General features: G+C 35.0%; 2 protein-coding genes and 3 long non-coding RNA genes across 9 annotated transcripts; 1 reads left to right on the forward strand and 4 right to left on the reverse strand.

The window, feature by feature from the left end:
* Positions 1-11008: 11008 nt before the first annotated feature.
* On the reverse strand, positions 11009-11552 carry LOC127150237 (uncharacterized). The gene is made up of 3 exons (XR_007822408.1): positions 11320-11552; positions 11146-11222; positions 11009-11072 (listed from the first exon to the last, which is right to left on the reverse strand). It is a non-coding gene; the product is annotated as an uncharacterized LOC127150237 (long non-coding RNA).
* Positions 11553-18188: 6636 nt separating this feature from the next.
* Positions 18189-18751, reverse strand: LOC127150236 (uncharacterized). Its single transcript, XR_007822407.1, has 3 exons — positions 18500-18751; positions 18326-18402; positions 18189-18252 (listed from the first exon to the last, which is right to left on the reverse strand). It is a non-coding gene; the product is annotated as an uncharacterized LOC127150236 (long non-coding RNA).
* Positions 18752-30762: 12011 nt separating this feature from the next.
* Positions 30763-33939, reverse strand: LOC103502431 (receptor-like protein kinase FERONIA). Its single transcript, XM_008466364.3, has one exon. The coding sequence runs from the start codon at positions 33725-33727 to the stop codon at positions 30983-30985; it is 2745 nt and encodes a 914-aa protein (XP_008464586.2). The 5' UTR covers positions 33728-33939; the 3' UTR covers positions 30763-30982.
* A 10025-nt stretch (positions 33940-43964) lies between these two features.
* LOC103502428 (receptor-like protein kinase FERONIA) lies at positions 43965-46912 on the reverse strand. Its single transcript, XM_008466363.3, has one exon. It carries the CDS (start codon positions 46842-46844, stop codon positions 44148-44150), a length of 2697 nt encoding a protein of 898 aa, XP_008464585.2. The 5' UTR covers positions 46845-46912; the 3' UTR covers positions 43965-44147.
* A 19400-nt stretch (positions 46913-66312) lies between these two features.
* LOC103502429 (uncharacterized) lies at positions 66313-69899 on the forward strand. 5 transcript variants are annotated; one of them, XR_007822406.1, is made up of 5 exons: positions 66313-66685; positions 67091-67255; positions 67366-67489; positions 68087-69136; positions 69649-69899. It is a non-coding gene; the product is annotated as an uncharacterized LOC103502429 (long non-coding RNA). The 5 variants fall into 5 exon arrangements; XR_540544.3 differs by lacking the exon at positions 67091-67255 and having other exon boundaries at positions 66320-66685; positions 68087-68183; positions 68840-69136; XR_001764497.2 differs by lacking the exon at positions 67091-67255 and having other exon boundaries at positions 66320-66685; positions 68087-68156; positions 68840-69136.
* Positions 69900-72089: the final 2190 nt, after the last annotated feature.

A 72089-nucleotide genomic window follows, 5' to 3' on the forward strand; every position in this document is an offset into this window, starting at 1 on the left:
TAATTAAGGACAATCAGTTTAAAGTAAATCCAAGTGTCCTAATTAAATTACATGCTCTTTTGTGGCCAATATGGAGATGGATTAAGGAGAATAAAAGGTGGATTAAGCAAGTAGGAGGTGTCATTTCTTTTTCCTGCAAGACTTTGCTATAAATAAGTAACTTCACACAAAGAATTCTCACAATCCACTCGTGCCATTTACCTCAAATCACTCTCAAAAGTTCATAAATTGTATCGAGATTAGAGATTTGGGCTGCTGTACAATTTGGAGGCAAGAAGATTGGCGTTTAGATTAAAAGAAGGCGAGAAAGTCGGTTATAGAAGTAATATGAGCAAGGTACACTTTTAGAAGGCTACAAAGCACATCTTTTGAAATTTGGCTATAATGGTTAAGACATTTTAAAGTAACTTTGTAGAAGGAAGTTTTTCCAAAGGAGTTATGGATTTAAAGTTATAATTATATTATTCAAAGTTGAGTCATGTTTCTAGATGAAAAAGTAATTTTGGGCCGTGGATAAGTGTCAAGCATGACTAGGCATTATGAGCATGGTTTTATATTGACTAAAGGTTATTTTGCCTTGTTGTAGTGCACATGACAAGGTCATGGCACAGTCGAGCGCATGGGATGCCCTCATGCTACACGGATGACCTTACAAGGAGGTTAACATGCAGGGTTGCGCGTAGCACAACACGCGCAAGGCACGCGGTAAGGGGTGCACTTGGTTATGACCACGACACATGCGGCGTTACGAGCATGCTTGTCCAAGGCAATGTTTTCCCATGGCCGCATGCCGAACATCCTCAAACCACCTCATCTTTACGTTTTGTACTTAGTTTAGCTTATTGCTTTCATTTAGTTGCCAAGCTAGAGTATGACGTTTTGACATTTTCATATGCAAGCCTGTCAACGCTAAAATTGTTAAAAATGTACTATAGAGGAGACATAGTAGTTGAATCCCCGACCAAACCTTGTTTTTACTCTTTGCAATCTAAGCTTTCCTTGCAATTGATAGTCTTTAATGTTTTCTTTAACAATGTTTTCAATGAATTTCTTTCTCTCTCACATTTTATAAAACCATTTTCTCTCAAAACGTGGAGGGAGGCTACATCGTACCACGAGTTTATTTGTGACTTTCGTATTTTAGACGGCCGACTTGTTCACAAGTTAGAACAAGTGCCGCACAATCGCCCTTCCCGTACTTGAAGAGTTGTGATTGTGACCAGTGGTATCAGAACTTTGTTAGCTTCTTGGCTAAGCGAGATGAAAGTATGTTGGCTATTAAGCAACTATCAAAGTCGCAATCTGAGCGATTGACTGAGATTGAGGAGCAATTCTTGTACTTGAGATAATTGTCGAATGAAGTAAGATTTCTCCAGACCCGACTAGAGGGGTTAGAAGAAAAAGTCAGAGAAGTAGACGCATTGAATGCCCAGGTAGATGAGCTACCCATAAATGAACTAACACTGAAGGTTGATTCGTTCGAACACAAAACCACCCAAGTGGGCAGTTTTGAATGTGGGAGTAGCTCTTCAAGTTCTGTTGCGACATGGAAGAGTGCGTCGAAGAGCTCAATTGTTCCCAAAAGACAATGCTAAAGTTGTTCAGTGACTTGTCAGATGACTTTAGAGCAACAATCGAGACAATCAAGGTCAAGATGGTCGAGATAAAAATACAAGTAAAATTGACGATGCGAGCAATGGGGAACCAGACTCCAAATCAAGTGTGTAATGTTTCAAGTAGGCTTAAGATCCCAGAACCCAAGGCCTTCAGTAGAAATCGTGATGCTAAAGAGCTTGAAAATTTCATCTTCGATATAAAGCAATACTTAGCCTTATATCAATTCTGAAGAAACCAAGGTGACATTAGCCTTCATGCATCTATCTGATGATGCAAAACTCTAGCAGAAGTCAAAAGTAAACGACATCCAAAATGGTCTATATACCATTTACACGTGGGAAGATCTAAAGAAAGAACTAATCGCTCAGTTCTTTCCCAAAAATGTTGAATTTATCACTAGAAGAAAACTGCGGGAACTCAAACACACTGGAACCATCAGAGAGTATGTGAAATAGTTTTCTGGTGTTATGTTGGATATTTGAGACATGTCAAAAAAAGAATACGGTATTCTTCTTTGTAGAGGGTCTCATGCCATGGCCCAGGACTAAGTTATATGAACAGAAAATTCAAGATCTTGTCTCTGCTCTTGCTGCTGCAGAGAGACTGTTTGAATACGGTGGCGACGAAGGGTCCCAAAAGAAGAATGTGACTACAGTGAACACAGGGAATAGAATATCAAAGCCTAATCCCCCAAGAAACATCACAGATGATAAGAAACCATAGACCTCAAGCTCTAGTGCTCCTCGAGGAGCACACCCATCAAATTCGAATCAGATAAGCTCCGTTTCTTGCTTCTTAAGTAAAGGCCCCCATCAGGTAGCTAAATGCCCACACCGAGGCTCGCTAATAGCTTTGCAAGCATCCTTATAGTGTTCTAACGATTCAGAGACAGAAACAAAAGTGAAAAGGGAAAATGAAGGGGACACACCTCGAATGGGTGCGCTAAAATCCTTATCAGCAATCCAAAAAAAGGCATCTTACTAGAAGGATGCTTTTAAAAAGGAACTCATGTTTGTCGATACAATCATAAACTCTAAAACAGTAAAGAGAAAAATGGTAGACTCAAGTGAAACTCACAACTTCATTTCTAAACGACAAGTGCGTCGATTAGAATTGAAAGTTGAGAAGGATACAGACAAGATAAAAGCTATGAACTTCAAAGCCTTGCCAATTGTTGGGTTATCAAAAAAGGTATCCCTAAAATTAAGCGAATGGAAAGGAGATGTTGACTTAGTCGTGGTCGTATGGATGACCTTGACATAGTACTTGGTATGGAATTTCTCTTACAACATAAAGTCATCCCCACGCCATTAGCTCAATGTATGGTAGTAACTAGTAGTAACCCGATAGTGATTCAAAAGAAAATCAAACAACCAAGTAGCGTGAGAATGATTTCAACCCTACAACTGAAAAAAAGGCCTCAGTAGAGAAGAGCCAACCTTCATGGTCGTTCTGTTGGTGGATGAGCAGATAAAAACAGGAACTGTCCCAACTGAGATCCAAAAAGTTCTAAAAAATACGTTGATATCATGCCACCTGAACTGCAGAAGACACTGCCTCCTCGACGGGGATTGATCATGAGATTGAACTTGTCCCAAGTACCAAGCCTCTAGCGAAGAATGCTTACTGAATGGCTCTACATATGTTAGCTGAGCTCAAGAAATGGTTGGACAAGTTATTAGCCACCGAATTTTTCTAGCCTGTGAAAGCGTCTTATAGAGCTCTGATATTGTGTCAAAAGAAGAAAGATGGGACACTACGATTGTGCAGAGACTACCGAGCTCTAAACAAAGTCACAGTTTGAAATAGATATCCCCTCGATCATAAATGATTTATTCGACCAATTGAATGGAGCTCAGTACTTCACGAAGCATGACCTCCGGTCAGGCTACTATCAAGTTTGAATAACACAAGGGGATGAATCGGAGACTACATGTGTTACAAGGTATGAGGCCTTCAAATTTCTTGTACTGCCCTTGAACTTAACCAATGACCCCAAAACCTTTTGTAACTTAATGAATCAAGTGTTCCACAATATCTAGATCAATTTGTGGTGGTCTATCTCAATGACATTATGGTTTTCAGCTATAGCCTTGAAGAAAATCAGGTCCATCTGCGGTTACTCTTTGATAAGCTCCGACAGAATAAGTTGTATGTCAAGAAAGAGAAATGTATTTTTTCTCAACAACATATTAATTTTCTAGATCACATCATCGAATGCATAAAGATTCGGATGGACGAAGACAAGCTACGAGCCATTAAGAAGTGGAGAGCCCCTATTCTGTGACAAAATTACATTCCTTCCTTGGATTGGCTAATTACTATCGTCAATTCATTGAAGGATACTTAAGAAGGGTCACACCATTGACCGAGTTGTTGAACAAAGGTACGGCTTGGAGATGGCCAGTCGAATGTCAAACTACATTTGACGACTTAAAGGTGACAATGATGAAGGGTCTTATCCTCGGATTAGTGGCTTGTCTAAGCTGTTTATAGTTGAGACCGACGCATTAGACTTTTCCCTTGGGGGCGTCCTTACCCAAGACGCTCTTCTAATAGTTTACAAGAGTCATAAGCTTAATAGCATTTAAAGAGAGGTACACTATCTTCGAGAAGGAAATGCTTGTCGTGGTCCATTGTCTGAGGGTCTAGAGGCAATATTTACTAGGATCACCATTCCTGGTGAAATCTGATAACAATGCCATTTGTCACTTCTTCGGCCAGCCTAAGTTGACTACTAAGCAAGCGAGGTGACAAGAGTTTTTGACAGAATTCAACTTTAAATTCGAGCACAAGACAGGAACCAACAATCAAGCTGCCGATGCATTTAGTTGTAAAGGCCAGCATCTAGTCCTGTGTATGCTAGCCCCCATGCATTTGAGTAAAATTGACATAATTAGGGAGTTCATTCAAAGGATCCCTCCGCCCAAGTTGTGGTTGCTTTAGCCAAAGCTGGAAAAACCTGACAGTTTTGGGTTGAAGAAGACTTGTTGTTAATCAAAAGAAACATACTATATGTTTCAAGAGCAGGGAACCTGAGAAAAAAGTTACTGCACGAGTGTCATGACACACTGTGAGTAGTCCATCCTAGGTGGTAAAGGACGTATGCGTTATTAAATAAAGGCTACTTTTGGCGTAACATGCGAGACGATGTCATGCAGTATACAAAGATGTGCCTCATTTGTCAACAGGATAAAGTCGAGAAAGCAAAAGTTGTTGAACTTCTCGAACGTTTGCCTGTTTTGATGAGACTGTGGGAGAGTGTCTCTATGGACTTCATTACGCATCTTTCGAAAGTGGGTGACCTTGAGGCCATCCTAGTTATCATTGATCGGTTTTCGAAGTACACCACTTTCATTCCCATTACAAATCTTTGTTTTGTCGAGTTGACTACATAGCTATTCTTTAAGAATATCGTGAAGTTGTGAGGTGTCCCGACAAGCATTGTGAGCGACCGTTATCGTAGATTCATCGGTACCTTCTGGACCAAGTTATTTACTTGCTTGGGGACTAGCCTAAACATATCCTCAAGCTACCACCCTTAGACTGATGGCCCGATAGAACACTTCAATTGTATGCTCGAGGAGTATTTGAACCATTTTTTCGATACAAGACAAAAGAATTGGGTCCAGTTACTAGATGTGGCTGAATTTTATTTTAATGCTTAAACCAACTCATCAACAGGGAAGAGTCCTTTTGAAATTGTGAGAGGAAAACAACCATTGCTACCTCATATTGTTGACCATCCTTATGCAAGGAAGAATCTTCAAGCTCACAACTTTACGAAAGAATGGAAGTAGACTACAGATATTGCTCGAGCTTTCTTAGAGAAAACCTCAAAGCATATGAAGAAGTGGGTTGATAATAAGGGGTGGTCTCTCGAGTATCGTGCAAGAGATCAAGTCCTAATCAAACTAAAAGCATTACAAATTGATTTTGAAGACATAAATACCAATGCCTCATCAAAAATATGAGGGGCATGTAGAAGTCCTTAAGAAGATAGGGAACACATCATATAGGGTGGTGTTGCCTACATGGATAAAAACCCATCCAATAGTTCATGTAAGCAACTTAAAACCATACCATCATGACCCCGATGACAAGCAGCACAATGACTGTGTTCGACCATCTGTTGACCTGAAATAAAAGAAAAGGAAAGAAGTCGAAAAGATCCTTGTTAATAGAGTAAGGAAAGGTAGAAGACCCACGAGGAGAATTCATGAATTCCTGGTTAATTGGAAAAACCTCCCCGTGGAAGAAATAAGTTGGGAGCGTGTCGAAGAACTTGAAGCATAGAAGCAGAATCGAAGAATTCCAACTTTGCCAGTCGATAGGGACGTCAACTGTTTAAGTGGGGGAGAATGTCACGAGCATGCTTATCCAAGGCGTTATTTACCCGCGACCGCATGCTCGAACATCCTCAAACCATCTTATCTTGATGTTTTGTACTTAGTTTAGCTTATTGCTTTCATTTAGTTGTCGTCGAGCTAAAGTATGACGTTTTGACATTTTCATATGCAAGCCTATCAAAGCTAAAATATTTTAAAATGTACTATAGGGGAGACATAATAATTGAATCCATGACCTAGCCTTATTGTACTCTCTGCAATCTAAGCTTTCCTTCCAATTAACAGTCTTCAATGCTTTCTTTAACGATGTTTTCAATGAATTTCTTTCTTTCTTAGGTTTTATAAAACCATTTTCTCTCAAAACGTGAAGGGAGGCTACGTTGTACCACGAGTTCTACTCGAAAAAGAGTCTTTCTTGATGGTTGCAATTTTAATTTCTTGATGGTTTTTGAAAAAACATCAAGAAAGGGGTGAATTAAAAGTAAAACCGTTAAGAATTTTTATGAAAAGATGGAGGGTAGTCAATTTTCAGCTTTCTTGATGGTTATGAAACGTCAAGTAATATGTATTTTTTCTTCACGTTTTAAAACCGTCAAATATTATCTATTAAGTTCTTGATGTTTTTAAAATGTCAAGAATTTTTATAAATTCGAACGTTTTTTAAACGTCAAATGATATGTACTTATCCTTGACGTTTTAAAAATATCAAGTAATATCGATTAAATTCTTAACGTTTTAAAACGTCAAGAATTTTTATGAAAAGGCGGAGGGGAGTAATTTTTAAATTTCTTGACAGTTTTTAAACTTCAAGTAAGATACTTTTCCTTGCCGTTTTAAAAACGTCAAGAATTACTAAATAATTTTAAAAAAAAACTTAATTTTTCTTTAAACAAAACCTAATTTTCCCCTTTCTTTTTACTTTTTCCCTTTCCTTCCACACAAAACCTCAATTTTCGTCTTCCTTTCTCACAACCTACACGATCCCAAACTCACCCATTCATAACACCGCCGAACATCGTGGAACGCCACTGACACCTCTCTTGCTCACCTATCCCGAATGCCACCGAATGTCGAACGCCACCGAACGTCGAATGCCAAACGCTAACTTCCATCTGAACACCAAACGCCGAACGTCGAACGTCACTCCCCTGCTCGGTAAATGTCGAACGTCGAATGCTGCCATCACTCCCCGTGCTCGATTAAGTGCTCCATCTGAACGCTGCCACTCTCCTTCTGCACTTTCAGAAAAGGTTTTGTCATCCATATTGGAACTATTTTTTAAGGTTAATTGGACAACCATATGTTATTGCCTCTTTTCAATCTTCCTTAATTGTTGTAGTCCATCTCAAATATTTATCTTTTCTAGCTAGTTAAACCGTTAGGTGGTTCATTCTTTTCTCTCCATCTAAAACTGAACCTATAGCTTTCTACATATAACATTTCTTTTCTCTAGTTAATTTCTTATCGCTTTTGTAATCTCTTCAGCTTTTTTTTTCATCTTTTACAGATTTTGTGATGGGGATCTCGATTTTTCGATACTTCTAACTGATATTTGTTCATCTTTTCCTGATTTCTTGTTCTCTTTTGTTGTTTGTTAGACTGCTTGATTTGATTACTTTTGTGGGTTTCTTTTTGTTTCAGTTCAGGTTCTTAGACAAATTGAAAATAGCCGGCTAAGGAAAAGGAGAAATGGGATTGACCTTCACCAAGCTCTTTAGAAGGCTTTTTGCAAAGAAGGAGATGCGGATTTCGATGGTTGGTCTTAATGCTGCTGGAAAGACCACAATCTTGTACAAGCTGAAGCTCAGAGAAATTGTTAAAACTATTCCTACAATTGGTGTGTTCTTTGATTACTAACCCTTTTTTTCATGAAATGTCGAGTTTTGATTGGTTAATTTGTATTATTGTTACTCATTTATGAAATTGCTTCACGTGGCACTTTCATGCATTGGATTGGGAAATTTTTTTCTTTTTTTTTAGTTTTGTACTTTTTTTAGAAAAATGAAAATTATTGAAGTTTTTCTCTATAGCTTTGATTGTGTTTTAGGTGTCGATGGCTCTGTGCTTAGTATTAGGATATTAATTGCACGCAACTTGATATATTCCTTGCATTATGTTGAAATACTATTTCAAATCATATAATATAGGCCATGGAGTTGCTTTGTTATTTATTTATCAGGATGTTTTTTTATAATACTGTGTTTATTTATCAAGATTTAATGTGGAGACTGTGGAATATAAGAACATCAGCTTCACCGTATGGGATGTTGGTGGTCAGAACAAAGTATGCATCTCTCTCCTCTCTTCTTGCTTGTCATTTGTGTGTGTTTGTCAATTTTGTTTTTGTATTTGGCCTTTGGGAGGGGAATATATAACTCGGTAGAGATTGCTGATTAAGCGCCCAATATTTTGTAGTCAACAGTCTGATTCTGCTGTCTAGATTAGAACACGACTTCTGAATATAATTTCGTAATTACATTTTTTTTATCTTATAATGTTCTGTCCTTTTCTTCTAAGTATGACTTAAGTTCATTTCAGAATACTACGTCGCATGTTAGTGGTAGAATTCCTACCTATGACCTTTTAAATGAAATAGAGATGCTTCCAAGATGTATCCATGTGGGTTTGAAGGTAGCTTTTATTTTTTGTTTTCTCTTGTCTTGTTTCTTAATTATTTATTATTATTTTAACGTATAGATACCATATGGTTATCAAAAGATGCACAAAGCAGGCATTCTTGATTATATGCTTTGGAGGATTAGCTTTGGTTTTTTCCATTCATCAATGAGAAAATGTTGAACGTTATTTCATTTAAGCTATATCTTTATGGAAATTGTTGAGTTCCCTATTGAGTTATATTTAAAATATCTTCCTTCATTGTTGAGTTTTAATACACCAACAGGGTTTTACAACTGCTCCTGCCTCCTGATTCTACATTCTACCAATTCTTTTTTTATTATTTTTTGAAATAAAAAATAGCTATATGCACCGAAACTTACTAATGCTTTGACCTCAAATTATGTGTATTAGCTATGTTTTTCTCTGAATCGTCTGAGAAGTTACTTGAATATGAAAATGTAGTTGTTGTATTTATAGTATATGTTCTAATCAGTTTTCTTTTAGAAAGTAGATGTGGAAATCTAAATTCCAATCAATCATCTAGAAGACAGTGCCTCTTCACTATACTTTGTTGACCCATTAGGGATGGAGATCATGTAGCAAGGAATATTCTTGGCTTGTTCCCTTATATATTATCCATCCCAAGTGACCTATTGAAGATGGTACGCTCATTATGATTTGAGTGAACTCTTTGTTGCAGGTTTTGGCACCAGATTTCGTTTTATATCCCAACAAGCGTAAGGCATCTTCATATGTATTGTATTTTGAACTTTTAAAATCTGATTACCTAATCCACTCTATTTTATCTTTCTTCATCTCACCCTATTTTATCTGGAAAATAGGTTGACTTTATCATATTCTAGAAATTGTTCTATGTTAATGGAAACGTGAAATGGGTTCTAGACTTGGATTTGTTACTAATCAAAACAACAACTTAGGTGAAAATAACAAGTGATGTAAAATCCTCTTTAATTTTTTGCACATAGACAAGCAACTCATTCTGTTAACTACTTAACTATGATCAACTCTTAAGTGACTGAAACTCCACCTCATTGTCAAGGCTTAGCTACCATTAATCTGACATTAAGGTGGAATCAGGAGTTACAGATTCTTGTGTTTGATTTCTAGCTTATAACATTAAAGTAGGCTATGCATATGTTTGAGTTTTAATTGATTTATGGTTTGAACATTTTCTATTACTTTTACCTACACTCCTATGTTACTGGTTTATATATGGTAATAGTTGACTTGATGATTACTTGATTAAGCTTCCTTAGTTATGATTGTTACCATTAATCAATAATGAGAAATCATTTCTTTTTGTAATGTTCAGTGTCAGATATTGAAGGAAGAGGAAATATATGAAGTTCAAGAAAGATTATCACTTTTTCCTCTTGTTGGATCCATGTAAGCTTGCTGACTCTTATGCAGTTGATAGTATGAAACTATGATTATAGAATTTGAGAAAGCAGAATTAGAAAATTTGGGATGATTTGTAACGACCCAACTCCTTATACTGAATCGAAGTCATTACCAAATATAGAACAAGTGGTTTAAGTCATAAAAATTTTAAAACGCATACGGTTTAAGAAATTTCATTTATAAAATTTAAACAAGGTTGTCATGCAAAAATGTAAAAGCGTTCTGAAGTCCTACTCGGGCCCTATCTACATAAAAGATGGTAAGTGATGAAAAGTACTCAAATTCAAATGCGAAAATCTGAAATAAGAATAAGCGGAAGCGGTAGTCCCTATGGCCCTTCACGGTCTCACTTCGGGTCGCTCGCCAGCTTGCCCTTGCCCTTGCCTCGTCCTCTACCTGAAAACATAAAATGGAGAGAGTGAGTATAAAAATACTCAGTAAGGGACCCACTACTAGTCCCACTAGGTGCCTGTTAACTTCCTGTTAGAGTCCTGATAACTGGTACCCAATCTCTGGCACGTTCCCGAACACGTGCAATCATGCGCTCCCGTAGGAACGTAACTCTGGTCTTCGGTGCCCCGGGGGACACCTAGGACAGTCGGGATGCGAGGACCCCGTCGAGTCACTCGAGTCATATCTATATCCATGCTAGACTGGTGTCCCGTCGGACCACACAGTCCTCAATAGGTGGTGATCCCGAAGGACACCCATGCAGGTACGACTCTAATAGACTAAGCTAACAGGTACCCTAATTGCAGTATACATACACATGGCATCCACATATAACATGTCACATAAATCATCTCTACACTTTCCGTCCCGACATTCGTCGTAGCCATGACAGCTCTTGCCACACATAACAGGCTATAGTATAACTATATCGTCATTTGCATCATACTAACATTTATCTCAGGCAACGTACTGTCTAATCCTTAACATGAAAAGTCGGGCATACATAGTCTCATACTTCTAAACGTGAAGCTAGTAGTAGAATCTCTTACCTGGAGATTTACTTGTAGAGTCCTAACCGCGAGGCAGTACGCTTTCCAAGCGACGAGGTCCTAACTGTCTAATATGCCAAGATTCGTAATTAGGTCACCAAAGACTAACGGTTCAAGACTCATTTGAAATGACTTACCCTAGAAGGAGGTTGCAGTGCTCGAGCCCCTACTGAAGAAATCCCGCGCTGCAGCAATTACTTGGTCCAAGACGTCCCTTAAGGAAAATAATTTAATTAAGTCCCAAATTAATTTAATTAACGTCCGAGGCATGAAGTCTTACTGGAAAATGCCGCAATAATTAATTAAATTACCAAAATTTAGGTGGATGGAGCCAAATTAGTCTTGGCGGCTCGGCTGGAAGAGGACAGGGACCGGCTCGGCTTGGCGCAGGCGCGGCTCGGCTCGGCACAGGGATTACGCGTGCGGCTCGGCTTGCAACAGGAGGGAGACGCGGCTCGGCTACGCAGAAGCGCGCGGCGCGGCTTCACACGCGGACGCGGCTCGCGCACGGATGCACGCGGGCGCGGGTCGGGTTCCGGAAGGTGGCGCGCGACGGTTCGAGTCGCGGGGCGGGTCTTCGGTCGGATCTTTGCGCGCGAGGCGTCGGCTTCCGGATTTCGGGTGGCGCGGCGGCTGCTGGTGGTCCGGCTACCGCGGCTTCGCTCGGCGACGGCTACAGACTTGCGTTTCGGCTGCGCTTACGTCGGATCGAAGCGGCGCGACTCGGCTGGCTGACGGGTTGGCTGCGGACGCGCGAAGGTGGCTTCGACTCGGCTTCGGCGTGTGAGAGACGGCTGCTCCGACGGACGCTCGGCTGCGCAGATCGGCTTGGACAATTCTTCCGACGCGGCTGGAAGCTCGGCGACGGCTCGGTTTCGACTGCGGCTCGGCTGCGCTGCTGAACAGAGAGGGGGTGCTTGGCGGCTCGGGTTCGCGGCGGCGGCGTGCGGCGGCTAGGGTTTCAATAATAAAAATTTTTCCCTTTTTTTTTCTTTTTTTCTTTTCCCCTCTTTCTTTCTTTGAAATTTTTTTTCCTCTTCCTCTTTACGCACGAGTCCCAAGGCCTTTTTATAAGAAAATTGACTCTTTTCTTTTCCTTTTAAAAAACCCAAAACAACCCCTCCTCTCTCTCTCTCCAAATCTCACCAAAACAACCAACTTTAGTTTAATATGGGCTTCCCTAATTATTTCCAACAAAATAAAATTAAAATAATAAGATAAATAAATAAATGGAAAAATGATACTTATTATCCTAAACAAATGAGGATTCCCAACTTTAATTACTCAAGAAAATCCAAATGGTAAGGTTCTTCCAATAAATCTAAAATTTCCATAACCTCACTTAACATTAATGACAATGGACAAAACCCAAAAGAGATATCGAATTGTTGGGCGTTACAATCTTCCCTCCTAAAAAAAACTTTCGTCCTCGAAAGTTCTGATCCTCGAACAGCTCGGGGTACTGGGCTCTCATATCCTCTTCTTTCTCCCACGTGGCCTCTTCCACTCCATGGTTCTGCCAAAGGATTTTGACCAGTGGAATTTCTCGACTGCGAAGCTTCTTGACCTCCCTTGCCAAGACCTCGACAGGCTGCTCCTCGTAGCTCAAGTTCTCGCTAATCTGCAGTGGTTCGAAGTCCACCACATGTGTTGGGTCTGCGACATATTTCCTCAGCATGGAGATATGGAATACGTCGTGCACTGCAGCAAAAGATGGGGGTAGCGCCAAGCGGTAAGCCACGGGGCCAATCCGCTCCAATATCTCGAACGGCCCTACGAAGCGTGGACTCAGCTTCCCCTTCTTCGCGAACCTCAGAACACCCTTCATGGGTGCAACCTTCAGAAAGACCATATCTCCCACTTCAAACTCGAGGTCCTTACGTCGTACATCAGCGTAACTCTTCTGTCTGCTCTGGGCTGTCAGCATACGAGCTCGGATCTTCTGTATGGCTGCGTTGGTCGTCTGCACTAACTCGGGGCCTAGCATCCTCTGCTCTCCAACCTCGCCCCAGCAGACAGGGGATCTACAGCACTTGCCATACAGAGCCTCGAACGGTGCCATACCGATAGTGGCCTGGTAGCTATTGTTATAGGCGAACTCCATCAGATGCAGATGGGAGTCCCAACTTCCTGAAAACTCTAGCACGCAGGCTCGCAGCATGTCTTCCAAAATCTGGTTCAATCTCTCTGTCTGACCATCAGTCTGAGGGTGGAATGCCGTGCTGAAGTCCAACCTCGTACCTAATGCAAGTTGAAGTCCTTTCCAGAACTTCGATGTGAAACGGGCGTCTCTGTCTGAAATGATGGATACGGGTACTCCATGTAGTCTCACAATCTCTGTCATATATAGCTGCCCCCACTTACTGGCAGTGTAAGTGGATTTCCCTGGCACGAAATGGGCCGACTTCGTGAGTCTGTCGACCACAACCCAGATCACCGTGTAGCCCCTTAGGGTCTTGGGCAGTCCCGTAATAAAATCCATCGACACACTCTCCCACTTCCACCCTGGCACACTCAAGGGTTGCAACAACCCTGCTGGATGCTGCCTAGGTGCCTTCACCTGCTGGCACACCAAGCATCTACTGACAAAGTCTGCCACATCCCTCTTCATGCCCCTCCACCAATAGACACTCCTTAAGTCCTGGTACATCTTCGTACTCCCAGGATGCATGGTAAACGGGGAACTGTGAGCCTCAGTCAAAAGCTCCGTCTTAACTGCGCTGTCTTCCGGCACACACAGGCGTCCCTCAAACATAAGGCCATCGTCAGAGGATATGGAGAAGTCTTCACCTTGTTCTGTCTCTACCACACGACGCTTCTCTGCCAAGTAAGGGTCATTCAGCTGAGCAGCAATGATCTTTTGCCTCAAGGTTGGCTGAACTGCCAACTGAGCCAACTGTGCGGTAACCTCACCTACTGAGACTGCAATCTCGGCTCTCTCAAAATCCCTGAGTAAGGGGGTCTGCTTGGTGATTAGCGCTGCTGAATGTGCCACTTTCCTACTCAGCGCGTCAGCCACTACATTTGCTTTGCCTGGGTGGTATAGGATCTCGCAGTCGTAGTCTTTCACCAACTCGAGCCACCTCCTCTGCCTCATGTTCAACTCCTTCTGAGTGAAGAAGTACTTCAGGCTCTTATGGTCGGTGTAAATCTGAATCTTCTCGCCGTACAGATAGTGCCTCCATATCTTCAGTGCAAAGACTACAGCTGCCAACTCCAAGTCATGGGTAGGGTAGTTCTGCTCATGGATCTTCAACTGGCGGGAGGCATAAGCAACTACCTTACCTTGCTGCATCAGGACACAGCCCAGTCCCTTCTTGGAGGCGTCGCTATAGATTACAAAGTTTCCCGAACCATCGGGCACTGTCAGGATCGGTGCAGTCACTAGCTTCTGTTTGAGCTCCTGAAAGCTCCTCTCGCAGGCTGGGCTCCAGACAAAAGGGGTTCCCTTTCTGGTCAACTGGGTCAACGGGCTGGCTATACGTGAGAAGTCTTCCACGAACCTCCTGTAGTAACCTGCCAAGCCCAGAAAACTTCGAATTTCACTAACCGTGGACGGTCGAGTCCAGTTGGTCACCGCTTCAATCTTTGCGGGATCTACTGAAACTCCCTCACTGGAAACCACGTGGCCAAGAAACGTCACCTTCCTTAACCAGAATTCACACTTGGAGAACTTGGCATACAACTTGTTGGCTCGAAGGGTCTCCAAAACCTGGTGTAAGTGCTCCTCGTGCTCAGCCTCAGTTTTTGAGTAAATGAGGATGTCGTCAATGAAGACTATGACGAACGAGTCTAGAAAGTCCTTAAACACCCTGTTCATCAAATCCATGAATACTGCAGGAGCGTTAGTCAAGCCGAAAGACATCACAACGAATTCGTAATGTCCGTACCTCGATCGAAAGGCCGTCTTGGGAATGTCACCGTCCCTAATCCTCAACTGGTGATAGCCTGATCGCAGGTCGATCTTGGAAAAGACAGTGGCTCCCTGCAACTGATCGAACAGGTCGTCAATCCTGGGCAAGGGGTAGCGGTTTTTGACTGTCACCTTGTTCAGCTCTCGGTAGTCAATACAAAGGCGCATCGACCCATCCTTCTTCTTCACGAACAATACTGGGGCTCCCCAAGGCGACACACTGGGCCGGATGAAGCCTTTGTCCAGCAACTCCTGTAACTGGACCTTCAACTCCTTTAGCTCGGCTGGAGCCATTCTGTTAGGGGCCCTCGAGATAGGGGCAGTGCCCGGCTCTAACTCGATGGCGAAATCTACTTCTCTGGGAGGCGGAAGTCCTGGGAGTTCGTCTGGGAAAACGTCGGGGTACTCTCTCACCACTGGTTCAGACGATAGGGAAACTTCTGGCTCTCTAATATCCACTACGCTTGCCAAGATGCCCCAAGTTCCCTGGCTGAGTAGTTTACTAGCCTTCATGGCTGAGATGACCTTGGGTATACATACCATGCCTGCCCCCCTGAACTTGAAGCTAGCCTCGGAGGGAGGGTTAAAGACAACTTCCTTGCCAAAACAGTCTATATTTGCATGGTTGGCTGACAGCCAATCCATGCCTAGTATCACGTCAAAATCCTGCATGTCTAACACTAGCAATGTCACGTCTAACATACGATTCGCTATCTCTACCCGACATGCCTTTATTTGTTCTTTGGACAACAGGACCTCCCCCGATGGAGTAGAAACCGACAAAACACTACCCAAAGGCTCTACCTCCAAACCCACATGCTGAACGAAAACGGAGGATATAAACGAGTGGGATGACCCAGAGTCAAATAGCACAAAAGCATAATGCCCCAAAATTGGGAGCGTACCTGTCACCACTGTGCCAGCTCGCTCGGCCTCCTGCCGGGTGGTGGCGAAAACTCTCCCCTGCTGGGACGCAGAAGGCTGGGGCGGTGTCGTCTCAAAGGGTTTCCGAGGACACACATCAGCAGTGTGCCCCGGTTGTCTACATCTGAAGCAGACTCCACTTCCAGCTAAGCAACGACCTCCGTGGACTCTCCCGCAGGTAGTACAAGCGGGTAGCTCTCTCAGAGTCCTCCCGGCTGCTGCAAGCTCCCGTCGGTGTCTCTGGAAGACACCTCCTGACCTCAGTGTTCGCTGCGGTGCTACGTCAGGCTGCGTCTCAACCTTTCTCTTCTGTCCCAAGGCTGACCCTCTGCCGGCAGCCTTAGACGGATCGGCTCTCTCAGGCAGGCTCAAATCCAGTGCTATACGTAGTGCATCAGCATGCGTGGCTGGGCGGAGGGCTCTGACAATGCCCTGAAGGTCTAGCCTGAGTCCTCTAACGAATTTCTCCGTCCTGGCAGCCTCATCCCTTACCATGTCGGGAGCAAAGCGGGACAGCATATCGAACTCGGCGTCGTACTGCTCCACCGTCATGTCGCCTTGCTCCAAGTTTAGGAACTCTTGCAGCTTGGTGTGCTTCACATTGGCAGAGAAGAACTTAGCATAGAAGTTCTCCTTGAACTGTTCCCAGGTTATTTTGCTGACATCGCCCCCCAGCATTCTCTCAGCGGTCTCCCACCAGGCGGTACCCCTGTCCTCCAAGAAGAAGACTGCGCACTGCACCTTCTGGTCTTCTGGGCACTTCATGTACCGGAAAATAGTCTCTATGGACGTCAACCACATTTGGGCCTTTGTGGGGTTGTCCATGGATCCGTCAAAGGTCTTGGGATTATACTTCCTGAAATCCCATAAGTGTTTCGCCTCGGCCGACAGTTGAACTGGTACTGGTTGAGCTTCCTCAGGGGCTGGAGGAGCGACGGCCTGGGCCTGAACAGGGGCGGCCTGGGCCTGAGCGGGGGCGGCCTGGTTCTGCTGGGCGGCAAGGAAAGGCGCCAAAGCAGCTTGCAGCATGTCCTGATAACGCTGCTCCATCGCGGCGAGGTCCGCCTGGGTGACCGGTGCGTTTGGGTCGACTGCCGGTGCAACAGGTGGCGCCTCCGGCTGGCCACGACCGGCTCCTCTGCCTTCCCTACCACCTCCTCGGCGTGCACCCCTACGCGGCGGCATTCTCCCTAAAATTCACCAACAAACTTTTCACCACAAGAACTTAACACCTTATTTCTAGGTCTTAGACTATTCAGGCAAAATTGTAATCTTAACATTAGCAAGGCTTTAGACATACCTGGCGAGTGCCGAAGGACCGTATAGCCATAGGGTGAAGTAAACCAAAACAAAAAAAATGACTTACATCGTAGGTCAGTCTACAGAACCTAAAACACTGTGCTCTGATACCAACTGTAACGACCCAACTCCTTATACTGAATCGAAGTCATTACCAAATATAGAACAAGTGGTTTAAGTCATAAAAATTCTAAAACGCATACGGTTTAAGAAATTTCATTTATAAAATTTAAACAAGGTTGTCATGCAAAAATGTAAAAGCGTTCTGAAGTCCTACTCGGGCCCTATCTACATAAAAGATGGTAAGTGATGAAAAGTACTCAAATTCAAATGCGAAAATCTGAAATAAGAATAAGCGGAAGCGGTAGTCCCTATGGCCCTTCACGGTCTCACTTCGGGTCGCTCGCCAGCTTGCCCTTGCCCTTGCCTCGTCCTCTACCTGAAAACATAAAATGGAGAGAGTGAGTATAAAAATACTCAGTAAGGGACCCACTACTAGTCCCACTAGGTGCCTGTTAACTTCCTGTTAGAGTCCTGATAACTGGTACCCAATCTCTGGCACGTTCCCGAACACGTGCAATCATGCGCTCCCGTAGGAACGTAACTCTGGTCTTCGGTGCCCCGGGGGACACCTAGGACAGTCGGGATGCGAGGACCCCGTCGAGTCACTCGAGTCATATCTATATCCATGCTAGACTGGTGTCCCGTCGACCCACACAGTCCTCAATAGGTGGTGATCCCGAAGGACACCCATGCAGGTACGACTCTAACAGACTAAGCTAACAGGTACCCTAATTGCAGTATACATACACATGGCATCCACATATAACATGTCACATAAATCATCTCTACACTTTCCGTCCCGACATTCGTCGTAGCCATGACAGCTCTTGCCACACATAACAGGCTATAGTATAACTATATCGTCATTTGCATCATACTAACATTTATCTCAGGCAACGTACTGTCTAATCCTTAACATGAAAAGTCGGGCATACATAGTCTCATACTTCTAAACGTGAAGCTAGTAGTAGAATCTCTTACCTGGAGATTTACTTGTAGAGTCCTAACCGCGAGGCAGTACGCTTTCCAAGCGACGAGGTCCTAACTGTCTAATATGCCAAGATTCGTAATTAGGTCACCAAAGACTAACGGTTCAAGACTCATTTGAAATGACTTACCCTAGAAGGAGGTTGCAGTGCTCGAGCCCCTACTGAAGAAATCCCGCGCTGCAGCAATTACTTGGTCCAAGACGTCCCTTAAGGAAAATAATTTAATTAAGTCCCAAATTAATTTAATTAACGTCCGAGGCATGAAGTCTTACTGGAAAATGCCGCAATAATTAATTAAATTACCAAAATTTAGGTGGATGGAGCCAAATTAGTCTTGGCGGCTCGGCTGGAAGAGGACAGGGACCGGCTCGGCTTGGCGCAGGCGCGGCTCGGCTCGGCACAGGGATTACGCGTGCGGCTCGGCTTGCAACAGGAGGGAGACGCGGCTCGGCTACGCAGAAGCGCGCGGCGCGGCTTCACACGCGGACGCGGCTCGCGCACGGATGCACGCGGGCGCGGGTCGGGTTCCGGAAGGTGGCGCGCGACGGTTCGGGTCGCGGGGCGGGTCTTCGGTCGGATCTTTGCGCGCGAGGCGTCGGCTTCCGGATTTCGGGTGGCGCGGCGGCTGCTGGTGGTCCGGCTACCGCGGCTTCGCTCGGCGACGGCTACAGACTTGCGTTTCGGCTGCGCTTACGTCGGATCGAAGCGGCGCGACTCGGCTGGCTGACGGGTTGGCTGCGGACGCGCGAAGGTGGCTTCGACTCGGCTTCGGCGTGTGAGAGACGGCTGCTCCGACGGACGCTCGGCTGCGCAGATCGGCTTGGACAATTCTTCCGACGCGGCTGGAAGCTCGGCGACGGCTCGGTTTCGACTGCGGCTCGGCTGCGCTGCTGAACAGAGAGGGGGTGCTTGGCGGCTCGGGTTCGCGGCGGCGGCGTGCGGCGGCGTGCGGCGGCTAGGGTTTCAATAATAAAAAATTTTCCTTTTTTTTTTTTTCTTTTTTTCTTTTCCCCTCTTTCTTTCTTTGAAATTTTTTTTCCTCTTCCTCTTTACGCACGAGTCCCAAGGCCTTTTTATAAGAAAATTGACTCTTTTCTTTTCCTTTTAAAAAACCCAAAACAACCCCTCCTCTCTCTCTCTCCAAATCTCACCAAAACAACCAACTTTAGTTTAATATGGGCTTCCCTAATTATTTCCAACAAAATAAAATTAAATTAATAAGATAAATAAATAAATGGAAAAATGATACTTATTATCCTAAACAAATGAGGATTCCCAACTTTAATTACTCAAGAAAATCCAAATGGTAAGGTTCTTCCAATAAATCTAAAATTTCCATAACCTCACTTAACATTAATGACAATGGACAAAACCCAAAAGAGAAATCGAATTGTTGGGCGTTACATGATTATCTTGATTTCAGTTAATGCTTCACAAATAATTTTTTTTTGTATCCAAATTATTTAAAAGTCAGGCATATTTGGATTAGATACATTCTTGAGTAGTTAAAAGATTTCAAAACCTTAATTGTTGTGTCTTTTTCGTTAGCCATCGTATTTGTTATTTTTTGTAGTGCTTAAAGCCTGAGGTCATTATTTACATTTTTATTTTCTTTTATAAATTGTAATTTTAGTGGAGTATAAGCTTACCTTTTCTTTTCTTGCAACTAAATTTTAGAAAGCTTGGGTCATAATGAACTTTCCTTACTTTTTGGTTTCGTATTGTGAGGATGAGTTGTTTTCTTTCCCTTGCAAAATCTAGGATCATAGCTTGAAACTCATTATACGGCATTGTTCTAAAGAAGTAATGGTGTATGCATTTGCGATATTTGTATCATACTTCACTTCATGCAATTAGGGAAAGCTTCTTGATGATTACCCAAAAAAACAAAAAAAAAAAAAGGAGAAGGGTTACTTCTTGTGGTCATTTTGTACCTCCCCTTTGTTACTCATAGTGGAAACTCTATACTCTACAGAATTTTCTATTTACCTCTAGAAGTGAAGATGTCGATATGAAGCTCATCGACTTTGGTCTTTTACGGGAATAGTAATTTTCATGAATACTAATTCATTTATTTTGCATGTTTATAGATTGATACACGAAAACCATATTCACAGGCTGAGTTAGATGAGGTACGGGTTGAGTTGGCTGATTTTTTGGGTTCGTATCTATGGTTGTGACTTATTTGTGATTTTGAAGCAGGAAACTTTTTGTTGTGGCTGATTATTTTAATTATTCATATGGAGGGGGTTAATTGGTATACTTTTGAAACTTTTTGTTGTGGTAGCCATATTGAAACTTTGTTGATAGGTTATTTGTTCATAGGTGAATTATTCATATAGAGGGGGAATGATAGGTGAATTGTTTTGAAACTTTGTTGTTGTAGCCATTATGAAACTCCGAAGGAATTGTATATTGGTTTTGTAAATGATAGGAATATTTGCAAAGTTTTGGAAATGATATGGTGAAAGGTTTTATATTTGATGAATATTCTTGTTTATATATATTTATGGAACAATTGTTGGACCACTATATAAGACAAATTGGAGCATAATACATAAACAAAAATATAATTGAATTACAGTTAAAAAAAAAGTAAAAAAATGCTGACGGTTTATAAATGTCATGAAAAAGCATACTCTTGACGGTTATCAAATGTCATAAATATTCATATTCTTAACGGTTTTTGTCATGAATACTCATATTTTTTACGGTTCTAAACTATCATGAACATTTGCACTCTTGACGGTTTTAAACTGTCACAAAAATTTATATACTTGATGGTTTAAAACTATCAATGTTCACTATTCTTGACGGTTTTACCAACTGTCAAGAACTTTGACAGTCTTGACATTGGCTTCAATGAAGGTTTTAAAACCGTCAAGAATAATGATTCTTGACAGTTTAAAACTGTCAAGAGAGTCTATTTTTGTAGTAGGAATTGTCTGCGACTTTTGGATTTTAGACGGCTGACTTGTTCACCAAGTTAGAACAAGTGTCGCATAATCGTCCGTCCGTACTTGAAAAGTTGTGATTGTGACATGCAGCACCTCATTATGATTAGCACACAGCGCGCGACACCCCTCAAGGAGGTTAGCACGCGGCAAGTTCCCTCAAGCCATGCACGCGAGCCAATCCCAACCACCATGCTATTGGGTGTCAGAAGGCCATTTTGGGCTGTTTTTGGGTTGTTTTGCTACTTTTGGAAAATTTTAAGGAAAGTTTTGGATATTTTCTTCACCAAAGGTTTAATTAAGGACTAAATGTGATATTTTTAGGTCAATGAGACTTCAAAGGAATTTTTCAACTAAGTATCAGTTCAAGTACAGTGAGTGACACATTGATTTAAAAGATGTTTATAAAACATGATTTATAAGTTAGTGTTCAAAGACATGTTTTATGATAAATTATTGTTGAACTAATTTCTCAACCTATGCTATGTTTGAATGATTATTTAAGAAAGCAAAGGAAATGTTTCAATGTTTTTCAATATGTTTTATCCTAACTCGAGTATTCCATGAGACCTATTGTATACATGTGGTTAACTCCATACTGATGGTAAGGCTGACGAGCCTATAGTTTATGAGTCATCATGAATGATATATTTTTATGCCTTAAAGGAGGAAGATTACATTGAAAATTATTTCCTATTGACTGTTCCGTCTTAGGACGAAGATGTTTAATACCGTCTATGGCTATGGATCATATCTTCCAAAAGTTATGCAAAAGTTCCATGTTATGAAATGATTGCTTTAGGCTTAGACTTAGTACTTAGGCTTTTCCATGTCATGAACATCCTCGATTTCTTCATCGTTCCATCTTAATTGGTTGACAACAATCATTATTTTGGTGTGATACACTTCTATCATCTCTGTCTTTTTCATTCGTAATGATTCAAACTCATCACGTAAAGTTTGTAAGCATACCTTTTTAACTCATTCAGCTCCTCTATGAGTTGTTTAGAGCTTGTCCCATGTTACCTTAATGTTTTAGCATCGCAAATGATCTTAAATGTATCTTCGTCAACTAATTGGTACATAATATAGAGGGCCTTCTTGTCCTTTCTTGTCTCTTTTAGCATTGGCTCCAACTTTCACCTCTTGGAAACTGATCTCTCACAAATCTTACGCTCCTAGTAACACTTTTATCTTGATGCTCCAATTGTCACAGCTTGTTATATTTCATAAGCATCGGTAATTGAGGCGAATTCATTCCACCTTTGGCCAGATTTTTTACTCTCAAATTGGTGGCAAGGCTCTGCTACTACTTTGTTAGAAGAGAAAGGATATTGTGGATGACACATGTGCGGAGAAAGTAATTTTTTGTGACAATGGAATTTTAATGGTTAAGAAACCATAAATATTTTAACTCCCATAACTTCTATAAACTTCCAAAGAATTCAATGGACACAATTTAATATAAAAATCAAAAAACACAAATCAATTTAATTCATATATAACCCTTCAAAATCTCATTAATAATATGAACCTTTTATATTCTCAAAAAATCATTCATTTATTATTTTTGGTATAAATGCTTAATCATCTTATGTAAACAAGAGATTAGCTTAGGTCGACTAATATCTAAGCGTACTAGTAAGTACAAGGGTTGTGGTTCGAATCCCCCTATCCCTTACATGCACCTTTGCCATTATGTTTTAGTTAATAAAATGGCACACGTATCCATGAATGTTAATTAAGTTAAAGATTGAACTAACACAAATGAAATAAAAAAGATTCGCAAGGAGATTCGTAACTGCTAAAAATCATTTTAGTTTACGTCATAAAAAACTAACTAATCGTAAGATTACCCAGACATTAAACACCAATTTGTGGAGGGTTTTTTTGAAAGAAAAAGAAAATTTTAACTTTATAGCAAAGTTTTAAAGTTGTGTTTGGAAGGATAATGGAGAAACAAATCATCAAATTTATAGCAAAGAACCCCACACGTGCTTTGCATTTTCTTGTCATCCCATAATGCCCACAACAATTTCTAAAATTATCACCTATAACTAACTGTATATCTTCGTTGCCAAAGCTCATATTTTTAACTGATTGTTTTCCTATTTGAAGTTTTAAAATTTTTATATAAAGAGAAGATTTGTATTTAATTTTGAAAATATGGAAAATATCAACATTTGTGAAGTATGTAGTTGCAAAACATCACCAAAATTGGTCTCTCAAGTTTTGATTCCTTCGGTCCCATGTGTATAATATATTTTAATTACTTTCGTTATTTTGTCTTAATATTATAATTATTTATTTATTTATTTATTTATTTATTTATTTATTTATTTATTTATTTATTTATTTATTTATTTGGTGAGGTATGGTTTTGCTCCTCAAGTTTACAACACAAAAAACACATCCTTCACCTTATATAAGATTCGATCATGGGACCAAAAGCAAAACAAACATGAACAACGAAATTTAAATCAAATATTTATTTTATTTCTTTTCCGACAAGAAGATTTTAATCAAACCTTTGTCTCATTGTGAAACTATCTTCCAAATTGCACATTATATAAGATTAGACAAGACGGTTATTGCTTCTTACCCTTCCCTTGAGATTTGTTTCTCATAGGAGTTTTCAGATTCTTCTTCTTCTTTTTCTTTTTCTTTTTCTTTTTCTTTTTCTTTTTCTTTTTTAATTTATCTATTAAATAGTTGAGTTATTAAAAATATCTTCGCTAGTTGAAGAATTAATTATATTTTTCTACCATTTCTTAAATATAAAAAATTCTCTCATCCATGGGGTCCTCAAAATTTTATCAAAATAATTAATTAAATACGTCTCAATATATTAATTAGTTATATAATCAAGTCTTGTTCTTCGACTTTTCTCTTTTTGTTTTTGGCAAATTTGTCATTGGCATTTTAAGAATGTAACAAATTTTTAAAGGTGAAAAAACTTGAACCAAATCATATGGAACTGAAATTAAGATTTTCTTATGTTTATGTTAATTCCCTCGATCCCCTTCCCTCTCCCCTCTCTAAAAATATGAGCAGATGTATCACCAATAAGAGGGAAAACGGAGGAGAAAGAAGAAAACAAAACCAAATTAAGTTCACTCGACCCCCACCCTATATGCCAATTCAGATATCCTAGATCTAGCTTGAGAGTCCATTCTTTTTTCAGTAGGACAACGACTGAAAAAGAGATTGAATTTTCAATTTCTATGAAATCATCTGAGCTTAGTTTGACTTTGAGATAAGAGTTAGTTAAGTTATATAATATTAAATTTATCTTCTCTCATATGTTTAAGCTTTTGGGTCAATTGATAATTTAAGATGGTATAAGAGATTCATGAATATTGTCTTTAATCCCCTACAATGTATAGCTTTTGGGTCAATTGACGAGGGTTGGGCACGAGGATTGATGTGTTCAAACGTGCAAGCACACACAATCAAATTATAATATAGTAAAACGAGTTGTAAAAGTTGAGAGTCATCCTCAAGGATCAAGGAACAATTTTTGTTTAGCTTTTTATAATTAAATTGATTTTAATTAAGGAAGCAAAATCAAATATTGAGCAATGATGAAAGTAAAATATAATTGACAAACATCAACAAGAATTCAGAGTAAAAGACGATCTTTGGTGTTTGTAGCCACCTAATTTTATCCTACATTTTAAAAAAAAACATATTAATTGTAATAATGATGAAGATTTTTTATTTGTTCATTTTGTTAAAAAAAAAAAAAAGTAAACTTTATTTTTGTAATAATATAAAATTTTATGATAATTGTTATTATTATTTTTTTAAAATCTTTTATTAAAAGGAAAATAAAAACCATTAATGAGAATATCTATTATTTAAAAAAATCAAATCAATTTTGACTTATCACTTTAGAAAAAAAGTTATTTATTTATACAAAATCTTTATTTGATTTATCGTATTAGGAAAAAACATATAAATTTATTTTGAACAAAATCTTTCAATATCACATTTTTAATATTTTTTAAAAAAGAAATTTAATAAAATCACATAATATTTATTTTGATTTTATACTTATTAATTTTCCTAATTTGTGGTACATATTCTATAAATAGGGACCTTTGATCATTTGGAAAAGGGAGGGAAAAAATTGTTTTAGAAAAAATCTCTACAAAAAGAAAGTGTTTAGAGAGAATCTCTACGAATTTTTTTTAAAGAAATCTATTTCTCTACAAAAGGTGAGTTGTTAAGTCTTTTTTGTTTTATTGTTTTTATTTTATTTTTATATAATTATTTGTTTTTCTTTCTTTACCCTAAACCTAATCTCAATGATCAGCGCTTCATACAACAAACAATTTCCTTCACGATTGAATACTTATTTTTTTTTTTTTTTTTTTTTTGTTCTTCTCTTATTTAAACATAGAGAGAAAGAAAAATAAAAATGTATAAGGAAAATTTTCTTTATTTATATAGTTTTTTTAACTTTTTTTCTTCTCTCTAAAAATAGAGAGAGAAAAAAAATATTAGGAAAAAATGTATGTATTTTTATTATTATTGTTATATTTATTATTATTTTTTTAGAATTTTTATTTATTTCTTTATTCAGTTTTATTTTGTTTTTAATTATTATTATTATTATTATGATTTATTTTTTTCTTTAAGGGTGGTGGCAACTGCCCTGTTCTTCTTTCTTTCTTTTTTTTCTTTCATTTTTTTCTATTTATTTATTTACTTTTATTTATTCATTTATAATTATTTTTAACTTATTATTATTTTTATTATTATTATTTTTTATTTTACTTTACTCTCGTTCTTTTTTTTCTTTTCTGTTTATTTATTTACTTTTTTATTTATAATTATTTTTAACTTATTATTATTTTTGTTATTATTATTATCATTTTATTTTATAAATTTTTTTACTTCTCCCCTGTTATTTTTTCTTTTCTTCTTTTCTGTTTATTCATTTGTTTTTTTATTTGTAATTATTCCTAACCTATTATTACTTTTATTTATTATTATCGTTTTTACTTTATAAACTTTTTTTACTTCACTCTCTGTTCTTTTTTCTTTTTCTTTTCCTTTTTTTTTATTTTATATAACTTTTACATTTTATATAACTTTTACTCATTTATTTATTTAGTTTTTTTGATACACTCATAAATGTTTTTTAACTTTTATTATCTTTTTTATTATTATTATTATTATTATTATTATTATTATTATTTTTTTTTTTTTTTTTTTTTTTTATTTTTAAATTTACCATCATCCCTATGTTTCATTCTCTTTTCTTTTATTTACTTAGTTATTTAATTTTTTTAGTTATATATTTATTTATGTATTATTTTATTTTAGTTTTTTTCTTTTTTTTTTCTCTTACTTTATTTATCGTTATTATGTATCTTTCTTTTCCTTTTCTTTTAGCCTATTTTCATTTACTATCGTTATATTTAGTATATGCATGCATTGATATCTTAAATTATTTGTCTAATTTACTATGTGGTATATTTGATTTGGTTTATGATGTGTTGTTTCTATTTGACTTTCACTAAATTTTTTTTAAAAATTTTAAAATACGTGTAACCATAATTGCATTTAATTTGAAAATCTTTTTTAAAATTTCTCTCTTTAAACCATTTAGAATTTTCTTTTTTGCTCTAAAATTATTTCTTCTAAACTATAAATTAAATATATATTTCATAAATTTTTCTAATCTACCTTTTTTTTATAATAATCCATACCGATTTTGCTAAAATAAATTCTATAAGGAAATCTAGAAATAACAATTTCTAGATTCTTGAGGATAGAATTTGAGAAATTGTAATAATTTCTCATTCTCTTATAGTGAGGAATTTTTCCTCAATATAATCTAATTAATTGGTGTATCTCACCTATTTTATGGGGTCATTGCTCTAAATATTGGAGTGATGAGCAATGAAATAAGATATAATTTTTTAAAAAAAAATATGAATTTTATTCAAGACATAAAATTTGACCATCGTTTTTCTAAACAGGTGTTACGAGGTGTTCACACCTTTTCCGTACAAAAATGACTCTCGAACTCAACTCTAATTTTTTCGTAGACCAGTTTTTTATTTTATTTAAAATGATTCACTTTATTTTGGTGTCCAATCACACCGTAAAAAAGATTGGTGGCGACTTCTTTTTCATTAAAAAAATTAAATCTTTTTTTAAGGACGTCGGCTGCTCCACGTCGTCTCGGGTACGTGGCGACAGTATTGGTTTCACATTACAAATTTTATTAGGATTACTTTAATTGATTCATGGATTTAACTTTAACAATATGTTTAGGTGTAGAAACTAAGATTAAAATTACACTCTTTAACACACAACCTATTCTGGCGCAATTTTAAATAATAACAAATATTTTGAAATCAAATTAATACTTGTGGTATTAAGAATTGTTATTAATTAACAAACCTTTCATTAGTTATCAATCTAACTATTTTCATGAGAGATTAATAATTATTTCAATATATTAAATTAAAATTCAAGCTAACATGTATTGTCGGCCAATCAGATAAGAATTAAAGCAGAATGTCATTGAAAAACATAAGTTAAACAATATCCCCACAAAGAATTAAAGCAAACCTAATTACATAAATAAATCTATCAAGCCCCTAAAACTAACGAGTCTAGCCACTCAGGGCTCTCAAATACATATTTCACACAAATTTGATAACATAAAGGTAAAGAATTGTAAAGAACCAGAGAAGACACTCTCGTGAAGACTCCTCCTTTGATGGATTTTGTCCAATGATCTCCTCTTGGTTGTCAGCTCGAGATCTCGAATCATCTCCAAAGTAATTCTCACACTCCCTAACTTTTTAGGAAAAAAGTCCGCTCTTTTACTCTATGTTGAATTATGTGTCGTAAGTGTTGAAAAACATCCAAATAAATAGGGAATCCAAACTTGGCCAAGAAGAACTTACCAAAAATACCCGATTTGTAATTTAGGAAAGTAGGCTTTGCGATGCTCCCTTTGACTTGTTGAGACGTAGGATTGTGTTCCTCGTAGCACAACAACATTTTGCATTGCAGCTCTTGAAATTTTAGGCAGGCAAGGTGCTGACCTAATATCGCGGGGCTTGTTTTGTTTAGGGTTTCTTCACTTTTCTTCCAATCTCTTGATGCTTTTGATTAGCCAGTTTTTGCTCGGCTTGACTTTTGGTCATTAACACTCAGTATCATTAAAATGCCCAAAAATATGCACATTTTAGGCCTGTATCAGGGATCCCAATCTCGAACCATTGGCTATTTGTGGATTCTTTGAGTTGTTTCCACGGCAAGAGAGGTCGGGAGACGGACCGGGAATAGTTCCTTTAGGGTCTTCCCCAAGCATCAAACTATTAACTTAGAATTGGTTGTGTCATTGTTAATTATTTTCTCTGAAACTAAAACATATTTCCACTTTTAGTGTCTTTTTCATATATCAAGTCCACAAGTGAGAAAGAATGTTAATTTATCTAGTTTTTGGATCAATCGATGATTTAAGAAAAATTTTAATTCCACTTAAGCTCTTTCACTTTTTTTGTTTAAAAAAAAAAAGAGTTGTAGCAAATATTTCATTACATGACCAATAAAATCTCAAGAAAAAAGAAAAAAAAATGAACAAATGATATTTTCAGTATAACAAAATGAACTAAAATATTTATAAAATATAATAAATTTTCAGATGCTATCATAGACGCTGATAGACTTTTATTTAATGTCTATCAATGATATTGGTAGTGTCTATTAGCGACAAAATGGAAAATTTTACTATATATATATTTTTAACTATTTTCAACAATTTGACCATTTACAATAACTTCTTCCTTTTTTATAATACACTACAAGAAGTTCATTATTCAGTGACAAAGTTTTAGTGGCGCAAGTAATTTTCGTCGGTAAAGGTTCTTTCATAGCGACACAAAAAGAAATTGCCACAAAAGATTATTATTTGTAACACATATTTAATCTGCGCCACTAAAAGAATTAGTAACACAACAATAATGTCACTAAAATTAAATACTTTTAGCAACAAGCTTAAATGTTGCTAAACCTTTCGCAAATTTCCCCTTTCCCCTTCATTTCCCTCCAACTTTTCATTAAAAATTATTAAAAATATATTTTTGTTTCTATCTCCCCTTTCTTCTCTACCATCTCCACAAAAGAATCTCCAAAAACCCCAACCTCACTCTTCGTCATCTCTACCAGTCGGCCACACAAAAGGACCTTTCAATGTGACCCACAACGTTTCGGCCAGCCACTAAAGGGAACTTTTCGTCCGGCCACGACGCGTTACAGCCATATGCTTTTTGGACGGCAACATTTAAATTAAGTAGAAGCTATACGCGTTTAGGACGGTGACGGCGACCCACGATGACATTAAAGCTAAATGTTTTCACCTCTCGCGAAGGCCTCTGTTGATTCGTCCCACCCTCCGCCAGTCTTTGGTGTGTGGCTTGGACTTCTAGATTTTCTAGCTTCCCTCACCCTAAAAAACACTGTCGTTTCCTCCATTAACTCCGATTTGAACTAGTACAGGTGATGTTACCTTCATTCTCTGCAACTTCTTTACTCACTTGCAACCTTCCTTCAATTTGATTCGTAAATTACATGCATAAATTAAACTTTAGACTCTTAAAACTTTCACCACCACAATTTCCTAATCTAAGAATTTTTTTTTTAATAAAAGTTAGGACAAAATGCACTTTTGGACCCTAATATTTGAGGTTGAGGTGTATTTGATCTCTAAAGTTTGAAAGTGAATACTTTAGTCGCGAAGGTTTGAAAAATAGTTCTAAATAGTCCATAAAGTCACGTAGGCAGTTAGTTGACTAACGAAAAAAATGATCTGACTATTAAATATGATTAGTTTGAAAAAAATATATTAGAATATTATTTTATTATGATGTGGCATCGCTTCTCTCTTTCATTCTCTCCCCACCCCTCTTTCAACTTTTTTTTCTTTGTCTAATTTTCTTTCTTTACTCCCAGAAGATTTGATTGGGCCCAGTTAGGTTTTCATCTATGAAACTTGTTAGGGTTTTAAAACACAATCTTGATTTTGGACGAAGAAAATGGAGGTATTTACTTCAAACGCAAGTAAAAGTTGCATAATTTTTTACGGTGACAAAGAAGTAAATGACTAGAAGTATGGAAATTTCTTTAAAGAAAAATGGTAGGTTGAGATTTGCAAAATAAAAAAACAGTTGAGATTTGAAGAAAGAAAAAATCAAATAAGTAAAGATAAAAAGGAAACAAAAATTTGTTGTGTTTTGTAAACTAACTCTATGCTCGTGTGAAATTCTTTCTGGCAAGATTGGCTAGAGATTTGTGGGGATGATAAGTGGAATTACTTAGGGGGAGCTTGGAAATTGTTCTTGATTCCAGAAATTAACAAAAAGGAAAAAGTCCGATACTATGATGGAAGGTTGAAGGCCACATTATTTTTTCCATTACTCAATTAGAGTACGACTAACTTTAGGGATCATTTAAAACTATTTCTCAAACATCAAGACTAAAGTGTTCATTTGAAGACTTTAATAACGAAATAGACATAACCTCAAATCTCAAGGACTAAAATTGCTTCTTGGCATGAAAGTTAAGAAAAGATAAACCCGAAAATAACAAAAACTATCTAACAATATTATACATAAATTTGCATAAAATTTAATTTACAATTAAAAAAACTGATCAATCTAATTGCATGTTAAATCAAAGCCTACATTATAAATTATCGGTAATTAATAACTAAGGACACTTGCTTCTTCCTAATGTTGTCATAAACTTGTATTTGAAATTACGGGAAAGTAAATAAAAAAAATAATCTTACTGCACAAATCCTTCATCTTCCTGCAGGGTCCTTGATCTCAGAAAAAACAGTACCGGACATTCCTTTAGTATGTGTACAGCTCGAATCATCACTATTGCTCGTTGTCACGTAACTGCTCACCCCCAACTCCGAGTCGCGTCTCCCACTACCAGTACTACTAAACAATGTTTCATCCAACCACCACCGTTCTTCGCTGCTGTCCCTCTTGCCGCTCCCCACGTCATCTTCGTCTACCTTCTTCTTTGATGCCTCTTGTAATTGCAATGCAAATTCCAATCCCCACACCACGTCGTTCATTGATGGCCGCTTTACGCCAACGTCTTCAACACAACTCACAGCGATCTCTATGAACTTTCTCAAGCATTCTGGTGATATCTCATTTCTTATGTTCTTGTCAATAGTTTGAGCCACTGTGTTATTACGGTGGCACTGTCGTACCCACTCTGCTAGGTACACTTCCTTCTTGTCTGCGGAGTGTACCAGTGGTGGACGAGCACAGAGTATTTCACAAAGAACTACCCCGAATGAATATACATCAGATTTTTCGGTTAGTTGTTGTCGTCTATAGTACTCTGGGTCTAAGTATCCGAAACTACCTTTGACAACGGTGCTAATGTGAGTGTTGTTGGACATGTTTGCCGGCCCGATTTTCGATAATCCAAAATCCGAAACTTTTGCAATCCATTTCTCATCAAGTAAAATGTTAGTTGTTTTGACGTCGCGGTGGATGATTGTGTGATTAGCTCCTGTGTGAAGGTAGTGTAACCCTTTCGCCGCGCCAACGCAAATTTGGAGGCGTTGGTTCCATGTGAGAGGCTGTTCGTCATTCCCATATAGGTGGCTACGGAGAGTTCCATGAGACATGTATTCATAGACAAGAATCATTTCATTCCCATCATTACAATACCCAATTAAGGAGACGAGATGGAGATGGCGAAGTTGCGAGAGCATCTCGATCTCTGTCTTGAACTCATGTGCGCCCTGTTTTGAACCTGGTTTCAACCGCTTAACTGCCACTTGAGTGGCTCCATCGTCAATGTAACCTTTGTACACGTTACCAAATCCGCCAACGCCAATGATGAAAACATCATCAAAATTCTTGGTAGCGGCTTTAATCTCCCCCAATGAGAAGTAACGACATAAATCAGAAGGCAGATTGGAGTTGCGAGTCTTACTTGATTTGTTAGTTGATGTGGAAAACGGAGCCCACCACGAAGTTCCATCACTGGAGGCTTGGTCCATAAATGTTTTTCGTCGCCGAAAGAAAAGCAAACCCAGAGCCAATATTGCCACCACACCTCCAATGACAACAGGAATTACAATTGCCACAATTTTAGTGTTTGATGAATCGTTATTCATTTGAGGGATGGATGGTAGAAGAGACTGAGTGGGAGGTGGATCTGGATTTTGACCACCAAGATTACCATTCGTATCATTTAATTTAAAGATTTCAACACCGTTCAAGATCACATTACTGAATCTCGTCAAATTGTCATTTGGATTTGGTCGAAGCTTTACAGAGAGATTCACTTTCTTCTGATTGCTATTAGTAACAAAAACACCATAGTCTTCATAAATAGGATTACCTTTTCCTCTAGCCTTTTGAAATACATCGAAACTTTCCTCGGCCATAGCGTCTTTAATATAAATCAAGAACACTCTATCAGCAGCAGCAGTGATCTCAGCCTGAAACTCGCAGAAATGAAGACGAATCATGTAATAGAATCCAGGATCTACAGGGTACTCCCATGTAAGGTTGTAGTTTTTATTAAGCGTGGAATTCGGACCCATGGTTCGAGCCGTGCGATACACATTTTCTGGCGCCATGTACGGCGGTATTTCAATAAAATTGAGTAGGATAGATAAGTTCGCAGGTCGAGCATCAGTTACGTAATCATTCATGTAATTACTTTCCTCTACCCAAGTTCGAAACATTCCCGTGTCTTCACCAGAGGGGATGAAGCTTCCACCAATATTCATTCTATATACCATCTCAAGGGATGTATTGTTACCAACTTGGATGAACTGGTTATTCTGATCAACCAGCTTCAACCTCGGAATATAATAAAGATCCAACGGCATGGATACAATTTCGATTCCGTTGATGAAAGCATAAGAGTCTTGATTTTTTGGAGAGAATGTAATGTTAAGCATTTGATCGTTTCCGTCTGTATAAACACAAAACTCGCGAGTAATCGTCGGGGAATTAAGATCAGAAGCGTCGGCATTGACAGAAACATTGAAGTTAGAGAGAAGAGTGTGCATAGAAGTTGTTTTGACAGAGAAAACAGCTTTGTAACGGTCGAAGTTTGAGTAAAAAGCAGAATAGAAGTAAAGGCGAATGAATTTGGGGCCAGAACTCACCGGAAAAGAGTAGGTGAAATTGGAGTGTGAGAGGCGTGCTGTTGAGTAAGGGACAACGTTGAGGGAAGAGGATTGCGTGTTGGCCTGTAAAGTTACGGACGCGCGGTTCTGATGGAAATCGGAAGGGAAGAATTTGGATTGGACGTCGCCGGTCCAGGGGCGGTTTTGCCCAAATACAGATAAGGTTTCAGATGTACCGCAATTAAGAAGAATATCATCGATGGGTTTGTAGGATGCGGGTGAGTCGCCGGAAACAGAGAGGGCAAGGATATAGAGGTGGAAGAAAGCGAATAGGAAGGTTGTTGCAGTTGAACGGTACTTCGCCATTAGAGAGGATAGAGATTGTACATGAAATTGAAGAATGGGGGTTTTAGAGATGGAAAGAATAAACATAAGATTTTTCTGTCTTTCGATGCGTAAGAGTGAGGAAGAGGGTGGCGGCGAAGAAGTCCACGGTAGTTGAAAAGTCTTGGTTTCTTATCTCTCTTTCTTTCTACTAAAAAATTCTTTATAAAGACAAATTGCTTAGAAGATTATTAGATACCTTTCTATTGGCTATTGACCAAAAATGTCACTATCTTGTTTTCCAATAATAAAATGAAAAAGAAAAATCACTCTCTTGCTTACATTTTATAGATAAATTGGTAATCAACATATTATCTTGTATTAGACTATTTTGTCCCTCAACAATCTTAAATTTACAATGTTGCAAGTACTTTGTCTTTAGATCAATCTTAGTGGTAATTTATTAATTTTATATTCTATGGGATGTTTTAAAAAATATAACAAACCGGTAGAATATCTACACTGTGTATAGAACAATTCTAAAAATGAAAAAAGTTTGTACGTCTACTACAATAGAAAATTCAAAAAATGCTCCAGTCAACGTGTGAGATTAATCGGCCACACGCACACGTGTAATTGTCTCCTAAACTATCATGATAAACGTTCATGTAGATAATGATATACGGTTGTGTAGGTAGTATCAACACGATCATGTATTTCTTTTTAAAGATGGAAAAAGAGTTTCAAATCTAAACGATCGTGTTGCTATAATAAGTGATCGTTTAGACCATATTCACCTAATCGTGTAGTTCTTTTTAAACATTGGAAAAAGAGCTTCAAATCTAAACAATCGTGTTAAACAGGCTAAACGATAGTGTTGCTATGGTAAGTAATCGTTTAGATCATATCCACACAATCTTTTAGTTCTTTTTAAACGATGAAAAAAGAGCTTCAAATCTAAATGATCGTGTTGACAGTGCTAAACGATCGTGTTGCTATGGTTAGTGACCGTTTAGATCATATTCACACAATCTTTTAGTTCTTTTTAAATAATGGGAAAAGAGCTTGAAATCTAGACGATAATGTTGATCATGCTAAACGATCGTATTGCTATGATAAGTGACCATTTAGATCATATTCACACGATCATGTAATTATTTTTAAACAATGAAAAATGACTTCAAATCTAAAATGATTGTGATGACAATGGTAAACAATTTAGTAACACTCCAAAATTAAAATAATTTTGGAGTTAATTCTCTTAGTTTTTTTTAATTAGATTAATTTTATTGGGCGTTATTTTTAATTCATATAATGAGAATTATTTGATTTTGTGGAAATTGAAATTAATTAAATATTTGTTGGATAAATATTTAATTAATTAGTGGTTTTGGTTTTTGGTGTTTGTTGAGATTTTGATTGAATTGTATGTTATGAGGTTTGAATAAAGTTTGGGATTTTTGGTGTTGTTTAAATTAAATTAAATTAAATAATTATGGATGCTATTTAATTAAATTGTAGAGTAGAATTTTTATTAGAGATTTGATAATTAGATGTATGTGTGAAAAAATATATATAATTATTATGGGAAAGGAAAAGGTAATTATATTTGTTGAAATATAATTATTTAAGAAAAAGATAATTGTATTTTGGAGAAAAGATATTTAGTAAGGGAGAAAAAGGAAAATAATTATATTGTGAGAAAATATAATTATTTGTAAATGGATAATTATTTTTGGAAAAAGAATAAAGATTAATTATTAAGGAAGATAATTAATTATTTTGAATAAAAAAAAATATTGATTCTAGACGGGAGTTGTTGTGATTGAGTAAATAAGGAAAAAGAATGGATTGAATTTATTTAAGCGAAAAATGATAATTATATATTGGAATATAATTATTGGAAAAAGAAATGTAACATCCCAAATTTTTAAAGAGTTTTTATTAATTATGTTAAATTATTTGGGTGTTATATTAAGTACTAGAGCTAAAATTTAATTGTTGGATTATGATAATTCATGTTGAAATTTATGAGTGATTTATTGAAAAAGATTAGATGGATTAAAAAAATTGAGAATTTAAAATAATTTGAGATCTTGAAGTGAAAAGTTAGTTTTGGTGGAATTGGATTTAATTGAGTATATATATGTATATATATATTTAATTAATAATTCAAATTTTTGCTCGAATATGATATATTTGATTAGAAGAGAGAATAATGGTTTAAATAATTATATATATATATATATATATATATATATATATAATTATTATATATTTTGGTCAGAGAATAATAATAATAATTAAGAAGTATTAATATTATTATTAATAGTTATAAATGTCTAAAATTTTGTACATTTAAGAAATTTATCGGGAAAAGATAATGGAAAATAAAATATATGTAATATATTGGTATTATAAATATGTATCCTAAAAGGAAAAGGAAGTAATAATAAATATTGTTGTTATTATTTGGGTTTATAAATAGCATTGGAATGCTTAAGTTAGAAAGAAAAGGAAAATGAAAAAGATTATTCATCTTCTTCACTAAGATAACCCTCTACTGTCGTTGCCTCACCAGTTTTAATTATGATTGGTTCTTTTAGCAAAACTTGAAGATTTAAATGATGAATTAGGCTAAAGTGTAAAGGATAATTATTTGGACATGCTTACTACTGTGGCAAGTGCCTATGCTTGTTGTGAAAAATGATGAATTTTTACATGCCTATTATGGATTAGACTGATATACTATGTTGTGAATTAGACTGTGATGGTTTATCACGGGTCCATTACTGATGAATTATTTGCTTAGCTTATGAGTTACTTTGATAACTGTTATGAGGAGTTATTTGCATAGCCTATGGGCTACTGTAATAATTTTGATGAATAACTAGTTACTTAGCCTATGGGTTACTATAATAATTGTGATGGATAACTATTCGCTTAGTTATGAATAATTGATAATTTATGAAGGGTAGCCACTAATTTGGTCTAAGACTACTATAGAATGTGTAAAGGCCAATGATTAGCATAACTTGTGGTTACTTGGGAATGCTTACCGTGAAAAGTATGATGATTGTTTGCATGTCTATCATGGATTACTGTTAGAGCATGATGTGGATTAGACTATGATGGTTTGTTGTGAATCTTTTATTAATGAAGTTTATGCATAGTCTATGGGTTAGTGTGATAATTGATTAGATAACTATTGGATTAGTTATGAATTACTGTGATGATTGTAATGGATAACTATTGACTCAGTTATGATTATGTGATAATTGTGGATTATGATGGGTAGTTAATCTCTTAGCCTGAGGGGTACAATGAAATTTATGGTGAACACATAACTGCATAGCTTATCGATTATTGTGACATTTATGTTTGATGGATAGCTATTTGAATAAAATATGGTTTAATGTGGAATTATAATGAAGGTTATTTATTGAGACTGTTTGTAAGAACACACTTTGGATTGACAGTGAATGTTAGCTTAGCTATTAAAATAGTATATCCTTGTGCAGGGTGTCCTACGGATTTACTCTGTGTGGTTATTAGGTGTTCCTGTAGGTTCACTCTATGTGATTATTGTGTGTTCATGTAAACTCACTCTATGTGATTATTACGTGTTCTTGCGACACCATTCTATGTGATTTTCATGTGTTATGCAGGCTCACTAGGTATTCCTATGGGTTCGCCTTTATGAGACTCATCTGTGTATTCCTGCGGGTTCACAAGGTTGTTATGGCGATAGTTATACACTTAATAAGAAGTTAACTTTTACCTAGTGGGTCAAGTAATAGGTCCCTCACTACTGTATATACTCACCATTTTGATGTGTAACTTTCCAGGCAAAGGTAAGAGGAAAGGCAAGCTGGTGAGCTACAATAAGAAGAACTCATAACCAACCATATGGGAACTACTTAGTTTATACTTTCGCTATTGTTTTTAGAAAGTTAAGATAATTAAATTAATAATAATCTCAGCTTGGTTTTGAAAAGATCGGGTCATTACAATTTTGATCTTGCATTTAGAGGAAAAACAAAGGAATGAGGATAAATGTCAAGAATAATGGATTTTTTTTTCAAACTAATGACAAAAATTTGGGTAGCTATGAAAGAATAAATAAAAAGAGGGTTAAAATTGAAACTATTGTAAAAAATATAATTGAAACTATTGTAAAAAATAAGGTGGAATTGATATGGAGGAAAGTTGTGTACATGAAGAGGACTACTGCTAGTTCCTTTATCAATAGAATTGAAACCATCGTTAAAGACCTAAGACATGAATATGTTTGATCAATCTTATATTTCTTCTCTCAAATGCTCAAACTTACTCCATAAATAAGATACACCTCACAAATACCCAATATCTCAACATTCATTATAGTTAAGTTTACACTAAAAAGGCTACCATAATTGAAGGATAACCGGAAAAACCTAATACTTCAATATTTCAAAGCTACCAACACTTCCAACAAACCTTACAAGCTACCTAACATTTTTAACAAATTATAAACTACTAAAGGCTACAATAATTGCAGGAAAGCCAGAACGAATCAATCAAAATACATGTTTCAATCTTTACAATCTAACACTTAATTCCAACAAACAAAGCATAGTATAAGATTAAAAATTGGAGGCTACTATAATTACAGGATAGCTACAACAATTTCCACAATTCAACCCTAAAACTCTAACAATCTCAATCCCAACATAAGTTTCAACAATTTAAAACATAAACCTACAATTATCAATATACATTTTATACATATAATTTTACTCTTAAACTTCAAACAGTTTCAATACATTTAAATACGTGTTTCAATAATTTCAACCTTAAACCTCTAACAATTTTTAGTATACATTTTATACCTACAATTTAACCCTCAAACTTCAAACAATTTCAATACGTTTAAACATACATTTTATCAATTTTAACTCTATCCATGCAAACAATTTGGATATACATTTATTCCAACAAAAAATGCAATACGTTTAACAATTTGAATAAACAATATAAACATACATTTATTTAACTTTTTTTTTAAAAAAAAAAAAAAAACACAACCTACCTACATGTAGAGCAGCGACAACCAAATAGGATGACGAGGGGAGGGGAGATGGTGAGCGGCGGAAAACCCACACGGAGACGGTGACAACGATGGCAGACAACGAATGACGAACGACACGATGATCTCTTCCTCTGTCGACCTCTTCCTCTTTTCTTTTCCTTGTGAGTTCTATGTTCTATGAACACATGACTCAAATAAACAAGGGATCTCTCGACGCACTTCAAAAACATTCCCGATGCCATAAAGTAAATCGTTGGGAATAGTTCTACTCATTTCTGACATTTAACTTATAGCATCGGGAATGGTTGACACCATTCTCGATGTGTACTGAATGGCGTCAGAGGATGGTAAATAAGTTTTTAATTGTTTAATATTCCCCGACAAGTTCACTGTACATATTGGGGTTGGTGCAACCAATCCCGACGTCTGTTTGCATGGCGTCGAAAAAATTTTACAATACAATAATATCTTTTTCCGACGCCATTAACGTTGACGTCGAGGATCGGTGGACCATTCTTGATGTTTAAACAATGATGTTAGGAATGAGTCTATCCACTGATGCTTGCCTAGCAATAGCAAAAATGGTAGAACATTCCTAACGTAGTCTTCGCCGACATCCCTTTCGGCGTTAGGAATGCCCCAATTTCTTGTAGTAAAAGAGATTGTAGAAGAGAAAATGAAGAAATCTCAAACAAGAATAAGTGAGAACATGAAAAAGGAGAAATAATAATATGAAATTGATGCGCAGGAACTCAATACTCGTCTCGAGAAATTCAAAACTAACAAGGAAAAATCTAAAATTTATGAAAAACAATGGTGGCTTTATGGGCTTTTTCTTTGTTATGCGAACTGTGAATATTCTAACATTTTGTTATATATATATATATATATATATATATATATATATATATATCTAAATTAACCTTTTTTCCATCACCATATTCTATTCAATTTCATTATTTTCCCTCTCTCTCCTCTATCTTTACTGTTTTTATATCTCACATTCATATTTATCACTTTTAATCTTTCATAAATTTTTATCTCGCGTATTAAACTTTTATTATCACTCAATCCAACTAAATAAATTCTCTTAACAATAAACAAGTTTGAATAAAAATGACAATTTATTAACTTACTTTAATAATCAAATTCTAAAATTTATTGATAATACCATAAAAGTGCTATATTTTCTAGGTTAAAATATAAGAGATAGCAGTACTTATGCATCAATTCCCTTAGTTTGTAGGAAATATTGATATAGGGAAGCAAAGAAGTCTAATGGAGCAAAAGCAACAGAAATTAGAGCTAAAATGAACAAGAACAAGCCAAACGAATCAAAATGGGAAAAATTGTAATTTTCTCCTTGTCGGTGTCCTACCACGATGCCAAAAATCCGAGAGCACCTATTTTGTGTAGCACGCGATGTCCAACTCAACATTGTATAGCATGGCGCTACGAACTTCAGCGTGTGCTCAAGTCGCACGCAAATTGCCCTCATTTGTTTACAAAACATTTTTTTTGCTTGCACTTTTATTTCGTAAATTTCTCTCTAAATTTCTCAATAAAATTTATCGATGTCTTTGGTGTTCAGCTTTTCTCTTGATCTACACCAAGATCAACGAAGAACCTAAAAAGGGTACTTCTAATTGGAAATGCGTTTTTAGTTTAATTTTTCTTGAGAATCAATGTTTGAATTGCATTTAACTTTAATCTTAAATTTAATTCCAATCTTTTTTTAATTAGTTTTTGTTTGAATGACTTGAGAGCAAGAATCTTTATTTAATTTCTAATGGCGCTAAGCATAATCTTTGAATCAAGATCCTTAATCGATGATTCTTAAATTAATTTTTATGTATGTGTTTCCTTTTAATATTTTTTTGCATAATCCAATTTGAATTCAATTAATCCAATTATTCTTAAGAGAGAGGTTTTTCTTGCTTTTATGAATGTCCCAACATTAAAACTTAAGATCTTAATTCAAACGCGGGTTACTCGAACGTTCTCCAGCTGTTACCATTCTGCATGCTCTTCCATCCATCCATTTTCTTTTTCGAATTGCAGTTAGAGCTCCTTTCCAATAAATTGAGCCTCATGCCTCATTTCTTTCATCATTAGGAAAATCATCATTCATTCTCTCTACCAAATTCTCTCTTCCCACTTACCTTCTCTGAGTTCTAAGTTTTTGGTTCTTGTTTCTATTCCTAGTTCCGACGAGTGCACGTCAGAATTAGGAAGTTGTGTTAACTTTAGAGAGCAACAGACAACATGATTAGTACCACGGTGAGTCGAAATTGCTTTCAGAGGGCAGTGGTTTGACACAACAATTTCCTGTTGATCGACATTCTCACATATTTTCTAACAAGATGTTTATGAGATGAAAAAAATAACAAAAGTTCGCTAAATATGTATTAGACAACCGTAAATCGCTCACAAAAATTATAAAATTAATTTTGGGTTATATAATAAAGATTTAAACGTTTCACATATAGAACATTAAAGACTAAGGGGATTATCTATGAACGCTTTCTAAAATAGCAAGAGAGCTTGTTCAAGAGTGACTTAATTTTTTTAGAAATGACAAGAGAGCTTTAGAGAAAAGAAGTTAAAAAGAAGGTAGAGAAATCTGAGAGAAAATGTGGGAAAGGAAATTTTCTTTTGGAGGAAAAAAGAAAAAGAAAGGAAAATTTTCATTTAAGAGCATTTTGTACTTTTCATACCCTATTCAATCGCCAAAACCTATATAACTCCCTTAAAATTGATCTATTTTTCCTTTTCTTTCTTCTTTTTTTTTTTTTTGGGTAATTTTACGATTTTGGATGTGCATATAGATAACCATCCTACAGGGTTTTAATACAATGGTAAAAAGAGACATTATTAGTCTCACCTTTAATCAAACAGATTTATGATAAGTGGATTGGGTGTGATACAAAATTCATCCATTCATATTCATCCAACTGTCTTCAATGAAAACCCCAAAACACCAATTATTTAGACGGTGATAGCCACGTGAGTGATCACTATAATTTCACTTCAATTTTCTCTCATCTTATCATTATCATTATCGTTATGAACTACGAACTATTCCCCATTCTATAAACTTAGCTTACATCCACAAATTCTTCACCCTTTTTCTCTCTTCCAGTTTCATTCACGTAAGCTGCAATGACAACCGCGGTGACGACGGCCATGGCAATCCTCATTTTGACGCTAAGCATGAGTAGTTATTGCAAGGCTGCTCCTCTACTTCCTTCGAATTTCGTGAACGGGACGATCACGGCTATGGCATCCAGCATGTTGTGTAATGGGGTCCTCGAAGATTGCCTCAATGTTGAAGAAAATGTCATTAATTATGTTGGTACAAAGACCGAAAGTCGATATTCAAGCATATGTGGTCGGTTTTATAGTGGTCGAAGGTATATTGAATGTATAACAAGTAAAGGATCCTCCAAACCAAAAATTTGTAGACCAAATAGTTATGACCGCAGCTGTTAGTCAAGAACAGAGAGGCCCAGTTTTTTTTTTTTTTTTTTTTTTTAATAATTTCTTATCACCATTAACCCTTCTTCAGCTTCTTCATAATGCTATTTTATTATGCTATATTTCTTTTGGTACTTACTTAAATACTGTTTTGTTTTGTTTGTCGTTTGGGTTAAAAATTGATCACCATATACATTGGGGATGAGGACCAATCAATTATATAATTTTCTCTCGTTGGTATGCTGTGTTTTACATAATCGATTAAGTGGGAGGATTTTGTTCTTTTCTTTAACTGTACATGAGGTTCCTAAATAACTAAAAGTGACATTATAAAGAGAAACTTTCGTAAATATACTAAACTACTAAAATATTTAGGGGCTGTTTGGGCCTCCATTTATCACTGTTGGTTTAGGTTTCCATAACACTAACCCTTGTTTGGGGTCCAATTTATGGAAACCCTAGTTTTAGGGTTTTCATAATCCTCCCAAATCCTTTTCACACTACTCCTTCCCTCTCTCTTTGTCTCTAAATAATATCCTTTGAAAGGGAAGAGATTTATGTGTGATTGAGGTGTTTTTCGTTTTTTTCTTGATTTTTTTTTTTTTTTTTTTTTGAGTTTGAAAAACTAAAATCACTCTCTGATTATACAGATGGTGTTTTAGGAAAAAGGTAACTAAATTTGTATCTAGAATGTGGATTTTGCCTCCTCTTCTTGTTCTTGGGATTGTATTTTCTTCTTCTTTTTTTTTCTTTTTTACCTTTAATTTTTTGGGTTTGATTTTGATATATTAGATGATAAATAACATTGGAATTTTACTATATTTCATCAATGTCTGCAATGAGTGTGTAGAATTAGTCATTAATTGACACTAATCTACGTCAAAATGACCTTTCTTCACAACCTGTGATACTTACCTTAATAAGTTTTTATTTAATAAAATTCCTATTTGTCATTTTCAGCTTTTCTTGGTCTAAATAAATTTTGATTCATTGATTCTCTTTTTGTTCATTTTATTTACAAAATTGTTTGAAAAGGGCTATAAAATTAATTTACTGAACCATCTCACAATTATGCAATAAGAAATGCATAATTAAAAACATTCTCATAATTATGTAATAAGAAATGCATAATCGATCGTTAATTTTCTTGACTGCGAAAGAAATTTGGAAAAATGTAAAGAATGAAGTTATGAATTATTGTTTCAATTATATATATTATAAAAAAAAAAAAAGTTGAATTTAACAAATGACATTGAGAACTTAATGAAAAAATTAGATTAAAAATGTGAATGGGAGAGATTAAATTAAAACAAAATATATACAAATTTCATTTTGAATAATGAGATTGTAACATTTATAATATCGATAAAAAATACATTCCTCTTGAATTAACGTCAATAATGTAGTAATTAAGAAAATTAAGACAAATGATTTTAAGAAAAATAAGATTATTTAATAAAATAAAATTATGAAATTTGTATATTGAATCTACATTATATATTTAAAAAATATATATATCATAACACTATCCACCTAACCCTTCTTCCAAACATATCTTAACATAAAATCTCCATTAACTCTTCCCACCTGACCTTTCCCCAAACACATATTATCATAAAACTACATTTCTAAACTCTTCCCCCAAACAAGGGTTATGATAAAACTAGGTTTATCATAACTCTAGTTTTATCATAATACTAACCCTTCCATAACCCAACTATTTCCCCAAACGCACCCTAAATATTTTCATCAAACACTGATACTTTGCTAATATATACGAAATTGGCAATAGATGGGTTTACTTAAACAAACTAAGACAGACAATAATTCCATATATTTTGGTAAATGAGAAATTATTTAAAAGCATGCTAAGTAGCAAAGCAACACTACTTTTTTCTATGTAAACTTTGTTACACAATAAAACATTTATTGAAAATCAATATTTAAAAATTACTCCAAATCAATTATCGATCATCTTCCTCATCGTGCAGTGGGTTCCAAAGTCTCTGAAAACACCGTTCTTGACATTCCTTTTCCTGATTCTTCACTATTTAGGGTCGTCATATCACTGCTCCCCACCGATTTCCTATCAACACTACTGGAGAATATAGACTCTTCCTCCTCCTTCTCCATTTCTCTCTCCTCATCCCTTCCACATTCACCACCAACTCCCTTTACGCCATCTTCACCTCCATTCTTCTTTGATGCATCTTGTAGCTGCAATGCAAACTCCAAACTCCAAACTACATCATTCATCGACGGTCGCCTTATTCCCTCATCTTGGATGCAACTCACTGCGATCTCTACAAACTTTCTCATGCATTCTGGTGAGATCTCGTTCTTGATGTTCGGATCAATAATTTGAGCGATTGTGTTGTTCTGGGCACACCGCTGGACCCACCCTGCGATGTGTGTTTGCTTCTTGTCTGCAACCCGCATCAATGGGGGACGAGCGCAAAGTACTTCGCAGAGAACTACTCCAAATGAATATACATCCGATTTTTCAGTTAGCTGTTGTCGACGGTAGTACTCTGGGTCAAGGTAACCAAAGCTACCTTTAACTACTGTACTTATGTGTGCTTTGGACATGTTCATTGGTCCGACTTTTGACAACCCAAAATCGGAAACCTTTGCCATCCATTTCTCGTCCAATAAAATATTTGTTGTTTTTACGTCACGATGGATGATTATGTGTTTGGTGCCGGTGTGGAGGTAGTGTAGCCCTCTTGCAGCTCCAATGCAAATTTGGAGGCGTTGTTTCCATGTGAGAGGTTGTTCATTGTTCCCGTAAAGGTGACTTCGAAGTGTTCCATGAGACATGTAATCATACACCAGAATCATTTCATTTTCATCATTACAAAATCCTATTAGGGAAACAAGATGGAGATGGCGGAGTTGGGACAGCATCTCGATCTCTGTCTTGAACTCATGCGCTCCCTGTTTTGAACCTTGTTTTAACCGCTTAATTGCCACTTGGGTGCCTCCATCATCAATGTAACCCTTGTACACGTTACCAAATCCGCCAACGCCAATGATGAAAATGTCGTCAAAATTTTTGGTGGCGGCTCTAATCTCGGATAGTGAAAAGTAACGACATAAATCAGAAGGGAGATTCCAGCTGCGGGTCTTGCTTGATTTGTTGGTTGATATAGAATATGGAGCCCACCACGAAGTTCCATCACTCGAGCTGTGGTCTGTACATGTTTTGCATCGATGTAAAACAAACAAACCTAAAGCTAACACAACAACCAGAACTCCCGCTACTACGGGTATTACTACAACTATCACCACTTTACTCTTTGTTTTTGATGACAACGGATGAGTTTGAGTAGGGGAGAAGATAAGAGGCGGATCTGGATTTTGTCCAGCTAGATTACCATTTGAGTCATTTAACTTGAAGATTTCAATTCCATTCAAGAGAACAGATGCCCATTTAGTTTTCCACTCATCTGAACTTGCTTGCAGCTTAACAGAGAGATTCACTTTCTTTTTGGTAGTACCTGCAGAAGGTACCAAAACTATGTAATCTTTGAGATATGGAACTCCTTTCCCATTAGCCAAACCAAACACATCCATATTCTGCTCAGCGATCATGTCTTTGATGTATATTAAGAACAATCTGTCATTCATGTGATTGATTAGGGGTTCAAGCTCGCAAAAATGAAGACGAAGCATGTAATAGAACCCGGGATCTACAGGGTACTCCCATGTGAGATTGTAGCTCTTGTTGAGCGTTTCATTGGGTCCCATTGTCCAAGCAGTTTGATACACGAGTTCTGGTGCGGTGTAGGGTGGTATTAAACGGTAGTTGAGATGGATTGTTGTATTTATAAGTCGAGCATCATCGTATATGTATTCATCCAACAAATTGTTGTCATCTGACCAAGTTCGAAACATTCCAGTGTCCTCAACAGGGGGGATGGGTGGTCCACCAATATTTACTCTGTACACCGTCTCCAAAGATGTGTATTTCTCAATTCGAAAGAATTGATTGTTTTGGCCGACGAGCTTTAAATCTCGTCTACTTAATCCTCCATCGTTGGGATCCATTGGTGTATAATAAAGGAATGAGGGCATGGATACAATCTCAATCCCACTAATAAAGGCATACGAGTCTTGATTTGAGGGAGTGAATGTTAGATTGAGCTTCTCATCGTTTCCATCCACACACACACAGAATTCCCTAACCATTTCATCTGAACCAGAAGCATCGGCATTGAGAGAAGCATTGAAGTCATGGAGAAGAGTGGAGAAGAGACCCAGTTTAACAGAGAAGAAGGCTTTGGAGCGGTCAAAGTTGGGGTAAGAAGCAGAGTAGAAGTAAAGGCGAATGAACTTCTGGCCTGGACTAACCGGAAAAGAGTAGGCAAATTGGGAAGGGGACAACCGTGTTGTTGCATAAAGGGCGGAAGAAGGTTGCGTGAGTGCGGACAAAGCAATTGAGTCGTGGTTGTAATGGAGATCAGAAGGGAAGAACTTTGAGTTGACATCTCCGGTCCATGATCGAGGGTCGCCAAGTACAGATGAGTTCCCATTAAAACCACACTTAATAGGTATATTATCGATGGGAGTGTAGGGCGGTTGTGAGTCACCGGCAACAGGAATGGAGAGAATGAAGAAAGAAAATAGGGATATGATTGTGGTTGAAGAAGCACGTTTACTCACATATTCTCCCATGGAAACAAGATTTTTCTTTTCTTTCTTCTTGTTTTTTTTTTTTTTTTTTTTTTTTTTTCCTTTTGTAGAGGAATATGAATTCTTCTCTTTAAAATATCTTAATAGAAAAGAAAAGTCGTTTTAGCAGAACCAAAAAATTCAGAATTCTGAGTGGATGAGTTACGTTGTTGAAGTGATTGGAATGGAAAAAAGTGGAGAAGTCACCATCATATCATGAAAGGATAATTCATTAGATATTTGAGAGGATGCATATGGTTGAAAAAGTCTGCGCATGCACACAAATTTCGTATTATATCTTCTTTTTGAAAAAAAAAAAAAAAAAAAAAAACGAAGAAAGTTTATATTTTCATCCCATGTATATAATTATATAATCTCTAACTATTAATTAACTTCATTGATTTAAACACATAATTGATAATTGCATTAATTTTTGCAAATGGAGTGCCCAGAGGCACGTAAAATTGATACTATAATATTTTTGGCCTCTTGCCTAACCAAAATGGTTATACGGAGAATTCTGACTAAATTCACTTTTCATGATTATTTATACAATTTATATGATTTTGTGTATTTATGCAATTTATACAATTTATATGATTTTGTCTGCCAAAATGAGATCTTTGTACATAAGAACAAAGGAAAAAGATTAAAACACATTCAACAGTCTTTCGTCATTTCTCCAAGACAGAGTAATTCATTTGAATTTCAAACATTATTTATATCTTTGTGACGATCCCGGCCGAGAAGGATTGAGAAGAAGCATATTTTCATGAGTTTACAAGAATATTTGAATTTTCTTGAGTTTAAACCAAGTACTGTGTTATTTTCAAATAATGAAAATTAAAAAGTAGTTATACTTTGGACAATTTTCCAAGTCTCATCGACAACATTTTACTGTGTTGTTTTGGCAACTCTACCCACCATCTCTACCAACAATCCAGCAGGAACCACCTAAGAAGATGAACTCCGATGACCCTTATTTTATATTAGTTAGTTCTTAATATTTTATTATTGTCATTTATAGTAATCTATTTGAAACTAATAAAAGTAGTTTTAAGTATACCATGAACCAAACAAATTGGTATATAAAAGTACTTTTAACAAGAAATTGTAAAAAGGAAAATTATAGCTAATAATATCATTGAGAAAATAAACTAAAAATATAGCACAATGATAATTTTTTTGTAAAAATAGCTACGGTTGATAAGTCAACTACTAATTTCTTTTTTTAAATACCAAGTTTTCCCTTTAGTCGTTATCATTGATAGAAATTATATTTGATAGTCGACATCAATGATAGCAACTGATAAGACATTTCTCAAATTGAAAATTATCGCTGAACATCTATTAGTTATAGTAATTTAGAACAACTATCAATTGTTATTACTCATAGTTATTATCAGTGATAACTTTCAATTTAAGAAAATCGGGAAAAAACACTCTTAATGGTGGCAAATAGACAAGTTATCACCAATAGTAGCTATTATTATAACAACGAATAAGAAGCTATAAGTGGTAGCATCTATTAATGATAACGTCTATCAGTGATAGCATTTATCAGTGATTGTTGGTTCATCGATAGTTGCTATCAATGATACCTTTCAATTTGAAAAATTCATAAAGAGCATTGTAAATGGTGGCTACACATTAACTTCGTAGTATTTTACTAGTTTTTGTGCTATATGTAATTATTTTTTCCTTGAATTATAAATTCGATGATTTTTTAGTTCAATATATTAATGCTAGTGGTCCTTATGAAAACAACATGAGTGTTTTTATTTTATACAATTTTTATCAAAATGGTTGAAATGAAGATGACTTTTAGGAAGGATAGACAAAGTCAGTCTAAACTTGGCAAAGTTTAAGATAACGAATTAGAGAAACACGGTTTTAACTACTATAGCCTAAATAGGATGCTCATTACAAGTTGAATCTAGTGTTGCCAAATTTTTCATAAATGTTCTGATAGACTTTAATTTTACACAAATGTAGAGCCCAAAAGACCAAACTACCGATCTTTATTATTAATAATATATTTAAAAAATAGTAATATAAAATAAAGAAAGTGGACCATAGCTTGTGATTAAGATTTGCATTTATTATATATCTTATGTAAATATGGCTTAATTCTATTATGGTAATATTATAATCAAAATAACCCCTAAATTATTTTTCTTTTGGTGATTTTGTTAAAAAATTATTCAATCCATTCGATCTCTCTCTTCATCCATTCTTTCTTATTCCATTCATCTCCTTCAAATTTTTTCGGTGAGCAAGAGTTTTTGGGTAATATACAAATTTTGTTAGAGTATATGAAAACTATATAGTATACTATATAGTTCATGTTTTAGGGTATATGAAATATATATAGTTTATTATGTAGTTCATGCTTCTAAAGTTTTTTAGGGTAAATGGAAAATATATAGTATATTATGTAGTTTACGGTTAACAAATTAGAGTATATGAAAAAATATATAGTATATTATGAAAAATATATAGTATATTATGTAGGTATATGAAAAATATAAAACTTGGGAACGGAAATGTGAAAAAAATTAGTTAAAGGAGATTTCTCTAATTGTGTTGCGGATGAAATTGAATAAGCGACAAACTGATCGGTGAAAATGTAGACGGCGTTGGAAAGGTGAAGGTGATTTCTCTAATTGTGTTACGGATGAAATTGAATAATGTTAATTTGTAGAAATTATTTAATATAAATATTAGGGTATTAGATTCAACTTTCTACGATATTAAAATTATTTCACCAATAAATGATATCATAATATTAAATATAAATATAAATCTAAATTATTTATTACATTAATTATGAAAGTTATAAAATAGATAATAAATATGGTATAATATAATTATGGTATTATATTATATATATTTTCTAAAATCAGTTTTATTTATGATTGATGTGAAGGTTAAAATAGTCCTAAAAAACACAAAATATTAATTAAGAAAATAAATGAATTTTTAAGACATTTGTGTAAAACCACCTTTAAGTAGGTGATTTCTCTATATATTTCTTAAAAGGGCTAAGTGAGGATATGACATTACGCTCTAAATTAATTAAGGATATAGCAAAAGTTTAAAAAAATTGCAAATACGACAAATTTTAACAATAAAGACGAAAATGCCCGTACATATACACATTAAGCTTTTGTCGCTTCGTATTTCGATTTCAAACAGACTTCTTCACGTGTTCCTTCCATTTTCTACTTTCTTCTCCTTTCTTCGTACTTCGATTTGGTTCTCCAGTGCCGGTACCGGTGCCTTCCTCAGCACTACGTTCTCCACTTCATCTTACAAACTTCTTTGCTTTGCGTTATTCACTTTACTACGCTCTCCACTCCACCGTACAATATTCGTAAGTTATTTGCTTTTCGTTTGAAATAGTAAGTTATTTTCATAAGGTATCTTTGTTTTCGTTTGATTGTAACCTGTTTGAAGTAGATTATCTTCTTTTTCTATTTGTTTAAAATTGATTCCTTCATTCTCTGTTTGGTTGTGCTCTATTTTTCAGTTTGTGTTTCTATCAGTGATGTGTTTCTATCACTGATTGACAGATTTAGAGGATGTTTAACTTGTTTATGTTGGAATGTTTAACTTGTTTGTTTGACATGCTGATCAATTTTAGGTTTGTGTGTTAGTGCTTAGGGTTAGGGTTTATCAATGATATTTTTCTATCATTGATAGTCTTAAGGAGTGTTTAGTTTGTTTGCATTGGGATGTTAGTAAATAATTTAGTTTAAAACATGTAAAAATGTTGGATGATAAAGAGAAGTTTAGGAATTATCCTTGGGGAAGGTTGTGCTTTAGTCTTACAAAGCAATTCATTCAAAGTGCGGTAAAATCCAGAAGAAAGTCTAAGAACTCAGAAACAGAATCTAAAGCGTGCACCTTTCTACAAGGCTTCCCTATGATTCTTGCTTATTGGGAATAAGAAATACTTCATCAACTTGCTAGCAGGTATGTGACAAGAATAGGGAAAGGGTGCCCAAGAATATTGAATTGAGAATCTAGTGTACAACTCGATTGGCAAGATCTTGAAGATAACATCTTTCTGGGAAAAAAAATGTAAGTTTCTAATTTGTTTTCTTTTTTAGTATTTTCTAAATTTGTTGTTACTAAGTGATAGATCCATATCAGTGATACTTTCTTTTTTGTTTAATACTGATTAAATATTTTGTTTTTTAGCGGGGTCTTTTTACAAATAGAACAAAGCGATAAAATATTTATAATGTATAGAACAATTTTGAAAACGAAAAAAGTCTACAGGCCCCACCGTTTAAAATACCAAAAATGCCCCATCAACAACGCCTGTGTAATATATTTGGTATAAAACGCGCACATAATATATTTGGTACATGATCGTTTATATTTGACTATTGTTTGGTACACGATCGTTTAGATTTGGTCATTTAATTTGACAATTATTTTTTTAATTCTATCGTTTAATTTGGTTTTAATTCTATCGTTTAATTTGGTAACACGATCGTTTAATTTGATTACATTTAAAATTGGTTACACGATCGTTTAAATTTGATTATTGAGATTTGGGTAGGCAAATTGTTTTTCTTTTGGTACACGATCGTTTAGATTTGGCTAAACGATTTTTTTTAATTTTTTTTGTATGTGATCACTTAGATTATTTTTTTACATGATTGTTTAAATTTGTCTACACGATCATTTATTTTTTCAAGATTTTTTAGTACACGATCGTTTAGATTTGGAAAACGATTTTTTTAATTATTTTGGTAGCGATCGTTTAGATTTATCTATACGATGGTTTGCTTTTTTACACGATCATTTACATTTGGCTACTCCAATCTAAATGATTTTTTTCAAGATTCTTTATATACGATCTTTAAGATTTTGCTATTTTTTGTACATGATAGTTTAGATTTGGTTACCAAAATTTAAACGACATAAAAAAGAAGTAGAAGAAAAGAAGAAAGACGATAGAAATAAATAGTAAAGGAAAGAAAGAAGGAAAAAAGAAGAAAGACGATGGAAAGAAATCACAAAAGAAAAAAAGAAGAGCAAAAGAAGAAAGACGATGAAAAGAAATCGCAGAGGAAAAAAAGAAGAAAGACGATGGAAAGATTAAACGACTTATAAAAAGAAGGGAAAAAGAAGAAAGGCGATGGAAAGAAATCACAGCGGAAAAAAAAGGAGAGAAAAAGAAGAAAGACGACGAAAGAAATCGTAGAGGAAGACGATGAAAGAAATTGCAGGCGAGGAGGAGAAGAAAGACGGAAGGACAAACTTGGAATATTTAAAAATGATTAATTTTTATAGGCTTTGTTACACGGGTCATAAATAGTTTGGTGTTTTGTTACCTTCATGAAAATTTCCCTTTTTTAGCTATATGTGGTCCCCATTGTTGCATCAGAAGAAGAAATGAAATCTGAGTACTTCAGATATTTTGTGGAATTAGAAAATGAAAGATTAGATGAAGAAGCATGTGCTATGAAGGATAAAAATATGGCAGAAAGAATATCTTCTTTACATGAAGATATTGAAGATTTAAAAAAACAGCACAAAGAAGATTTAGACTGCCTAAAGAAGGGACAAGAGGAGATTGTTCATTTGTTACTTTCATTAACAGAAATTGTAAATCAAAGACTTCTGCACAAATGTGAAAGTGAAAAACAATCTCAAGAGCCCTTGGAAAAGAATCCTCCTCCATCAATGAGTTTAGAAATGATGGATGTTGATGTTGATGCTAACGTTGATAAAGTAAGTGCTTGTGCAAAAGAGAAAGAGGTAAAATTATTAAAGCTTCTAGTTCTTTTACTTTTATTTTTTTCAAAGACTATTATGTTTGTGAGTGAAAAGTCTAACGATGATAGAATTATATCAATGATAGACTGTTCTTTCTATGATTTAATATTAGTGATAGGGTTCTATCAGTTTGAGGTGTATGGTAGGGTTTTGGTCCCAATGATCCACACCTCAATAACAAATGAGTTTAGTGCGTTGAGATTTCAACTTTTCTTTCTTTTCTTTTTCCTCTTCTTCTTATTATTTTGTTTATTTTCCTTCAAAGTTCTTTATTTTTCATTATTCTTTTATTGTTTTATTTTATTTATCTTTCTTCAATCTTCCATAAAAAAATGCAAAAAAAAAAAGACTAAATGATTAAATATTTGCTTATTATTATTGTTCTTATTTATCTACTTTTATTTATCTTATAATTATTTATTTATTATCTTGTGAGCTTCTTTTTTATAGTTTTTTTCTATTTATTAAATATTTCTTCATACCTTGTTGTTATCTAATTTTTATTTATTATTATGTCTTTCCATTATTAATTTATTCTTAAGCTTTAGTTTCTGTATATTGTTTCTTTACATTTTTTTTTATATATAATTAGCATTTTTATTTATTTAATTCTTTTTCCTTTTTATAGCATTTATTATTGCTTCATTAGTATTTTCTCATCTTGATTATCACTTCTTTAATATTTTTCTCATCTTGATTATTACTTCTTTAATATGTTCTTGTCTTTTATATGTTATTTAATATTTTGTTTTTTTCCCTCTTTTGTGGTCAATTTAATATGTTATTCCTAATATAATTTTTAAGTTTGTTAACATTTTAAATTATTTTTCTTTAAAAAAATCTGATGATAGAATCTAGGAAATTTGAGAGTCCAATTTCTTAGAATTCTTGTGGTGAGGAAATCGATTCTTTGGAAGTCCGAGATTGATCTCTAATATGTTTTTATTAAAATCTCAATATGTTATTTTATGTTCGTATAATTTATTATGATGCTTCTTTACTCTTGTTTATTTCTACTTTATAAGACTTATTTTGAGTCCTATTTAAAAATTTCAACTCTTTATAATTAAAATTCTCAATGTTTTAAAATATTTCTAACTTAAAATTATCCTAGTTTAAAATATTTCACCAAACTATTTTTTTAATCATTTAGAATCTTTTTCTTTTAAAGTTGTAATTTTTTTATGTTTTTCAAACGTTCAAAATTTAATCTATGATTTCTAAGGTTTCTTAATCAATCTTTTGTAATAACTTATACTATTTTTCCTAAACGAAATCCTACGACGAAATTTAGGAAATTTGGGAGTCCAATTGCTTAGAATTCTTGAGGTGAGGGATCAAATCTTTGGGAGTCCAAGATTTGATTAAAAAAATGACTTTAATTAATGTTTTAAAAAAGTTCTCTTTATTAGAAGGCTATTCTATGACAAATTTTGAGAAATTGTACTAATTTTTCACTTTCTTGAGTTGAGAAGATTTTCTTCAACATAGGATAATTGATGGAATGTTTTCCACTTATTTTATGAGATCATTGCTTCAAATATTGGAGTAATGAGGGTTAAAATAAGACATTAGTTTTTAAAGAAATTAAAGAATATTTTCAATTCAAGATTTGGAATTTGGCCACTGTTTTCTAAACGGGTGTTGTGGGGTGCTAATACCTTCCTCATACACAAATGACTCCCGAACTCAACTCTAGTTTTCGCAGACTACTTTTTAATGATTTTATTTAAAAGGTTTTTACCATATTTCGATGTTCAATCACACCGTAAAAAAGATTGGTGACGACTCCTATCTTATTTTAAAAACTAATTCATTTTGAGGACATTGGCCGCTCCGCGTCATCTCGGGCACTTGACGACGATGGAAATAGCGAAGAATATTGAAAATGCTAGGTCGAAGAGACAATCTAAACCATCAAAGAAAGTGTTGGAGAATGTGAAAGAGCAAAAGAAAGAAAAAGATCAAAATAATGCAAGAGGCAAGAAGAATGATTCTTCAAAACCAACAAGGCATTCTCCTAGAATAAAGGATCTTGCACCTAGTATTGATTTGTAAATCTCTCAATTATAAGTAGATGGATATTGTAGTGCAGTAGTTTTGTTGATGTAGTGCATTAGTTTTGTGGATGTTTGTGACAGAGTTCACATTGCACCTTCATATGCAGTTAGTTGATTTTACCATATTAATGAAGAAAAATGTTGGATTACAAGTTTTTTGTCTTTGTTTGCATTAAGATTAGTATTTATTGAACCATTCCTTTCATCAATTATCCCTTCTAGTTCCTTCAATTGTATATTGGTTTTTATCACTGATAGAAACTATTGGTGATGACTGCACAATAAAGTCTATCATTGGTAGAAACTATCAGCGATAGACTTTATAGTGGATTACTTCATATTACTACTTTACAATAAAGTCACTTTTACTTTTATAGTCTTAAAAAAAAGGTAGATTATTATGCAAAGGTTTGAGTCAAACAAATAGAAAGTATTTACTACAAAAAAAAATGTTCTATATGCTCAAGCTAAAAGATTATTATAAAAAACATAATGTCACATCATTGTAAAAATAGTGGAAATCTACAATTTCTACGATTGTGACCAGCACGATGACAAAGGCTGCATCTTGAGTGACTTTTCTTCTCGCCAATTGATAGTATTCTTTGTGTTCGCAGTCGTCCTACTCGACGCTTGAAAGTTGGAGGTAGTATGTTCATGTCAATCCCAATAGACTTTCCAATTAGCATGGTTTCCAACTGGATGAACTGATCTAGTATAAGTTGAAATCAAAGTACTTGACAAAAAATACTTGAAAACAAAAGAGTAAGTATTCACATTACACTAACGAAGAACAGCAAGTGCATGGGCGCATGGAATTTCATCAAGATCCCAAACGCGATAGGTACATGATTTGCAATCTAACTGTACAATAAATTGTTTTCTTCCATCAATTATTTGAAATTCAACATCATTAATACCATTAACCTGAAAAAAGAAAACTTAGTCAACATATATGGTCTATCACTGATATAGACAATCACTAATAAGAATCTATCAGCGATAAAGTCTATCATTGATAGGTTTTGTTATATTACCCACTAATTAAATAAATAAACATTAAAACAAAAAAACTTACTGTGAAGCTTCTTGAGTTTTGATGTTGTATTCGTAATTCTCCCTCAACCCAACTAGTTACAACAGTTCTCATACAACATGCAACTTTTCTCTGATCATAAAACCAATTTTGAAGTACTTATCTAATAGAATCGAGTAATGCTGCAACACGCAAATCTCTAGATTCTTTTAGAACTGCATTTAAGTTTTTTGAAATGTTTGTAGTCATCATTTGATATATTTTCCTTGTACAGTATGCTCGAGCCCACTTTTCAAAACCAACCTTACTAAGATAGTCTCGTATATTAGGATACGTAGGCTCTATCCATCTCATATTAGTCTCAAAATCAACAACTGTATATGCTTTTCCACATCTAAAAAAGAGCTTATCAATTATAGAGTCTTTATATATCAACTTCAAACTTTTTATAAGGTGTTGCAAACAAACACAATATTTAGCATTTGGAAAAACATTATGAACACTTTTTGGAATACTTAAATGTCGATCATATATTACAACTAAATCTTCCCGATCCCCTAAACTATTCTTTATATTCTCAAAAAACCATCTCCAAGATGCATCATTTTCAGAATCTACAGTACTAAAGGCCAATGGAAGAATTAGATTTAAAAAATGTACCGTCAACTGATATGTTAGGCCTACAATATTTCCATCTTTCAATTCATGCTCCAATAGCAATAAAATAGTACTTTATATATATATATATATATATATATATATATATATATATATATATATATATATATATATATATATATATATATATAACATCAAAGACAAATAATATGTTCTTTTACGAAGGCTTGTCACTGATATGGTTTATCATTGATACGGTCTATCACTAATAGACCCTATAGTAAATCACCATAACATCAGTCTAATGATATGCTCATTTACTATAGGGCCTATCACTGATAGAACTTATCAGTGATAGACCATATCATTAAAAGCTTGATTGATGATATATAAATTCTAAGAATAAAAACATACCTGGGTTAATTTCTTTTAGTTTCGTAAAAAAGTTTGGGATCAAGGCATAAGATTCTTTTGCTTCACCATTCAAAGAATTCCTAACAAGTTCCTTTGCCCTCCATGCTTTATAGTAGCTAACATTTACTCCAAGTTTAGTATGCATGTGAATCATAATATCATTTAGAGTCGAACAGTCAAAAGAACTAAAGTCTTTTAGAATACAATCACTAATCAATGATGAAGATGCTTGATTACATACCAGATGATTTAACGAAAGTAGGAGAAAATCACAGACAATAAGAGGACGACTGGTTGGAGGCGGAAGAAGGTGTTCTTAATGTAGGAGAAAATCACAGAGAATATGGAGAAACGATGATAAAGATGGAGAAGGGAGAAAATCGCGGAGAATATATTGGAGAAGGGAGAAAATCGTGGAGAAGATAAATGATGGTGGAAATGGAGAAGGTAGAAAATCGCACCAATTTCCTTTTTAAAATGAGGGTAATCTTGGAATATATTTTTAAAAAATAAAAAATTTCCTATATTTACAAATTGTTTAATAAATTTCCATATACTTAATATTTTATACCAAAAAGGTTATACATTATAAAATCATTTTCTTAAAATAACAAGCTAGAAACCCAACGATAAATCGACGATAAAAAAACAAGCTGTAAAGTCTTCAAAATAAAATCAACACCGTTGCACAACCTTAAACATAAATTTAAGGGAAATTGTATTGGGTAGCATTTTGAGAATAGGTTTTAGCAATTATGGCACATACTTTTTAAATTTTGCAAATATGACAAATTTTAATCTCTAAAATATTTTGAAGATATTTTCTACTTTAAAATTTTTATTATTCTCAAACTGCCCCCATACATTCTTCTCTCTTTATTGATCATCTTTCTTTGATGCTTCATATTCCACTTTCTCTTCTTCTTTTTTGTAAACCTCTATATCATATTTGTATTCATAATAAAAAATTAATCAAATAATAATTTTTTTTCTCAAACACTATCTTTCGGTTGGTTTTCGTAGGTTCTCTAAAAAATAAAAAACCAATAAAAAAAACTATCGTTCATTCAATCTCCATTTTCGGCATCTTTATCTCTTTCTTCTTCTTTTTCTCACCATTTTTTTATCCAAATTTTCAATCATCATTTTTTGTTAAATCTATGTTCTCTTTTCAAACTTCTTTCAAATGGTTGCTTTCAAACACAACAACATTCTCACTTTAAAATACGTTCCATCTTAAATATTTTATTATTCTCAAACTACTATTTAATAACTTATTTCTTATCTCGTTTTTAATGTCCTAATCATCTCATATTTCTTCTTCCACTTTTTAAGGCCCCAATCATTATTTTTTCTCCCACTTTGTATCAGTTTTGTATATTAGTGTTGTGATGTACTTATATTATATGTATTAGTTGGTTGATATACTTACTGCATGATTTCCATTTTTTTTCAAATTTTATGCAATTCAATGTAGTATTATTAAGTACATGAATGACGTAACTTAGTGTAGCAAACATATAATATGTATCAAAATGTACTAGTAAAATATATTAAGTGTATCATCAGAATCTCAAGTGTATCAAGTGTATTTTAATCAATCGAGCGTATCGGTAGATATAAAAAATATACCAACAGTATATCAAGGGTATCAAACATATGAACTGCATCAAGTGTATTAAATTTGTCGAGTGTATTGGTGAAAGTATAAAATGTTTATCAGTAGTGTATTAAGTGTATTAAACCTAATTAAGTGTATCAGAATGTAATGTATCATGCTTAGTGCATCAAGTGTCCTTAATTGATTAAGTGTATTTTCAAAGTTTAACAAATGTATCAACAACATATCGAGTGTATCAAACCAATGATGTGTGTCAAGTGTTATTTAATTCATCGAGTGTATCAGCAAAGCATAACAAGTGTATCAACAAAACATAACAAGTGTATCAACAACACATCAAGTGAATCAACCAAACATCGAGTGTATCAACAACACATCGAGTGTATCAACAACACATCAAGTGATGCGTGAAAATGTTGATAATTCTAGTGGGTAGATTTGTAATTTTTCATTTTTCAAATGTGGGCTGGACTTGAATTTTTCCATTTTTGCAAATTTAAAAGTGGTGTGCTACAGACTTAATTTATCAAACTAATTTTGCTAAATTTGCAAGAACCCCTAAATTTAAAACCCTCGATACAAAAAAGAAATTGCAAAATCCTCAAGACAAGTTTTTTTTAGAGAAAAAACATGAGAGAATCATTTACTAGACATTTGTATTCACTATATTAAAATTAATACAAATACAAAATTTATTTTAAACCAATTAAAATTCTCCAAAAATCTCATATAATAGCTATAACGCCCCAACAAATTTAGATTTTTTTTTTATTTTATTATCTTAAGTGTGGTTATGGAATATTTTGAATTCTTTTGAGGAAACTTCACTAGTGATACTTTGATTTGCTTAATTAATTAAGTTGAGGACTTAATTATTTTATTTGGATGATAAAACATTGTTTTTAAATAAAGAGGCTTGGTTGGTTGGTTGAGGAGAGAGATGTGATGATTTAGTTGAGAAAAGAAAGAAAAAAAGTAATTAAAAGGAGAGAAAAGGGGAATTTTGATGGGTTTAATGGAAGAAAGAGAGTGAGATTTTTGGGGAAGAGAAAAGATATTAATAATAATAAAGAATTATTATTGTGGCATTAAATGCAAGGGCACTATTCATCTTCCTCTTCAACCAAACCCAAAAGAAAAAAAAACCCTAGCTCTAAAGCGCCGCCAGTCACCGCCGTCGCCCTCCGCCAGACATCGTCATCGGGCGTTCGCTGCAGATCAGCCCGAACAGATTAGCCCGAGCCGATCTCTTGTTCGCAGCCGCGCCTCCAAGCCGACTGCATCTCCCCAGCCGCCAGCCGACTGCTTCCGCCAGCTGCCGCCATGAAGCCAGTCGTCGCCAGCCACTCGATTAGCCACACCGTCGCACAGTCGAGCCACGCTGCCACTCGTCCCGAACGAGTCGAACGCCACCCGCGATCGCAGCCAACACGAACAGCCGTGCGAAGATCAATCCGCTCCACGTCGCCACCGGTCAAACGCGTCCAATCGCTCCGCGTCGCTCCGCCCCGACTCGCAAATCGCGTCGCTCCGCCCCGACTTGCCAGTCGCGTTGCTCCACGCCCCGACCCGCAAGCCGCGCCGCTCCACGTCCGCGCGCCCGCTCCGACCCACCAGTCGCGTCCGCTCGACGCCTGAAGCCGCGCCAGCGCCTTTCTTTGCGAGCCGATTCCAAGCCGAGTTGACACCTGCCCTCAAGTCGAGTCGATCCCTACTCTTTTAGCCGAGCCGCCAAACCCCTTTTGAACCACCTAGCCTCTTCCGGTCCTTTACTCCTATTTTGGTAAGTCAAATGGGGTTTTGGCATACCCAACGAAGAGTAATTTTAGTTTTTAAATAATTTAATTTTGGATTAAATTAAATTATCTTTCTGAAAGGGCCGGTTGGACCAATTGGAGTTGGAGCGTGGGACTTCTCGACTTAAAGGAAATTATTGCAACCTTGACCTTGGGTAAGTTTCTTGAACGATTCTTGGACTTCGTTTCCATAAAGGTTAGGTTATTAATTGTTGTTCCTAACCATTTAGGACTTGCGACTTGGAAAGCGTGTGACCTTACTGTTGGAATTCGTTTGAGCAAATCTCTAGGTAAGAGATTTCTACTACTAGCTCTACGACTAGAATCATGAGACCGCATACACTTCTAGTTATGCACGTTGAGGACTAGACTGTATAACACATGTAAATTAATAAGGGCATGATGTGACTGATGATGTGATTTGATATGATGGCATGGTATAATGTGATGGCGTGGCTTGTTATGACTGTATGTTGGATATTGTGATGAGATGTGATATGATGATTAGACTGATGTGATTACATGATGATGTTATGTATATGTATGTTATAGTTAGGGTACCTGTTAACTTAGCCTACTAGAGTCGTATCTGCATGGGTGTCCTTCGGGATCACCACCTATTTAGGACTGCGTAGTCCGACGAGACGCTAGTCTAGCATGGATATAGATATGATTCGAGCGATTCGACGGGATCCTCGCAGCTCGATTGTCTTAGTATTTCCTTTGGGTTCGCTACAGAACAGTATGTCCTAAGTGCTCCCCTGAGACACCGAAGACCAGATTTTCGTTCCATGGGAGCGCATGTGGCACGTGTTTGGGAGCGTGCCAGTTATTGGGTACCATTTTCAGGACTCTAATAGGAAGTTAACAGGCACCTAGTGGGACTAGTAGTGGGTCCCTTACTGAGTATTTTATACTCACTCTTTCCATGTCACATTTTCAGGTAGAGGCAGGGGTAAGGGTAAGGGCAAGCTCGCGGGCGACCAGAAGTGATCGTGGCGAGCCATAGGGATTTCTGCTTCCGCTTTACACCCCGTTTAAACATTTAGTACTTGAGTTTTTTTTTATTTGTATTCCTCTCTATTTACTATTTCGTTTTCTTAAAAGTAGATAGGGCCCGAGTAGGATTTTAATATTTGTTTACATTTTGCACATTCCCCTGATTTGGTTTTTTTTAAAATAAATAAAAATTCTGAGGTTTTATTCATTTTAGCCAAACTTTATGATTTCAATCATGTTGCTTACATTTAGTAATGACTTCGGCTCAGTATAAGGAGTTGGGTCGTTACAATAGCTAAAAAAGATAACTCTAGAAAATTAACTTGTCACATATTAAAGTTAGAAAAATTGCACCAAATAGTACAAATTAGAAAATAAATATAATGTATATAATATTTGTAAAATTGGCAAATTTTGACGAGTCATATGGTAAAAAATTTTAAAATGTCAATTTTGCCCTTCAGTTTTCTTCCTCTCATGCTATTAGTGATGACTTCAATCACTGATATCATGCTATCAGTAATGACTTCAATCACTGATATCATGCTATCAGTAATGACTTCTATCAATGGCAGATGCCTAATATGTCGACGTGTCATGCATGAATTTATCACTAATGACTTGACCTTTGAATTTCTATATAATATAAATGTGGATAGCATAAACTGAAATCAATAATTTATTTCAACAAAAGTTGCAACTATATCAATTTCATTTATACTATGGATAATAAGTTATTAGTGATTTAAAGTTGTTACCGATAGCATGCTAATTTGATCTCTCTTTTTTTTTTTTGTCCATTTTTGCTAAAAACAAACAACCAAAATATCACTTTATAGTCGTATTACCTTGACCATTGATATATAGTAGCCTATTAGAAATATTATTTATAAAAAGGCTATCGGTGATATTCTTCTGTTGCTAACATTGATAGATATTATTAGTGATCGCAATAGAAGAATATTATTTGTAGTATAACTATAAAAATATCAATGGATAGCCTAATTAAACTTCATCAATTCAAAATTGATATGTTTACCAAGTAAAAAATATACTTACTATCAACAATATTCTTCTGGCATAATCATTGATAGATAATGTTAGTGATATCACTTTACGTTGATAGCAATATAGAAAAATTACTTATAGTAGCTATTAGAAATATCAATTGATAGGAACATCGTTGATAGAAGATATCAGTAATAGCAACTGATACAACATTTTTCAAATTGATAACAACTAATTATAGCAACTGATACCATATTTTCAAATTGAAAAAGTAAAATTAAAAGTTACTCTTCCCTTTAGTGACTATCATTGATAAAAACTATCGCTGATAGCCTTATTAATTATACCAACTGATGACATATTTCTCAAATTAAAAGTTATTAATGATAACATCTATCAACGATAGCAACATATAAGAGTTATCAATTGCTACCAACGATAGCTTTCACTTTAAGAAAACCAAGAAAATATTCGTAATGGTGACAAGTTATCATTGATAGTAGCTATTAGCAATAAGAACCGATAACTGCTTGTAACGACCCAACTCTTTATACTGAGCTGAGATCATTACTATTAAAAAGAAAAGAAAATTTCTTAAATTAAATTGAAAGGTAAAAAAATTATTCATTTAAAATCATAAATAAATAGAAATAAATCTCAAAATAACAAAATCTTAGTTTGGGCCCTACCTAGTTTTAAAGAGTAATAATGAAAGTAAAAGAAATACTAAAATCAAACTAAAATCATAATGGCGGAAGCAAAATATTCCCTATGGCATGCCACGGTTACTTCTTGTCATTCGCCAGCTTTCCTCTCCCTCTCCCTTTGCCTTTGCTTGAAAAATTAAACATAAGATAGTGAGTATAAAAAATGAGTGAGTATAAAAATATATTCAGTAAGAGACCTACTACTAGTTCCGCTAGGTGACTGTTAACTTTCTATTAGAGTCCTGTAAAGTGGTACCCCTAACTGGCACGTTCCCGAACACGTGCAATCTGTGATCCTGTAGGAACATCTCTGGTCTTCAGTGAACCCAAAGGAACACCTAGGACAAAACTGGTCTTCGGTGAACACAAGGAACACCTAAGACAAACTGGTCTTTAAAGAATCTTGAAAGAAACACTAAGACAATCAGGTTGTGAGTGAGCCCGTCGAGCCACCCGTAAACATATCATCTCATACTAGACTAGTGATCTCGTCGGACTACACAGTCATAAAAAGGTGATGATCCCAAGGGACACCCATATGGGTAGACTCTAATAGAAAAAAAAAAAGCTAACAATACACCTATCCATAGCATGTAGCATAACATAACATCATCATAAACATGACATGAGTATACTTCATGCAAAAGCATCAACATCATCAAATATCATCGTCATAAACATAACTCAGTTGGATCTATCAGTCATCATAACATAGACTAGTCATGACTATCAATCATCATAAACATAAACACATTATGCATATTAGCTACATCAATGCATAATGGGAAAGTTACATGCAAGTTCTTACTTCAATTCGAAGGGTTGGTAAGAGAATTTCTTACCTGGAGATTAGCTTAATTCATCGAAATACACTCTTAACAGCAAAATCAAGCTTCCCTAGAAAATCCTAAACAATCAGGATAAAAATACTAAGATGATAACTAAATTTGCAGTTAATTTAGGATCCAAAAATCTAGTTAATTCAACTTACCTAAAGTTGATGTCAGATCCAACTCAATCTTAATTTAGGATAACGTTTCACAGCTTTCTTCCAATTGATCTAACCAGTCCTTTAAGAAAAAATAATTCAATTTAACCCAAAACTAAATTATTTAGGGTAAAAAATAAATCTTTGTTGGGCATGCCAAAAACCCAATCAACCTACCAAAACTTACCAAAATAGGTGGGAAAATGACAAAAAATTAAGACTAGTGGCTAAAAAATGGCTTGGCTAAGGAGAATCGGTTAGGGGGATCGACTGTGGAAAAGAGGATAGCTCGGACGAATTCGGCTCGACTAGATAAATGCGGTTGAAGACAGCTTGGGTGAAGGACGCTTGTGGCTGACGAAGTTGTACGGTTGGCTGACGCGGTCGGGCAGACGACTAGACTACGGATGGCTCAGCGGGAAGAATGGTGTGCAGCTCCACTTACGTAAGGACGCGGCTGCTACGGGCAACCTGCACGGCTCGGGCGGACGCGGAAGAACAACTGACGGACGACTGTTGATGCAGTAGAAAACAGACAGTCGATTGACAGACGATTGTGAAATGCAACGACGATGGTGTTTCGTGAAATACGAAGATGAAGATGGACGACTGACGAAGATGGCTCTGGTGTTTGCGACTGAAGACTCGTAGATTCGACGGCGATTTGAACAACGGCCGGCGACTCGAGATGGGTGGCGGCGGCGGCGGATTAATGGAAGTTTGAGATTAGGGTTTTTAGGGTTTGTTTGAGGAAAGGGATGATGAATAGTTACCATGCATCCCGAGGCCCTAATTAAAGAAAATTAATAATAATATACAATTATTATTATTTTCTTTTCTTTTTCTTTTATTCTTTTCCTAAAAAATCTCATACTCTCTCTTTTCATCAAAACCCACCAAATCTTTTTTTTTTTAACTCAAATTTCCCTCTCTCCAATAAATCACCTTTATCTTTCCAAAAAAATAATTATTCTTACATAACTATATTATCTACGTAATATAATTATTTCAACTTCAATTTCAATTAATTATATAATCATATATATAATTAATCAATTTCTCTCAAATACAAAACTCTTAAAGCAAACAACTTTAATAAAAAATTCCAAATTTAAACAATTAGATATTTTCCAAAATATCTAATAAATTCCAATACCCACAAATCAATTATTTCAACAATTGATTGAAAATTACACCAAAAAAGTTTCAAAATTAAACTTAAGATAATTAAAATAAATTACCTTAATTTGGGGCGTTACACTACTATCAGTGACAACAACCGATAATAGCTATCAGTAATATTCATTAATTGTAGCTATTAGAGATAACTTTCAATATAAAAAAAATCAAGATGAAGTTTGTGAAGTAATCATTTCTCAAATTGAGAGCTATCAGTGACAGAAAATATCATTGATAGTAATCATCAATTATAGATTCTATCAACAATTATCTGTGATAGATGCTATCAACGATAATTATCAGTGAAATATGCTATCAGTGGCAACTGCATTGATAGATGCTAGCTATCAGTAATAGTTTTTAATTTGAGAAATTCGACAAGAAATTAAATAGCCAAAATGGTGGTCTATCGTGAGAATTTTAGTCTTTTACTATTTTTTGTACTGCTATATATGCAATTACTTTATCCTTGTGCTATATATGTTATTATTTTAGGCTTTTTTGTTATTTATGCAAGTAACCTTTAAAGTTATCATGAACTAAATTATAGTCAAATTGATTGTAAATATAATAAACATTCAATTGAATGAAAAACGGGTAAGCTATTCTTTTGACTTAAAAAAGAAATCTGTGTGAAAAATATAGGTTAATTTTCATAAATACAACAAAGTATCAAAATATTTACGGCTTGTGTAACAAAATCAAAAAATCAATAGTCGGTTTTTTTAATATTCTAGGTTTATATCCATCTTTTCCATCTTCTTTCTTCTCTTCTGCAATTTTTCTTTTCCTTTCCATTGTCTTTCTTCTCTTCTTCGGTAATTTTTCTTTCTTTTATATTTTTTTGAAATCATGATATTTGCTTTCAATCAATTATAAATCTTGATTTTTTTAAAGTGTTATTTGGTTCAAGATCGTGTACCAAATATAAATTAGTACACGATCTGAACAAAAATCGTTAGATATTGGTTTAGATTTAGTGTATCAAATCTAACGAATATAAAAGATTTTGAAAAAAAATCGTTGGATATTTGTACAGATTTGGGTAGCCAAATTTAAACGATTCACTAAATAAAAAAAGTGAAAAAAAATTAAATTTTTTATTTTTTATTTTTAAATACTTGACAGATTAAAAACGTCAAGATTAAGTTTAATTACTTGACATTTTTTAAATGTCAAATAATATATATTTTCTCCATATTCTTAAAAATAAAAACTTTTCCCTCTTTTTTTCTCCAAAGTTCCCTTTTGTTCCCTAATTTCTAATAAGAACTTTCCCTCTTTTTTTCCTCAAATTTTCTTTTCTTCCCAGTTTCTAAAAGGAAAACCCTATCTTTTCTCCCCCAAACCTTTCCTCTTCCCCCATTTTCTCCGATTCGCACGCTCCCCTTCTCGGCCATGACTGCGCGAACAATCCCTCTGGACGGCCGGTCACCGAACGATCTCACACCACGGACGTTCCACCATGCACTTTACAAAATTTCCTTCTCTATTACTCCTCAAATGGCTTCTCGAATCTCCTTTTTCCCTTGAATACTGGAGCTAACATCCCTTCTCTCGGACTTGGAACTTGGCAGGCAACTGACGATCTTCTGACTAACGCCATTGTTGTCGCCGTCAAGGTTCTTTCCTATATGTTCTTCAACTTCTTTTTCTTTCCTTCTTACTTTTAATCATCAGTGATGGCGATTTCTGCATTTGTTTTACTACTACTAGGATTCTTGATTCTTAATTGCAACCTAAATCATACTTCGAGAAGGTCGTCTTCGTTAAAGTTGATGTAATGAGATTAATTAAAGTAGAAGTACATTTACAAGTCATGACAAAACGAACTCGATACTTTGTTTCCTCTATTTAAAAACTTCTGTAATATATGTAACACTTTGAACCATGAGCGGGATGAAATGTTGACCCCAGGATGTTATATATGGTTGCACATAACAATATGGTCTATCATTTCTTTACTAACAATAAAAAAAGCACAGGAGTTAAATATTTTTTATATGATTTCTTTACTAAATGCACAGGAGGAGTTCCACCCTTCGTATTCAAGTTGTTTGTACATAACTTGAATTTTCTATGCGTTGGACCCATTTTATAAGCGTGTGGCAGATTCAAGGCTTTCTCAAGATCTTGAATTTATTCTTGATTCCTTATATGGGTCTCTAGACATTAGCTTTCCTGTTCATGTGGTTTTTATACATATATTGTTTTTTAATTTGGAGCCATTTCAGGTGATATATGGAACTCTGTATTAGCCCATCTCATTTACTCGTTTAGAACTTTGTTGTTTATTGAACAGCTAGCTAAAGAAGATTACTTGGAGTTGAAACAAGAAGCAAGTGAACTACAAGAATATTCGAATGCAAAACTAGATAGAGGTACTCGGTATCTCAGTGTTCTTGCAGAGAAGACACATAAGCTAGGTAAGACAATGAGCACTGTAGCTTACATATTTTTCGTGTTAAGTTCCTTGTTTGTAGATTTTAAATCATGTAAGTAACTCGATGTTACGAGATTGACAGATTATTGCAGTTTGGTAGTCTTCCAAATTTGAGATGATATTCATTAGAACCACACAAATCTATTTGATTTTCATTTTGATTTTCCTTGTTCAAATGCTATATATCTGTATCAATTTCTGTTTAAGTACAATTATTGGTAAGTTTTAAAGTGTTACACTTTAAAAACTAATGTATTTATTATATATGATTATGTTCGTTAGTAATACAATTTTGATTATCGGTAGCTTTTAAACTTATTGTCTTTGATCAGTTTACTATTTCATCCTATTGTTATTTTCTCATTTGCCCCCAAATTATCTAGTCAATGTGGGTTCTTGAACTTCTTCTTTCGTGCTCACCCCTACTTGAAATTTCCATTTCCTAGGGTTTTCTTTCTCCCCTTTGTTTTTTAATTAGTTTTTGCTTGTAAATCCAAGATGTTTTGTCATTACTTCTAAAATTGTGCATTCAACTATTTTGAGAAAATATCGCAGAATTATATCATTTTTATTCATACAGGGTTATCGGGTGATTTCTGTTGACATCCCACGTGTATGGAATCATCAAGAGTGGATTCAAACATTTGAAAGTACTTGATGCCATAGATGTTTATCGTGTACATATTTTGTTTATGTCAATCTCATAATGTTATTCTATTTTCTTTGTCTTTCTTGTGTTTAGTACATCTTTTTCTCTTTTCTCTTAGTGCATGCATATTTTATTTTGCATGAGGGTCAATTTCTTAGCTGATATGTATCAATAAATGATATAATGAGGGTCACTTTCATAGTTGATATGTATTAATAAATGATATAATGATATATGTATAAAAACATAAATGATGTAAATAAATGATATGTGTGAGTGCTAAAAGGAAAAGTAGAAACATAGGGTTTGTTGATCTTGTTTGGGGCTGAAATTTTATTATTTTCAAATGTGCAAGAGATTTGATTGAAATATATTTTGTACTTAATGATCTTTAGTAAAAATTTAAAATATTCCTCTACATATTACCATATTAAATAATCTCTATCGTTACCTAATGTTTGGTATTGCATTGGTTTTAGATCCTGAAGCGAGGCTTTTGCATTTTCTTGGTCATGCACTTTATATTATCAAGATATAATGTTTGCACTGATAGATTTGTTGATGGAGTTTTTGTTGGATTAGTAAAAAACTGGATTACTTGTTATATAATATCCTTTTCTGCCTCACTTTTCAATGTTTTGTATATTTTTTATTCTTAATGTCATTTTCTATGTTGTAATGTAGTCCATATTCCTAGGGTGTGCTTCCATTTCAGCTTCAATTCGACAAGCGTATTGCCTCTCAGGTTTTAATTTTCACTCTTCACCATTGGCCTCCTACTTAGAGTTGCACATACATTAGTATATTATTGTGTGTGATGGGTTTTTTTTTCCTTCTGCTCTGAATGTTTGATGATTTGCTAATGCAAGGTTAAAATTGTCAAGTGGAACCCTGAAAATGATTTGCTAGCCATGGTCATTGAAAACTCAAAAATTTTGTTCCACCGTTTCAACTGGCGGAGGTTGTGGACTATATCGCTTGGTGAGTTCCATGTTTCCTTTGTTTATGTAGCTTATTTTTTACATTTCCTTATTTCATAAAAAGAAAATTCAATAGGTGTGTTCTAGTTTTCGTTTTGACACTGCTTTATTGTCTTTGTTTGATCTAAGGAAGTGCTTCTAATATATGTTGAAGTCTGATTTTTTTTTGTTAGACTGTAATGCATAGGTCAATTAAATTGATATTAAACTTTTGACACCAAATCATGACAAAGGGCCATATTTCATTTGCCAAAAAGACTATCTTTATGTTATTTAATGACAACTTAGTGATTCAACTTTTGGTGCTACACTAAAGTTTAAAATTCTTGCTTTGGGCAACTTTAGTTCAACAAAACTTAATACATCAACATCACAACCATATTGTCATTTCCTTTTTAGACCTCCATGTTCTTCACTTTGTTATTGGGTAATTTTCTTACGTATTATGTTGTTCAATGACACCCTTAGCTAGGAATGATTGTATTAACTTCAATATTTTGGGTTTCATATTAGATTGATACAAGGATCTTATACAGTCAACTCGAGTTGGATGAAGTGCGAATGGAGCTTGCTGATTTTTTGGGTGGCCACATGTGATTATGGTGATAACTAAGTTCTTTTGGGTTAGATAGATAAGCTTTGTTGATATTGGATATAGGTGAGCTAGTTTTGTTGATACTGGATATAGGTGAAAGACAATTTATATATGTATGGTTCATTGATATATATATATGCAATTTCTTTGATGGTAAGTTTGAGTTGATTTCAATTGTTCAATTAATGTGTATTTTATTGTTGTTGGACTTCAAAACAGATGTAGGATAAATTATATGGATATTTTAAAATATATAATTTTCATTTGAAAATATAAAAAAACTTGACATGCAAAGCATGTCAAGAAAACAAAATACTTACATGTAAAAACTGTAACAAACAAAACTCTCTTTATTCTTGACATTGGATTACTTGATGCATACAAACTATCAAGAAATCTCATATACTTGACGTTTTTTACCTGTCAAGTATAATTATACTTGACGCTTAAAAACTGTCAAGTAAACCTGCCTTATTCTTGACACTGGATTACTTGACACATTGGTTTGCTTTCTGTATTAATCAAATTAAACTAAAATTGATGCAAAACTAGATAAGGTTGAAATGAGTGAATTAAAAGGCTAACACATTATCTGAAATGGTAAACCCAAAACAAGAGTATTAAACAAATATAACACAAAAAATTAGATCTAAAGTATTACATCAACATCCATTTGATTCTTAGTTTTATAGTCACATCATAGCCTTTCACCAACAACCATTTGATTCATAACATCCTTGGAACCAAGTCATCATGATTTTGTTTTCAAGTACAATAAAAAAGGGTTTGAGCTACAAACATCTCAAATCGTTGTCACATTTGTATAGATTAATTGTGGAGACATAAATAATATATATATATAGTGCGATGGTACTGCTAATTAGAAAATTGGTACAAAAAATATAGCCAAATGTTTAAAAGAAAAGAGCATATGTTAACAGAATGATCCCACATGTGTATTTGTGCATATTATTCAATAAAGTAGTTAAGATATTGGTTAAGATTCTTTCCTTAACAAATGGCTTCAGTTGCTTAGGATCTTTTCCTATTTTATCTCCTAAGGAATTTGATTGGGAACCACTGAAAAAATATCAAGGATAAATACCCTAGCACAGGAAGTTCCTTATGACGATCTGTTGCATGTGACCAAAAGAAAGGAAAGCGGATAGAAGAAGAGCTCCATTGTTGAAGTAAAAGTTGAATGCATATTTGATTACTGCTGCGATTAAGGGGGAGTCTCATCATACCCTCTGTTTAGTTATGACCATTATGTTACATCATAATCAAGTTCTGTTGAAACAATCCTAGAACAGTATAGTAACAATAGTGTCAAAGTGTTGTTCCCTCGGTCATAACTATGTATTTAACACTTATTGTATTTGTGATTAATACAATCTTCCATCCTGGGCAAACTGCCCCCCTAGATGTAGATGTACATTCATCGAACTGCGTTATCAAATGTTGTTGCATTGCTTGTTCTTTCTCCATGTTACTTCAGCTTAGTACCCTTTCTACAACTGTGGCTACAACTGTTACATATCACTACAATCGTTCATATTACAATTGGTATTAGAGCGGGTTGTCATACGGTCATTGATGGACGGAATTCGTGAAGGAAACTCAACCACTAGACCTCCTTTTCTAGATGGAGGAAACTATGGGTATTGAAAGTCATGTATGGAGGCATTCCTGATGTCTCTGGACATGAGGTGTTGGAGAGCCATTGTATCAGGGTGGGAGTACCCCATTGAAAAGGATGAAACCGGCAAAGTTACACGTAAATCTAAACTAAAGTGGACAAGCGAAGAAGATGATGCAGCTGTAGGCAATTCGCGTGCGCTGAATGCACTATTCAATGCCGTTGATCCTAACATATTCAAGCTAATCAACACCTGCAAGTCAGCTAAGGTCGCATGGGATACCCTGGAGGTAGCCTTTGAAGGAACGTCAAAGGTAAAAGTATCACGGTTGCAGATCCTGACATCTTGGTTCAACGCACTTCAAATGACTGAAGAAGAGACTATCGCTGAGTTCAATGTTCGAGTACTTGACATTGCCAACGAATCAGACGCGCTGAGGGAAAAGTTGTATGATTCAAAACTTGTTCATAAAGTCCTTAGATCTCTGCCACTGAAGTTCAACATGAAAGTCACCACAATAGAGGAAGCTAATGACTTATCAAAAATGAAGCTGGATGAACAGTTTGGGTCATTACGTACATTCGAGTTACACCTAGGAGACAGCGAAAGCAAGATGAAATCAGGTCTAACTCTAACCTCAGTAAAGGAAGAACCAACAGAGGAGAACGGAGTTTCTCAAAATAACGACTCCCTTGCGGAATCTATGGCATTGCTGACAA

This window comes from Cucumis melo, chromosome 7 (assembly GCF_025177605.1).
Source record: "Cucumis melo cultivar AY chromosome 7, USDA_Cmelo_AY_1.0, whole genome shotgun sequence".
In the NCBI taxonomy this organism is placed as follows: domain Eukaryota; kingdom Viridiplantae; phylum Streptophyta; class Magnoliopsida; order Cucurbitales; family Cucurbitaceae; genus Cucumis; species Cucumis melo.

Excerpts from the sequence above, each read along its gene's own strand:
- LOC103502431 (XM_008466364.3), bottom strand. The coding sequence starts at position 33,727 with ATGTTTATTCTTTCCATCTCTAAAACCCCCATTCTTCAATTTCATGTA.
- LOC103502428 (XM_008466363.3), bottom strand. The coding sequence starts at position 46,844 with ATGGGAGAATATGTGAGTAAACGTGCTTCTTCAACCACAATCATATCC.